Here is a 72,089-nt window from a genome sequence, read left to right on the forward strand (position 1 = left end):
AAAGCTACATATGAATCCTGTTTACCAAGTGTGTTTTTGGAGTCGCCCCAGGCCACCAGGGGGTGGTATTACAGCAATGTTAGCTTCCTGCCAAGAGAAAATCAAACGTGTCTTCCCTCTCTGCACCGTCCCCTCTTTCCTTTCTCACTCGTCGCTGCGAGCCCAGGCTCCAGAGACACCAGTGTTTTGTCAGGATCTGAACTTAAGTCTGCAGTGAATGACTACGTTTGCATGAACCTGAGTGAAGTGAATCATCGGTCGCATTGGCCACATAACTTTCTTCTCATCGTTCTCATGGAATACGTTTTTCATCAGCTGTGTTAATAAAACTGGCGGCGTGAATACTGTAAATGCCGCTCAGTCACATTGGCCTCAATATGGTGAAGCTTGTTACAGAGTATAGGGGGCGGCGGCACTGGCATGGTCTGATTGGATCGATATAAAACTTTTCAGGATTTGATTTGGCTGTTCGCAAAGGTGCTTTTAGAAGCTGGAGTGGACGTCTGGTCAGGCGCATGTGAGGCGTCAGTGCGACTGTGTTACAACTATTTGTGGAGTCGAAGCTGAACCTTTATGTCACGCATCAACGCCCCGTCAAAAAACTGTCCCAAACTTCATACAGTCTGTCGGTCTATCATGGCGGGAGATCCCCAGAGCCCAGAGGACAGTGCCGGATGAGAGGAGAGAGGTGCCGGGGTGTCCAGTATGTTAAATACAGCATCTCTAAAAGGACAGGCTTTAACTTAACCCCTTAACTCCCACCTGAACCAAGCACATTTTCTCCAGTTTGGCTTTACCCCAAGTCCAAAAGCTTCTGGAAAAAAAGCTGTGAAAAAGCAACAAAACTGAGACGAAAACCATGATGGAAATGTGACAAAAAAGTGGGAAAACATTGACAAAAAAGTGACGAAAAGGTGGCAAAAATGTCACAAAAATGTCACAAGAAATTGACCAAAAATGGACCAAAAAATACAAAAATGTGACAAAATGTGACAAAAAATAACAAAAATTTGATTTAAAAATTTACGACAGAATGTGACCAAACAATACAAAAATGTGACAAAATTTGACCAATTTTTTTTTTTTTAAAATTGGAAAAAAAAGAAAAGAAAAAAGAAAAGAAAAAAAAGTGATAAAATTTGACAAAAATAAATAAATAATTGACTAAAAAAAATGAAAAGAAGACAAAAATTTGACCAAAATGTGACAAAATGTGACAAAAAATAACAAAATTGATTAAAAAAATTACGACAAAATGTGGCAAAATGTGACCAATTTTTTTTTTTTTTTTAATTTAAAAAAAGAAAAAGAAAAAAAAGAAAAAAAAGTGATAAAATTTGACAAAAATAAATAAATAAAAAATTGACCAAAAAAAAGGGAAAAAAAAGACAAAAATGTGAGAAAAAATGACCAAAAAAATGACAAAAAAGTTACTAAAATGATGGAAAAAATTTTGATAACGTGAGGAAAAAGATCCTCTCGGTTCAGGCGGGAGTTAAGAGGTTAACAAAGCGCTTGAACAATAAAGTCATTAGTATCCATTAAGTGCTTGGTTATGTGATTGGCCTTTACCATTGAGTGTATTGTCTCACAGACACATTGATATTTACATGAAAGGAGCTATGGTTATGTAATGACACAACGTACTGTAAGACATTCACATCGGAGCATCACGCTGCTGAAAGAAAGAACACACCGCTCCAGCAGGGATTTCCATGAGGGAACAACATCATTATTTGGTTCAAAACATACAAAAAACAGAATAATATGAACCCTCCATGAGACATCTCCCTCTTCTGATTTCAGACGCAGAGCCATCCGTCTGAACACGTGTCACGGAGCTATAACACGCTTTTACAAAAGCACTGGATCCCTGTTGGGAATTAAAGAACGTTCATTAGATTAATTTTCCTTAACGGAGATAATGGGAGTGGAGCAGCGTGAGAGCTATTTCAGACCCAAGCGTGTGTCTCATTTATTTGCTAAAGAGACTGCGGGGATTTGAGGGACAGGCGTACAGTGTGCAATCATCAGACGGAGGCTAATGCAAGGGCGCAGCTGGAGACTGGGCCTCTTCCTCTTCATTTCAAATGTCTTCTTTTCCTTTTTTTTTTAGGGAAGTTGACTCTTTTACTAGACGTCATGTTGACTGCCGAGCACACTGGTGAAGTGGGAATCACATCTTTGCACAAAATGGTAATAATGTTTTTATTTTTACATGCATTTAGTGCGCCTTTAGTTAACCAGGGATATAACAAAACCTTTCTAAAAAAAAATACTACAGGCTATATCCACATTTTCCTCTGTGTACGCACAACAGTCTTGTTCCAATGTATTTATTGCATCCTCTGATCTTAACCGTAAACAGGATTTTGACGAATTTCACAAATTAATTTCTGCATGTTTATTAGGATTCATCCCTATTAAAATGATCAATATTAAACTGGCCATAAATGAATAGTGTTTTGTTTATAGCTGAAAACATTTTCTCAATCCAGTGAATATGTCAGTGCTTGAGCCCATGGTGATCTACATATGCAACATTTTGGGTTTTTTTTTGCATTAAATTGCAATTGCGACACATTCAAGTACATCACTTGTTCTTAGTGACAAACTTTGAGTTTGTATTTCATTGTTTTATGGACATGACCACCTGACTTATTTTCTCTATTTACATAGTTCAGGTCATAATTATACATTTCTAACCATGTTTTTGATATTATCACAATACTATTACTACTTACTATCTTTAATCCTGTAGTTATACACTATATCCTCATCGACAACTGACCTAGAGGTGGGTTTTGTTTCACTCTGGGAAAGAATGGAGAAAACAAAGCTAATGTGGCTAAATAACACGACGCTTCAAAGACCTGATCCTGACAGAGATACGAGACTTAGAAGCAAAAACCACAATGAGTGTGTGTCATAATCTGCCACTGAATCAATGTCAATATTGGGTTTGCATTGGTTACTATAAGGGTCACGTTTCCCATTTCAAGGAGCGTCTTTTCTAGAGTTTTTTTTATATCTTTGAGTAGGAACATTCTTCTAAGCTGTATCACAAACATATCTTGGCTAAGGTATCCAAAAGTATTCTTACTTCTATTGCATAGCCCGTAGCTATTGATGCAATGACGGACCACAAGATATCTGTTTCCTGGTTCAACCTCAGGAAGTCAATCAGATCGCACTGATATGCGCACGTTCTCACAAGTTGATTCTGCAAACCGAATATAGAGTTTTAAAGGCATTCCAAAAAAAAGGTTGTCGTATATGTTTATATGTTTGTCACTGTGTACGACGCTGTATTGATAGGCGCCGATTTATGTTCTTCCCAGTGGGTGCCCAGTCCAAAAAAAAATAAAGTTGGGGTGTCAATCTCGCGGTCTCGTGGTTGGGAGCCCGGTGCTCGACCTATGGAGCTAAACGAGCGGAGCAAACCGGCACTGACGTACGTAGGTTAATGTAATGAACCCACGCTCGTGTATTTGCCGAAGTAGCAGCTTTACAGGTATTCGATAGTTATTGAATCATTTTGCAATCAGGGCAAATTCTCCTGGGTGCCCAAAGATTTGAGTGGGTGCTCCAGCCCCGCAGCACCCACGGGATCGCCGCCTATGGCTGTACTCAGGCTTCTCAAACTACTCTCGATAACACAGATTATTTGCAAAGTGCATTTCACATGACAGTCAGCCAAAGTGCTTCACACGGTGTCGGGATTTTTTGTCTTGATTCATTCACTCCACACATGGTGGTGGCAGCCTACGTAGCCACAGTTTCCCCTGGGGTAGACTGACTGAAGTGTGGCTATGCACATTTGTGCCAACGGATCCTCCGGCCACCACCATTCATTCACTCACTCATACATATACATCATTCTGGACTATTGTACATGTTTTTAGTAGGCTGGGGGAAACCGGAGCACCCGGAGGAAACCAACGCCTGACATGGTGAGAACACGTAAACTTCACACAGAAAGGTCTCGTTAGCACATGGTTCGGGACCTTATTGAAATGAGGCACAATCGCCACAGATTTAAGAAGTTGTACAAATGAGAAACATGGGCCTTGATATTTTGTCAGATGTTTTGATGTACACGTCTTGAAAATACCCCTGAAGCTCCAAATATTTTAAATTAAGGTCAATTTCACCAGGTTCAAATTGACGATAATGTTAACTACAATATACAACTGGCCAACACGCTAATCCAGGGATCTCCAACCAGTTGCTTAGACCCTTTCTAGGTAAAGTCCCAGTTTAGAGGCATTTTGTGTTCGTTTAGAACAGGGGTGTCCAAACTTTTTTCACCGAGGGCCGTATATAGACATGTATAAAGCATGGAGGGCCACAGATCAGTGGTCAATGCATTCAAACGTTCAACTGCGTGTGTTTAAGAGAGGTTTAAACCATTCCACACACTTTTATTTAGGCTTAAAACCATAATGCCAGCTCAGTCCCACAATAAATTTAGATGTTTGAGGTTTAAATTGCGTGGAAATATTAAAATTGGAGTAAAATGACCATCTCTGGCAATGTGTGGCAATAAAACAAGAAGGCTGTGGGCCACCAAAAATTGGTGTGAGGGCCACATTTGGCCCTCGGGCCGCACTTTGGACACCCCTGGTTTAGAACATGTGAAATAGAATCTGCAAACATATGGGTACATAAAATAAAGTTTGAGGACAATATTCAAGTTGTTTACCATCGTGGCTAGTACCTCTCCAGGGACTCACAAAGCATCTTCAAAACTAAATAGGATCCCTGAGTTTTTTGTTGCCTAAGAGTCTCTCACTGGCCGGGCTGGGTACGGTTACATTTTTCGATACTTAAATAATACTTTTTCTCGTTACCTATGTTAAAGGAATAGGCCACCGTTTTTACATACTAAAATATGTTCTTACCTCACTTTAGTCGAGTTAATATATCCCCGTCTGGTCTTTGTCCGTGCGCTCTGTCACGCAAACGGAGCACATACGCAGCCTCTCCCACATGTCACATAGCTCCAAAAAAGCTCACGATAGAAGCTACCAAGCTCTTCCACGTGTTCCCTATTTAAATAAAGTTACGTGAAGTGTTTTCATGCGAAGTATATTTACACAGAAATGTAACATGTCGATTTTATAAGCAAATAAATAGGGGGACTATATTGTGAGGCGTAATGATACGAGGAGTAAAACGTCCGCGCAGTAACTCCTAAAGGTTATTGACGGAAGTGAGCGGGGGAAGTCTTTAGGAGTTACTGCGCGGACGCTGTGCTCCTCGTATCATTACGCCTCACAATATAGTCCCCCTTTTTATCTGCTTATAAAATCGACACGTTACATTTCTGTGTAAATATACTTTGCATGAAAACACTTCACGTAACTTTATTTAAATAGGGAACACGTGGAAGAGCTTGGTAGCTTCTATCGTGAGCTTTTTCGGAGCTATATGACATGTGGGAGAGGCTGCGTATGTGCTCCGTTTGCCTGACAGAGCGCACGGACAAAGACCAGACGGGGATATATTAACACGCCTAAAGTGAGGTAAGAACATATCTTAGTATGTAAAAACGGTGGCCTATTCCTTTAAAATGTTTGTCCTCTATAACCAGAAAGCAGAACTCCAGCAGTGGGTAAAATTGGGACCGTGGAGTTCGCCGACACTCAGAGCGGTGATTGGCGGAGCTCTGACAGGACAGGAGGGGTAAATATTTAGCATTCCTCGGATGACTTCAGCCCCTAGGTGTACAAGCGCGCACTTGCACTCATCTGGAGGTGCACATTCACTGTGGGCTTTATGGGACATGTGGCTCCCCTTGTAAAGGATAATGACAAGATTCCAAAGTGTCCTGCTAAAGTAATGGCGTACAAGTGGCCATATGCGGAAAACAAATTGAGGTTTTGTCTTAGTTTAAATGGGACAGTGTTTTTTCTGTGGCGTTTTTTTTTCTTTTTTCTTTTTCTTAGTGGACACCTTCTCTCTGCTTTATAATGGCCTTGTCTTTCACTTTCCGTTTTAACAATTGTCTAGTGTCCTCTGGCAACAGTGATTAGCAGCGTGGTTGTAAAAGATGCATTTAGTGCAGCAACATTGAGCAATGAAGGTGTGAACGCTAAGGCAGAGCTTCCAAAGAGGTCATGGCACTGAGCTGAGGGTGTCATTATGGCTTCACGATACAGAAACAAAGTCTTGACACTGTATTTAGTTAAATCTTTAGTTGAAAATATATATTATATTATATATTTGTCAAATTGGGTCAATAATTATGATTTAACTGCATTTTAAACAGTGAGTATTATGCTTTTTGCAGGTATTTGGTAATAATATCAAGCACATTTTATCACTATCTTTCAAAATTCCAATATTAATCTAAAACAAAAATGATCCAGTAGTTTCATTTCCTGATCCTTCAAGTGAGCTACCATAAGCCCCTCCCTCCCCTGGTCTGGCTCCCCTTTGCGGCAGAGCTGTTTCATAGCTCGGAAGCTATGGCAAGGATTAAGCTTCGTAAGAGATGGAGAGATGAGGAAAGCATTTCCTGGGTATAGGACCTCAGGGGGAGCTTTGCTGCTAAGAATAGCCTCTGGAGAAGAGCCATAGATTACTCAAAGATGCGCTAGTGCCTCAAAACACAACTCCAGGTCTATAACAGGGTACAAAGCTCTAAAAAGTCAAATTGGCAAAACAGCCCCCTTTATAGCTGCATACTTTTTAGACACTGTATGTTTGTTGGTGTCATTGTTTTTGCTCTTGATTCAAATTTACTCAATTTTCTCAAAGATTGCAATGCAACAGAAGGCTTTGTTTTTGTAGGTGTTAATGTAAACATGGTTAAAAGCATAACTTAGGAAATATTACACGACTCCAAACAAATCGCCGGGATTCGAGATTCGAGGAGGCCCCGCCTGACCTTCCAGTCCCTGATCCATGTAGTTCTTTTATTAGAGCAGTGCTGCAGCGTGGTTACCAGGGCTGTTTCCACAGACAGACCTGAGGCAGTGCACACCACCACAGACACAGGGGAGGGGCTCCCAGGGGCCCCGCTCCGATCAGACCCGACAATGAGACGGCAGACAGAAAAGGAGAGGTCAGTGGACTCCTCCAAGGAAGGTTTGTACGAAGGACAATGTGAGAATGATGAGACATTTACAGGTGTGAACACAAAGCAAGGCAAGAATATGAGGAAACAGTCACTTCAAAGGGTAAAGAACACAGCGTAGGCCGATAACCAAGCAGCATAGACAACATACTGAGTAGCCAATCCAGTGACTGAAGTATCCTTTTCATACCAAACTAATTCCGAGAGCTACTCATTTTTAGTTATCGATATATTAGCAGCAACTAGGGCTGGGTACCATTTTTTTAATTGTTTTATGAGAACGGTACTTTAAAGGGGGGGGGGTATTATGCAAAATCGACTTTTTCAAGCTTTACATCATGTTATTATGTCATTCCCTCATTAAAAACATGCCTGAAGTGTTGCCTTGGCACATTCACCTATTTTTGAGTAATCTGTAAAAACTCTGATGGCGGCCATTTTAGGGATAGGTTTGCCTGAGTCCTCCTAGGAACGCCCCCACCTCCTGGAGACGCCTCCGAGCTTTCGTCACCAGCCGAGTGACCAACCACTGCTCCTCAGCAGAACCCCCTCCCCACTGATGCCACAGACAGCGTGTGGAGGGGGCGTGTCGGAAAGAGTCAGAGGTTCTTAAAGAGACAGAGGCCTATTTCAAGACATTCACTACAGCCATTTTGAGAGAGACATTTTATACAAGGCAGTTATTCTAATTTACTGCAGTTACAGACCAACAGAAGGTTTGGTCATGATTGTAGTGTGATATAGACTGGTGCTGTGTGATTGAAAAAAGGATAATACCCCCTCTTTAACTATACTTGGTTGTCGATACTGATGCCTGAACGTTTTAACTTTTTACCGATACTAAAATATTTAGAAGCAGAAAACAGAACAACAATAGCGGGTTCATCTCCAACATCAAGAAAAGTGTGGAAAAAATTGTGGCAAAAATGAGGAAAAATTGTGTAAAACAAAGCAAAAATAGGGGGGGGGGAGTGAATAAATTGGGTTGAAAATTTGACAAATTAGGGAAAATATTAGTCATGAAAAATGAGCAAAAATAACAGGAAGAAAAAGAGAAGAAAAATATGTGTAAAAAAAATTGGGAAAAATGGGCCAAATATTGGGACAATTTTTCTTTTTCTTTTTTAAATGCGGGGAAATTGGGCATTTATTTGAGCTGAAACAACCAATTTGCTTCTTTTAATGCAGACCAACAACGCCAAAACTTGCATCTAAAGATAACAGATTGTTTCCATACTTACATTTTTCGACAGCAGTGGAACCTAAACTCTTTTTTCCGATACCTCCACATGGTATTAGTCTCTTTTTTTTTTCTCTTAGTAGTAGAATAAAGGAGACTCAGAGGTTGTGCTGAGCAAGATCAAGGCTAACAAACCACTCAGTTAGCGTGATGGCTACATAAACAAACACATGCTAGCACCTTGCCCAATGCTCTCTTTGCAACACTTAAACATGCTTAATCCTCTTGGGCGCTGATGAAGACTGTGGAGGTGAGCTACAGCTTAAAGCTCCCAAATCACACAATAGGTTTTTTTTCTTTATATTGAATGGCTATTGTATTTTGCGGTTTACAGAGCTCCCTGCTAATCATGGCACGGTGTTTTAGGGATGTGAAACTTAAAGGAACAGGCCACCGTTTTTCCATACTGAGATATGTTCTTACCTGAGCTTAGACGAGTTGATACATACATGTCTGGTCTTTGTGCGTGCCCTCAGTCACGCAAAACGACCAAAGATGTTGCTAGCATTTGGCGTCTCCCACTGTATTCCTATAGCTCCAAACGGGGGTGAAGTTGGAAGTTACCAGGCTCTTCCACGGGCACAAAGACCAGACAGGTACGTATCAACTCGTCTAAGCTCAGGTAAGAACATATCACAGAATGGAAAAACGGTGGCCTGTTCCTTTAACATAACGGAGATCTTTGGGCCTCTGGTTCCATCCTCCAGAAAAGGAGTTCTTAAGTGGCATGAGTCTCCACCATAACCCACAAACCAAAGAACACGGTTCAGTTTGAGCAGATTACTGTTGATTTAAACATCGAGTGACTGTATACAGTGGAGATTGTGATTAAAAGATAAAGGAGCTTTATCGTCATGACACAACTGCACTCATGCTACTGTTTCAGAAGATCACAGTTTATCTTGCACTTCATTACCTCTTCTCTGTCCTTCCAGTGACAGCAAAAAGTTCTGGTAACTGTTTTGAAATGCTCCCACATTCGCAAACAACGGGGTACTATTGTTTTCAGCCCTCCCCGGTCACGGACTCGCCAAGGTTGTCAGAAAGAGCCCTATAACACGGCCGTACTGATGATTTCTTGTAAAAAAAAAAAAGTGTTATTGTGAAAGCTCTCATTGCAGCTGCACACATTGCCCAACTACTCTTTTTTCTTTCTTTTTTTTGGAACCTCTAATTGCTCAAGCCTGCCGCCCCTTCTGTGTGACGCCTCAAAGGGGAAGTGAAATGCTCAACAGTTGGACGGGGCCCCGCCGCTCGCCGTTGTTTTTAAAGATACTCAGATCCGTCCCCTTGGGTTTTTCTCGGCTGAAGCGCGCTGCCAACGCCGCTCCATCTTTTTTGATTTCGGGCTGGCTCGGATTTGAATCCAACTTGTAAACATGGGAGAGTCCGCTGGCGGCAGATTGAGCAACTCAGAGCAAACAGTTGTTGCGCGCCGCATCTGTCAGTGTGACTTGTTGCGGCATGACTTCGAGAGCAGAGCTTCCAGCCCGATGGGGAAGTAGAGGTTTCGTTTTTTTGTTCTAGGTTTTACGAAGACTTCAATGGTGGTGTTAGCGTGACAGACATTTAGAAGAATTACAAAGTTAGGCCGCTACGTAGGAAGAAAGTGTTTGTAGAGAGTTTTACGAACAAAGAGTCTACGAAAGTTTGAAGACATTGGGTTCTTCTGGCTTTACGGTATACAAAATCATGGAACTCATTGAAACATCAGAAAGTTCCACATCTGCAGCGGCTTCTGTTCTACACAAGCGAACCAAATGACTCGGAAACTCTTTGCTAGTTTTTGTTTCACGCCTTCAGAGAGATTTTGCCGATGAACCTCGCCAAGAGACCTCAACGGCAGACCGTTTCCAGCAAGTGTGTGACATCCCCAAGACGAAAAAAAAAAAATCACAACCACGCAATGTGCGGCATCTTACCTGTTGAACGGAGTCCCCCTCCCTCCTCGTCGACTGGATATCTCTGAAATCCTTCAACTATCAAGGGCCCCCGCCGATTTTTTCAAACCGTTTGCATCCTCTGGCACCGGGGCGCGTGAAACTCCGGAGCAGAGCCCTCCTGCTGTCAGCGCTTTCCACCGACGTCTCGAGCTAATGTTCACTCGCACTTCCTTGAGGAACTAAATTGCAACACGGCACACCCCTCCCTCCGCTCGCTCTCTCTCACTCACACTCACTGACTGCCTCGCTTCTCTCTGCGTCTCCTGAGAGGTGTGTTTGTGTGTGTGTGGGGTTTTTTTTTTTTTTTCTTCGTTCCCTCGCAAATTCAAAACTAAACTATTTGCGCGTGTGTGTGTGTATGGCCCGCTTGTGGCCTCGTTCTCGCCGAGCGCTGAGCGAGCTCGCTGCCCCTGCCTGTTCTGTCAAACGCTTACAGGGAAAAGGAAAACAAACAAAACAAAAAAAACTAGAAAGAATTCTTTAAATCCAGTGATGCAGCCGGTGAAAGGGGAGCGGCTTAGGCCCTTTTATTGTACTCACCTAGGCTGGAATGCAGCTCGTGTCAGTGTCCCTCCCCGTGTTTGCCTGTTCTGTTTTGTTTCACGGGTCGAGACGAGCAGCAGCCATGTGGCGTGACGTGGGACACACGGGTGACTCGGACGCCGGCAGTGACGGCTCTGTTGTGGTTACTAATGAGTCGGTGTTTTGCATTGTTCTGTTCATTAAGCCCAACAGTAGTTGACTGAGCGCAAATAAAGCTCGCAGCAAATAGGAACCAGTTTGAAGAGAGACACTGCAGGCTAAAGAAGAGTTTTCCCTGTCGTGTTTAAAGTTTATTTGCCTGAACTTTACATTGTCTTGTTTTTGTTTTGTTTCGTTGCTTTAATGTTTGTGCAGTCCTGTGAGGCAACTCCTGTCGTGAAATTGACCAGTTTTTGCTTGTAGCAAATCAACTGTCACCTGGAAACAGACTGATGTTCAAAGCCATTTCATCTAAATGCATTTTTTTCCTTCATTTAGTCCAAAGTCACCACATTTTCCTAGTCTTGTACTTTAATGGTCCAATATCATGCAAAATCGACTTTTTGGTGCTTTTAGCCATGTTGTTATGCTATTTCCTTATCAAAATCACCCCCAGGGTGGTTTTTGGCTTCATTCATGCAGTTCTCAGCAATCCTCCTGAATCCTGCAGCTGCTCCGCCCTCTGCTGGAAAACCACTCACTTGTGACACTCTGACGTTTTTTGCGTCATAGTGTCAAACAGGAAGAGGTCTGTAATGTAATGCCTTATGGCCTGATTTTAATTTATAAAACAGCTTTTTAATTATTTGGAAAGACATAAAAAAGGAAGTACCCGAGGTGTCTGCGCCGCACTGTGTCAAAACAAACACACTCCCTGAGCGTCCGAACTGAAGTTATTTTTGCCCTGAAGCTGTAAAGAAGGAGCTCTTTCTAACCCACCAAACCTTTTTTTTTGCACATTTCGTCTTAAGCAAAAGTTTATCTTGGACTTATTTTTTTCCTGTTCACCTGCAGCGTCTCGCCAGGTTTTGGACCTTGATCCGTATAATAAAAAGTAACACAGTAAAGTAGCTCCTGTAAAGTAACAACAGAGCTCTTATTAAAGCTGATGGGTAACCTGTGTATGGGGGAATGTAAACGCAACTGCTTTCCATTAAGTACAAGTGTGTGTGTTTGTTTTTTTTTTTGGGGGGGGGGGGGTTTAGATTCACCTGCTGTGCAGCACGAAGAGGTCACGGCAAAAATAAATGTGTTGAAACCACGACTCAGAATACATTTACTTTTAACACATATAAAAAATGTTGTGGAACAGAAAGCACAGATACAGGTTAAAATTGTAATCATAAATAAATGTGTACATGTGACTTTGCTACTGTAGTGTCCGAGCTTTACTTTAGATTTAACCAGTGACAGAAAATAAGGACACAAGTAAGTTGGTTGAAAAACATGAGGACAATCTGGAGGCTTGAAGGCGGGATACAACAAGGCACGTAATGAGGCAATGCAAGGCAGCAGTGGTGGGTCTACACTGGGAGGGCAGAGCCATGGTCGATAGAAAGTTTGGTTAAAGCCTGAATGCAAACCTAGTGCTACATCAGGTGACGGGGCCAATGTGCTGTTTCCTACGTCCGTTTACAGGGCAAATGCTCAGCACAACACTGGACCACCAGGACCACACACACCCAGTCTACAGCTGCTGCCGGCGCGTCCCCCGCAAACAAAGCTATACTGCAAGGGATGGCTTGGGTCAGAGCTAATGCAACAGTTATTTGAAATGAATGAAAGGCTGCCAATCTTTACCCGCTCTCGAATAGCACCGCTCCCAGTCGGACCAAAGCAGAGGAAGGGCACGGGCTAGAGGACAAGCAGTGAGGAACAACTGTCACTACTTTCACCACTGCAGCTAGAATAGATCAGGGCTGCCTGGTTTTAAAGTACAAGATATGCCCATCCATCCATCCATCCATCCATCCATCCATCCATCCATTTTCTTCCACTTGTCCGTTTCCAGGTCTTGGGAACAGCTGTTGGATCTGCCCAAATCACATTGCACCAGCCCCTTATGGCTCCTCCTGCAGGTGATGGATCCACAGAAGGACGGCCTCATGGTTCTAACCGGGCCTGTTGGTCTCTCATAAGGGGCTTCTGAACCGCTCTTTGTCTGACCCGTCACCTATAGGACCTGTTTGCCATTGGAGATCCTACCAGGGGCACGAAGCCCCCGACAACAGAGCCCCCAGGATCATTCCGGTGCTCAATCCCCTCCACCACGTTAAGGTGGCGGTTCCAGGAGGGGACACGATATGTCAGCCCATTCTACAGTGCAGCATCATAAAGATTTCTGGGATTCTAAGTCACGACATTTTGTTTTTTTTATTATTCATATGTATACAGTACCAGTCAAAAGTTTGGAAGTGATTTTTTATGTATTGGTTTTCCTTTTATTTCAAGATTTACATTGTAGATTCTCGCTGAAATGAATGAATAAACACATCTGGAATCATGTTTTTAACACAAAAAAGTTGAAATAGATTCTTCCAAATATCTGCCTTTTGCTTTGCACATTTGACACTGAGCTTCGGGAGGTCGTCACCAGAAATCGTTTGGACTTCACAGAAGAATTTAAAATCTAAAGCATATTTTGAGTTAATTCAGCCTTTTTTGTTTCTTACAAAATCCCATGTGTCATTCATAGTTCAACCTCTTAACCCCCACATGAACCGAGCGCATTTCCTTCAGTCTGGCTTTACCCAAATCTAAAAGCTTCTCGAAAAAAAGAGTCAAAAGAGCGACAATAATAAAACAAATGGCAACAAAAGAGCGACGAAGACACAAAATGACAAAAAAAAATGAGACAGAAATGTGGCAAAAGTGTGTTATATCACGTTTGCAGGTCTTGGCTTTCAAATGAGATGGTACACTGAACCCTCCAGTCTGCAAGCTTTTAGATTTGGGTAAAGCCGAACTGGAGAACAGCTGTGTTTCAATGAAGAGAGACTAATCACCGTCTTGTGTCAGTCCCTGTGTGTTGAAATGAAACGTTCCCCATCATAACTGTGAGCTTATAGTGATTTGTTGACGCCCGCCCTGCCTTTAATGTGTGAGCTCATACATAATAACCCATTTGCCTCACTCAGGTTGATGGAGTCGACTTAAGCCATGTTTTATCCGGTTAATCTGAGTTGCTAAATGAACCCGCTAATTGTAACGCAACTCATTCTTTCGCAATTTGAAAACAGCAGTCTGTCACACCCTATTGTACATATTTGCTTTGTGCTGTTCTCTTTAGGTTTTGAGGATCATGAGTAAAGTTTGACTGTACTCCCTTTGAAAGATAAATATATGACTTTCTACGCCACTACATTTCTGAAAGTGTCCAAGAAAGTAAAAAGGTAGCCTAATCATGCACACTCCAGAACAGTAGGTGGCGCTGTCATGTGCCGCTGAGTCACAACAAGGAAGAAGGTTTGTCCCCGTCGTGTTGCCGTACAGGAGGGGGTGCTATTTGAGTTTTTTTTTTTAAAGCTCCACAGTAAAAAGTAAAGGTTGGCCACATACAGTATCTGGCCCCATTTTTATCCTTATAATGAACACTCCAGAACAGTAGGGGGCGCTGTGCAATTGTACTGTCAAATGCCACTGACTGCAAGACGCTACTTAGTAACGTGTGTTCATATTACGTTTTCAGAAAAGTAGGTGAAGTAAGGAGTTAGTTATGCATTTGCAGGTAATCCAGCACTAGTTTCTTTTTCAAGTTAATGTTAGTTTGGCCCTGATCTCTCCCTCGTCTCATTCTTCTTCTGCTGCTCAGACTGACAGCGCGTCGCGTCAGGGCTCGTACTTACATTATTTTGAATTTATTGGCGAAAAGGACAATACGATGAAACGATGAAGCTCGACGTCACAAACAACAACGCTTAGCTTTTGGCAGTGTCGGCCCTTCCAATGTGATCAACCTTTCGTTGAAAAAGTAGCGCAATGTCTGATGCTCAGAAGCTAATTTATTGTGCTATAATTGAATACATTTACCGTATTTTCCGGACTGTAAGTCGCACTTTTTTCCATAGTTTGTCAGGGGGTGTGTCTTATACTCCGGTGCAACTAATACAGTATGTGATTTTTTTCCCGTTTTTTAAATTGAAATAAATAATTTCACATGCCACTAGAGGACAGTGCAGGCTATTCGACCAGTAGAAAGAAAGTTTGGAATGAGCGAGAAGCGGAGGTAACTCCTTCCCTCAATGAAGAAAAAACCCCAAAGCTAATCACGGGCTAAAAGCTAGATAGCCACAGTTAGAGGAACGAGTTCGCAAATGAGAGCTTGAAAAATGTGCTGTTGGAAGAGGTTTGTCAATGGTCCATGCTTTATGCTTCATGTAGCTAACAATCAATGTGTTACGTTAGCATCCCGCACGCCTATTGAGCCTGTTGTTTTTTTCTTCATTAGGCATTTTTTGGCTAGTGTGTCTTCTTAGCCTGATAAACCACACCCACTTCTTTCTGCACGAAAGAAGGTGGGTTTGGCCATACACGGTAAACAAGTTGCTGATTGGCTGATAAGGCCTAGCCGAACCAATCACAACCGTCACAGAGAAATGAGAAGGCTACGTCACTCGCTGCATCACTAAGTTATTAGTTCAATTAACATTAACATTAGCCAAAACTAATCATGGATGAAGTAGTCCATGTGAGTTTATATTCAGTTCATATTGTGTGAATTGGACAACAGCTGTCGTCACGTCCGCTAAATGCTAATTGGTTTATTTCACTGATAATCTGTGCGCGTTAGGCCCGCCCCTTCAAACTGCTCCAATTGCTCCGTGACCAGACTCATTCCCTGCGTTAAATGGACAGGGAATAGTGTGGCAGAGCCAGGCAAGCGTCTTATACTATAGTCCGGAAAACACGGTAGCCTACTGGTATCGTGAAATGGAACATTCCCCATCGGAAAACACGATTGACAAATGAAGGCTAGATGTATATTATTGGTATAATGCAGGGGTGGCCAACTAGTCAGAGACCAAGAGCCGAAATTTTAACCTTGATCCTGTGAAGAGCCACAAAGGCACCGACCATTAGCGAGATCCCGGGGCTTTAGTTTATTGTGATTAAATAGAATGTGACCGTTTTATTTAATCACAATAAACTATAACTTTATGCCTTTTTCTTTTTTTTTTAAATAATTGTGTTAGATTTAATGGTTTTACTCCTCACCAAGATTGAAATACATGTATATTAAATGACATTTTGTGCTTTCTGCTCTGACTGAGACAGAATTAGATTTTTTTTCTTTTTTTAATTATTTAATGCTGGGGTGTGTTTGTATGTGGGGCCCTGCCCACTGAGCCCCCTTCTCTGATCCGCCCCTGGCGTGTGCGCTCAGTGCCTGCAGCTTCGTCCTGACTGGACTGTGCAGAGAACGCACTCTAGGCTGCACAAAGTTCATAAACTTTAACCAGGAGCCTCTGGAGGACGTCTGGGAGTCTGTTTTAAGTTGCATCTGTTACAGTCTCTGTCACATGTGAAAGAAAAGTCAATGACTTTGCGTATTTCCGCGTTACGATGTCGCTCTTCGCATCATACGCTTCAAAAGAGCTCCGCTTTTTTCCATTTCCTAATTTAGATCTTTTTCTGTGAATATGAAGCCAAATTACATCAAATAAAGAGTAGCTGATCAGAAACCTGAAAAGCACAGAAGCTAATCCTAGTGCCACGATCTGCCTGCCTTGTTCAACCTACATCCCGCTTTAAATGAGGCTGCACGGACACCTCTTACACACCGCCTGGAAAAGGAGAGAGATACAGACTCTCATTCATGTGTAGAGATGAAACAGGGTCTGTAGGACGATGGTTGGATTTTTGGTCAAAGACTGTTACAGTTTATGGGAAATATTTACCAATTATTTTGCAAAGAGCCGCACTGTATTAAACATATCCAATCATGCAAAGAGCCGCACTCTGAGTGCCCAAGAGCCGCATACGGCTCGAGAGCCACGTGTTGGCCACCCCTGGTATAATGCATGATTTATGATGACAGTAACTTAACAAGCTACTTTTCCAAAGGAGAAACAAGCTAACTTAAAGAGTTACTTTCAAAAGTAACGTTGCCCAACACTGCTTACAACAAAGAAGAAGGTTTGTCTGCCGTGTTGCAGTAGAGAGGGTAAATTCAGGCATATTTTTTGTGTTTTTGAAGCCGCAAAGTAGGGATGGGCGAATCGGTACCATAGTATCAATACATCAAACGGCTATGTTTTAAAGAACAGGCCACCGTTTTTCCATACTGAGAGATGTTCTTACCTGAGGTTAGACAAGTTGATGCGTACCCGTCTGGTTTTTGTGCGTGCACTCAGTCATGCAAAACGACCAAAGATGTTGTTAGCATTTGGCCTCACCCAGCATATTCCTATAGCTCCAAATGGGGGTGAAGTTAGAAGCGACCAAGCTCTTCCACAGGTACGTATCAACTCGTCTAAGCTCAGGTAAGAACATATCTCAGTGAGGAAAAAACGGCGGCCTGTTCCTTTAAGTATCGATACCAGGTAAAAAGTATCAATACTAATACTACTAATTTTAAAAAGAAGGCGTGGCAGCAACTATGAACACAAAAGGACAATTTACTTCTTTGTTTTGAGCCAGAACGCTCCACAGCAGAGGAATGTTGAACTGAGCCAACCACATCCTTCTAGTTTAGCTTCTGTTTGTCATTAAAGTAGATCTTCATTTCAAACTCTGTGCAAAGTCGGCTAATCTGCACTCCAGGCCCTGGACTGCACCTGCTGCTGCTGCCGCCGCTCCTCACTGTGTCCTCAATGTGCTGAAGTTGTTCCTCCAGCGGTCGTTCCTCCTGATGTTTGGGAGAATGAGTCGCCGATTTCGGCCGATTTTTGACATTCTTAACAGATTCCTGACAGAACGAGACAGTTCCCAGCGCCCTGCAGCGGCGTGGGACACATATTCATAACCGAGCATCATAATTCACGCCATTAATCGCAACACGTGGTTAACGGGTGGTAATAGTTGCTGACAGCGCGTGAAACCACTGCCCTCAATCATCAGATTCCATCGACATTTGTGATCCTCGTGACTTGTCGTAGTAATATCATTTTTCATTTACATCTCAATCATATAAAATAACCAGTTTTAGAAATGTATATTGATTGAAATGTGTTCACTCAAATTAAATGACCATTTTTACAGTAGTATCTGCACTTTTACTCTCAAGTAATGAAATAAAGTGCTCTGACCACCATTTGGTTAGTTAATTGATTCCATTTGGCTGGGCTATCTAAAATAAATGCTACAGTTTGTTCTGTATTTATGACTAGTCTGGATAAACACTACCCGCTACTGTTAAAGTGGACCCAGCTCTATATTCCCACTATCGCGTTTTGCCGCCAATTTGAATAAAAACACGCCTTATCAGCCTTTTTACAACATATCACCAATCAATCATCTCACTCCAATGAATGGGGCATTGTAGGCACCATACACGCTCACTGTTTGATTCCTTATCTCGCCCGACTGACATAGATAATGCTAGCTCATGCTACGTTGCCCGGCTGTCTTTTAGGAGGGGGGGGGAAATCACGGCTGTTGTCCAGAAGCTCTGAGCTCAATGATGCATTTAGGAAAGAGGAAGTGACTCCAAGGCAGTGTTTATCTTTGGCTTTATCTCTATGGCGGCCACTTAGTCCAGTGAACGCCTGGGCATGCCGGAATTGTTGTCAGATGTTGGGAGTGAAAGGGCGGCCGCGGGTCGGAGAGGGACATATACATGTAGCAACAGCAGCTATCAATGACAGGGTAACTGTTATATGTAAAGTGTATACCAGATTATGCAAATCTCTACAACCACGAGGACTACTGATATATTTATTACAATGAAAGGCAGATAATGAGATGCATTGGTCAAAGTCAGAGCCAGTTACCTTTTAAATTCAGACTTTTAGTAAATTCGCAGTCTATTTGTTGTGACAGGGTGAGTCTTCTCTGTGCAAGTACGAGTGGTGCCGTGGCTCGTACAGTGCGGGGCCTTTCCGTGTGGCGTTTGCGTGTTCTCCTCATGTCAACCTTAAAAAACGCTGGTCAAGCTGACCTGTAATAGTGGCACGCAAAGTCGCAGCGGCTCAGGACTACCCCTCTATCTGATCTTCATTGTACAATAGTTTAAGGGTTTAGGTATACTTTACTGTTTCTATAGGGAAATTTGCTGCATTTGACCCATTCTTTGATGCGGCTGGGGCGACCTGGGGGCCCATCTCCAGATGTGGAGCCAGGCTGATGGTGAGGGTCACCCGGCTGGAGGGTTAACCTCTACGTTGTGTTCCCGGAACATCGCAACATTCTAAAGAGCTTATAGTTTAATATTGAGGCAGTGGGCAGCTGAATATTTCAGGGTGGTAACTATAGTAACCATCAAAATGCTTTTATGACTGATGGACAATCCACAGGAACACTGGAAAAAATGCTATCCTATCTTCAACAAAAAGACTTACAAGCACTTGAATTATAGGAATTGATTTTGAATAGGTTTGGATGATTCTTCTTGCCCTTGACTTTTGTTTGTCTCATCTCATTATTATTTTAAGTGCGCAACAACAACATCAAAGAAATAGGATTTGAGGGTAAGAGTAGCCTCAAAGGTTTGACATCACACATTGCACTCATACTGCCAAGGAAATTAAAACCATTATCATTCACACAAATAAATCTGAGATCTGTGACACTCCTTCTTCATTAGTCAAGTTTTAGTTTCGCCTGACTGTTAATTGCAGTAATACATTATCAAATGTTCCAAGGGTGTATATATATATATATATCAACAAGATCTATTCACTTGGAAATTGTGCTAATTGTCGGCTACATGTACTTAATGAGAATGTATTTTCTGTTTCAAGAAATGAGCCAAGGCAATGGAGAAAAACTGTAATTCAAGCCATTTATCTAAGATAAAATGGCATTATCATTACTGCCAGCGCACATGAACTATATCAAATTATTTTATCATAAAGATGTCTAAAAGTGGTGACAATATGTATAATAACATGTGCATCATGTCGGCCAATTGAAAAGACTTTCAGCCATGTGATTAATATGTCAGGCTTGTAAATCCAATCACTACCAAATAATGATAATAATAAAGTGACGATGTTGTTTTGGAGATTTGTTGTCTCCCATAGAGTAATAATGGCCCTGCCCTCAAATCTGAGATTATGACATGATTACATTCTAGAACGCCGTGAACGTGTTGTACACGTCTATAGGTGAGAAAACCTACACAGACACGGGGAGAACATTCAAACTCCACTCACAAATGTCGAACCCAGGACCTTTTTAGCTGTAGAGCACGAGCACTAACGGTTGTGTTCATAATTTCAGCTGGCCTGTACAAATAGGTTACTTTCATGTTCTGTGCCACTGTCGTAGTGCAGGTCATCTTGTGATCGGAGACTCGGCGGTTCGAATCCCGCAGGTGCACACAGTCGTTGTGTCCTAAGGCAAGACACCTCCCCAACCTGTCCTCCAGTGTCTGCGTACACTGGTGTATGAATGAGAGAGTGAATGGGTGACTGGTTCCTTGATGTAAAGCGCTTTGAGTGCCTAAAGCTGGTAGAAAGGCGCTATATATATGTGACCATTTACCATTTAGAATGTGATGGTGTCGTAATGTCAGGTAGCAATACGAAAACAAAACAGTTTTAAAAGAAATCTCCAAACAGAAAGTACACAAATGGTCAAGCAGAGCATTATTTGTAAGAATGTGTGTTTAGGAATGCTGTGATGTCAAAGCACTTTAATCCTGCAGAATCCAGTCTTGAGTCCAGCCGATATCAAGGTTAACTCTGACATCGTCTACGCCAAGGTATGTAACGTGGTGAGTTTGACTCCAACTCCTTAACTTGGGTATATTTTTATGTCTTTAACCACAATAGAAAGTTCTCCTCCATCTCTCCGGCGAGTCCCATCCAACATGTGTAACTTAAGTGTTTTCACATGTCGGGTTCAAAGGTCGCGGTGGGAGGCAGCCGGGGCCCGAGGACCTCACAACACCGCTTTGTTTAGCCGAGCCCAAGTGGCAAGAAATTAGCAACAAAAGCAAGCACACAGCCCGGGTTTGCAAGCGCCGACTGAGGTCTGTCTCCGTGGCAACGCACAGGAAGTAGTACTTAAGCGGTTTCCTGATGGCTTCCCCGTTATCGCGTAATGACATCTGACGAGGAAGCGTGGCAGGGGAGCTCGGCGTGTGTTTGTCTCGAGAGCGCGGCCGAAACTTACCTGCCTCGCCACGGCAGCGCAAACAGATGACGGCGTTTCGGTCCGTGACACAGTATGAGCGATGTTTAAAGGCGTTCATTAAAAGCTCTGCGGGATTTCTGAGGCCGCACAGAGCGAGGCTGCAGACTGTCATCAGCACGTGACTAAAGTGTGGAAGAAGTGAGTTGAGGTCAGGGAGATTTGGACTTGAATCGGCAGAGGATTAGCGGCGTTTGCGCTCCATTGTGCCGGCGCCTTGTTTAAGATAGTAAAAGGAGCCGATCTGTTGAAGGCTTTGGTTCGACAGGTGCCAAAAGAGATTTGTGCCGTGCAGCAAACCCAGCAGACCCTTTTATTCTGTGAAGCTGACCTGCTGTTACGCAACTTTTGAAGCAGCCTCATTACAAAGGATAATTGTTCAACCCCACCACAAAGTGACACAGTTTCTCCCCCAGTTATATTCCATGTTTTATCACTTCAGATAATGTGTGACCCGGGGGTTTCATTATTACCACAATCTGTCTGCTGCCCCCTGGTGGGTGTGAGGCAGTGAAGCATTTTGGGGTAAAGGCTTGGTCACAAGTTTAAAAAACGACATTATAGGAAGTTGATGCAAAGCCTTTACATGTGGTCAGGGGTTCCCAAACGTTTCAGAATGTGACCCCCAAAATCACTCAGCCAACAGCCCGGGACCAACTTCTGTAAAATGTAATGTAATACTTGTAGGTGTAAAACATCTGGTTTCAAATCTGGTTTAATGATGTCCGTTTAGATAATGTTTTTTGATATTATTTTGATTATTTGATATATAAGCAGTACTAAGTAACTTGTTTAGCTTAATAAATCCTTTTCGTAGTCCCTCTGGGGGTGATACAAGTGTTAATGGGATGATTGGGGGGGTCTTTCATCTCCCCCTGGTGTCTCTGGCCGGAAAACATGGTTGCAACTTGACTGCCACCGGGTTGGAGCACCAATACACACTAATGGAATAACAAAGAAGAAGCTAACAGGCCAAAGCTAACTGCGGGATAACAGTATTTACAGCCAAGTTTGACTGAAAAAAAATCTCCATTGTGTAACTGGATGTACAATATCCCTCTCTCCCTTTGTCTTTTCTGTCAGCGTAGTATTTACTCTCAAGGACAATTAATACGAAAAAAGAAAAAAAAACGCAACAACACCTGCAGTGGCGCTTATGGCCTCTAGGGTGCACAAGCTACTCAGTACTGCTTTCATTTCACAAAAATATTCTGTTAAAGTGAAAATACATAAAAAGAAAATCTAAATCATCTTGTGTGTCATCAGTGTCCCATGACCCCCTGGGCCCAGAGGGTCCTGACCCCCACTTTGAGAACCACTGGTTAAAAGCAAGCTGATTTTACCTTCAATTTCATATATTAAAGTAACACTATACAAAACTTTTTTCTTTCTTTTTTTGGGATGAATGAAACAAACAAACATTGAGAAGAAATTGTCATGGCTGTACATACACTTTTATATAAATAAACACTATGATACAAGAAACACATACAGACAACAGAACTCCATGTGAACGTACCACCAAAGGCCCAAAGTAGCATACGGCTATTTCAGTTATTTAAATACAAGCCAGAAAGCATTAGTCGGTCAAGTCCAAGCATGTACATACATTTTAGAAAACGTCTCCGTATAGGTCCTGAAACCGAATGACTTAGTTACATTCTCCCAAACGCAGTCATTTATTACACACGTCAACCATGTAACGTTAATGTTGTGTGACTTTTTGCATGTAACCCGCGTGTAGTCGCAGTGAAGCGGAAATAGAACTTCCTTAATTTAACACAGTCGACGCAGGAAACATGTTTCGAAAGAAAGGTGCACTTACACGGTCATAAAGTGTAATGTCAAAGCTCTAGTTGGCAATAAGTCTATTTAATCTTATTAAATCGTAATAGCAGCAATTAATGATTCATACAGTGCACAGCAAGCTATTATGTTCTCTTAAGCAGGTTTGACATGGTGAATGACAAATTGTAAACATTGAATAAAGCTGCATTCTAATTTGTTGATATACTTCAATACAATTTTTGGGGGGGGGTTATAAATTGACTCTTTGCTCGCTTGTGTTTTTTATCCGGGTAAAAAGTCTTCAAACCTTTGGAAAGCATCTGATTAGTCTAGCTCTTATTATGGATAAAGGTTAATTAACTTTTTCATACTAGAATACTACTAGAATGAATTGAAAAAAGTGAGGGGGAAAGGGGACAACCTTGCCTTAACATTTCTCCAGATTAACTTGTAAACCTGTGCATTGCCATAAACCACGTCGTGCTGAATTGTTGGTTACTTGAATGAGTGTTTGCGCCCCCGCCCTGTCAGAGCGCTGTGGGTGTGACCCTGTGGACGAACGCCTCGCCGCCCTGCCTCACAGGATGACACAGGAAGCACTGCGCATGGGGAGGTTCGTGGGCAGCTTGGTGCCCACAAACTGCTGCCTGAAGCTGTTCCTCTTGCCTGTGAGTAACGGCCCGGGGTTCTCCAGGCCGTCAGCGGGGGGCAGCAGCTCGGCCGTGGCGATGCCCTGCGGCGCCTCCGGTTTGGCCCCCTTGTTGTTTTTAGTCGTTTTGCTCCCCTTCTCCTTCTCCTTCTCCTTCTCCAGGGGCTCGGCCGACACGGTGCGCAGCTCGTTGGCGGCCTCTGGTGGCGGGAGCAGGTCCTGGGGCAGGTCAGCGGGGCTGTGCTTGCCTTCTGCTTGCTCCTCACTGCTGGTGATGTGAACGTTAGAGGCCATGCGCTTGGCATTGGTGCCGGTAGAGCTAGCACAATAACACACCACACGACAGTGACTTCAGTGCACTACTGCTAAACTACTGCTACTGTTACCACTATACTCCTATACTACTGTGTTTACGTTTGGACTACAGCCATTCTCCATTGATGTTTTCATTTGGTTCTGAAGAGGAAAACTTTGCTAGAAGCTCAGGTTTGTGTTTGTTATTAATTACTTTTTCCACCTACGTATTATAACTAAAATCACCATTTATTGTTTTTGAGTGGACAGTTTAAAATCCTAAATGTATTTATCAAGTAGTCTGAAAACAGTTCTTTTTGCCCATGCATATGACAACTGAAAGTATTTTATCTGCACTCTTGCCTTTAATTGTAATTCTGAAGAAAAAAAAATAGCCTATGGACATTTGTGTCCAGTGGTATGGATTATATAGACACTTTTATGTGTCATCCCGAACATCTTAGATTTCATGTTAAATTTTTCAGAGTAGAAAGATGCAAATATATGAAAGCAGTCAGACTGGTTGTGTGTCGTCGTACTTTCTGGTGACTAAGCAGGTTTAAACTGGCTTTAATTTAACTCGGTGAATCTGGATCTACATATCACTTTGAGTGAGTCAATGACTAACTCATCTGATCTGGGGTTGTTGCAGCTTGTCAGGTCTAGGTTCAGCAACACTATGGGCCCAAAGAATGAGATCAGCTGACGACCTGAACCTCCTGAAGGACCAGCTTATTCTATTCATGGATTTCTTCTTCTCTGATGGCACGGGCATATCCCAAGATGACCATGGATTCTTCTGGCTCACATTGTGAATGAGTGATTCGGGGAGCATGAGATGAATCGGCCGCCACAGAGTACAGACCTTTATCCCATTGAGAATCTTTGGGATGTGCTGGAGAAGGCTTTGTACAGTGTTCACACTCTCCCATCATCAATACAAAATCTTGGTGAAAAATTAATGACCGCTGGATTTTTGACATTGTAGAAGAACTAAGACACTACAGCCAAATAATGGAGCGTGGGATCTTTTTTTGTGGCTACTTTTTTTATTTTTTTAAAATCAGGCAGTGCATTGAATCTAATACTTGCTTTATCTCTTAATATTGTATTTTTTTATATATACAGCTGATATAGCTTTTAGTTGTAACATTGTGCTGAAAAATATACATGGCCTCACAGGAGGTTTAATTCTTGACCCGTCTCTGTGGACCATGACCTTAGCTCAAGATCTGGAGGTGGATATCCGCTGCAGCGTTCAAATGACGTGAACCCATAACCATTTCTGCTGTCATGTTTCACCCAAATCAAAGTCATCCCTGCGTAGAGCAAACTTTCTCATGGAGCACAGTCGTTTTTCATTTAAAACACGGCGTGCCCTACTTCTCTCCTTGGCAGTGTCAACATCCCACTCGTCGTGACTTGTTGTGGACGTCAGCTGCCAGCCTTCAGAAACAAACAGTATGGTCTAAATGGGATGAGACTTGAGGGCGTTCGAGGGCCCTCTCCTGATGGGATGGACGTGCTGGCAGTGCTAACCAATTGTCAGAGCGGAGCTGACGGAGTGGAGAGTGCTTCTGCAGTGAGGCCTGGTGTTGACAGCTCACACTTGACACGGCGAGTTGGCAACTTACACCTGCTGACGCGTCAAGTTCAGCGGATTTGTGTCTCGCTTTTGGACGTCTTTGATCAAGTTGCATTGTGCAAGAGCAGTTCTATCAACTCCTTCATTTAGATTGTTTGACATGGTTATTTCTTATATATTTTTTTAATGTTTTAAATTAGAATGTAGTTTTATTGTAACATAAGACCTAAACGGGATTTTTGATGACATGCCCATGTTTGTTTATTTAATTATCCAATATCTACAGGGAGCTGTCATAGCATTTTCCTTCTTATGGTTACGCACTGGGAGACATTGACATTGTGTGAGACATTGAGGGGTTGCGGGAAATAAAACATCTGCATTGTAAACTTAGTTCTAGGAAGTATTATTTTCTAAATGCCAAAGTCTTACATGAAAGTTGCAGTTTAGCAAATAAATAAAAGTATCAAAATGCTCACTCTGCTACATATCTTATTTATTCTACTGATGTATGTGTGTTTCATATAAGAGTATTGAGAATCCATCATGAGTGCATCTTGCGGGCTCCACTACTGACGTCTACTGACAGGGGAAAAAATCCAGCTGAGGTTAGAGCTTTAAGATTTAACCATGAAAAATTTGAATTTTGATCGGGACTGTATATAGCAGGGGTGTCCAAACTTTTTTCATGGGGGGCCGCATACTGAAGTGTACTCGGGGTGAAGGGCCACAGTTCGGTCCCGCGAAACCTTCGACTAGCAGAGATTTAAATTGTGCCACAACACCTTTATTTATGCTTAAAACCTTCATGCCAGCTCTGTCTCACAATAAAATGTTAGTTGTTTGGTTAGAATTGTGTAGAATTATGACATTTCAAATAAAAAGGACAATCTGACGATGTGTCCCGATTCAGCAAGAAGGTCGAGGGCCACCAAATATTGATCTGAGGGCCGCACTTTGGACACCCCTGGTATATAGGGTCAAAATATCTAATGATCAAAGTAAGCCATGTGCTCAACGCTCCTAGTCAAATCTAGATAAGCCTTTTTATAAATAAAAATGTCTCATACGTGATGGAGAATTATAGAGTTAATTCAGCCATGGCACATTCCTTTCGAATCATCATATTGTACTGTCAAAGGGGAACATTCAGGCGCCGACCTTCTACATGACTTGTGGCCTAGTCAACGTGGCACATTGTTCGAGAGGTAGACTGTTAGTGCCTACGTGTAACCGAGGCTATATAGCTCTCTTCATGTGGAAGTATCCCCAGACTCTGAATGATCAATGCTCCGAACATTGTGTTGACTGTTCAAATGTCTCCAGGCCTGTAATACGGTAATAAACTTCTACCATGTAAGACATCCAGACCGTGTCCCGTCTCTCCATCCACATCTCCTCCGGACTCCTTTAGTATTTCCCTAACAATACGTAGATATAGCTTTCCAAGTGACCTAAAACACTTGACATTGCATTGTTCACCAATGTGGCTGCCACCAACGATCACTCACAGAACACACTGTCTTTATATTACGTTGTACTGTATTATTGCCTTTTTTTTTAACTATGTATTGTTTCATTTTTATGTAAAGGCCCACCTAGGGATGGACATTGAGCATTAGTTTTGGCTAAAATGTTGTAGTATGTAACATGAGCTTATGCAACATACTTGTCCCTACTCAAATAAAAAAATAAAAAATCCTGCATTGGCTATGTGTGTGACATGTCTTGCCATTGGACACAATGTGAGCTGGATTCAACTGCCAACCTCATGGATACAATATGTTAAACAGCACCACATTAACTAAGGCTATATCCACACGAAGACAAAACGCTTTACATTTCAGAAACTTTCTCTGTGAACACGGAGCCAGCTCAGTAAACATGGTTTGTGAAAACTCTGCAATACATCTGCCAGACCTGTGTGAGGCGCTGTGGCTTTTACTGTCGGTCCAACAACGAACGGAGGCTGACTCTGCAGTGGAGGATTGTGCTGTAAAACTCACTCTACGGTCAGCAGATTATGGACACAACTCTGGCGCTGTGATGTCATCGTTTTAGTAAAAGTTGTGCACACGCCGCAACAATGGAGCCACGTAAACAGCGTTTTGAGATCTTTCCACTCTGAGACCTGGTTTGGAAAAGTCTCTTTTTTGGATGAGACGCTTGGATTGATAAAATACGTTTGCGTTTAGTCCAGAGCTTGACTTCGATGTGGAAGGCTTAAAACAGGGACGATGGCAGCAAATCTGTCATTGGAATGCCCAGAATCATATGTTTTTGTGTGTGTTTTTTGGGGGGTCAGGCAGTGTATTTACATCAAGCAAAGGAATGAGGGGAATTTTTGATATTCAAAGGTTAATTAGATGCAACAGGGCAAGTACAACTCCAGCCAAAATTGAAGTTGATGTTATGGACCATCAATTTTATATTGTTGATGAATTAACAGTCAGACGAGTTTTGAAGCCAATGTGATGCTGTTCATTACCATTGAAGCCCTTTAAACGATAGTCAGGGTCTGGCCTTAAAGTGACTCCCACAGATACAGTCCACTCACCCATTAGAGCTCAGGTCCTCGGAGTCCTTCTGCTCGCTGCTGTAGCGAAGCTCGGCCGGCGTTTTAAACGACAGGTCCCTCTTCCCCTTCAGCCAGTACGTCTTCATGTAGCCTTTGCCCTGTGGTGGGAAAACAAAGAATCAGAAACTATATCAGGATTCTTTTACACTTTCAACCTTCAGGAGCATTAATATTGGAGAAAGATGAACTGCTAAACTATTAAAAGGATCCCATGCATCTCAGAACATTGCCATTGTGTTCTTGGGCAAAGCACTCACCACAGATCGTGGAACCAGTGAGGACTAGCCCTCTGAGAAGCCTGCCCCGTTTGTAAAGTGCAATACAAGTGCAAGCGTTATTTTCCCGTAACCGCAGAGTTAGTCCGGCAACAGTTAAATCATGTTCCATATCACTCCACTGAAGCTGTTAACATCGAAACGATAAACAACTGAGCTGCTATTGTTGTGGAACTAGCTTCATTTAAAACCATAGAAACATAAAGGAGAAGCGGCGTTTGATCCTAAGTATTATGAACGACCCTGAAGTTTTCAGCTGTTGACAACCCATCTATGGAGGACCGTGGCTGCCAAAACTATAAATATATACATAAATAAATAAATAAATAAATAAATTTAAAAAAGATAAAATTTGCAAAGAAATGCGTGCAATTATGAGAATAAGTGCATTTATTTCTGTATTTATTTATTTATATATTTATTTATTTCTGTATTTATTTATTTATTTACATATTTATTTATTTTTGTATTTATTTATACATTTATTTCTGTATTTCTCTATTTATTTCTCTATTTCTGTATTTATTTTTGTATTTATTTATTTATTTATATATTTATTTATTTCTCTATTTATTTATTTATTTCTCTATTTATTTATTTATTTTTGTATGTATTTATTTATTTCTCTATTTATTTATTTATTTCTCTATTTATTTTTTAATTTATGCATTTATTTATTTATTTCTCTATTTATTTATTTATTTCTGTATTTATTTATTTATTTCTGTATTTATTTATTTATTTCTGTATTTATTTATTTATTTCTGTATTTATTTCTGTATTTATTTCTGTATTTCTCTTAATGAGATGCAAATCATGGGGTGGGTCGGGATGCCTCTGCTGTCAGCTCATTGGTCAATCTTTTTCCTTGCTCCAGAGCTTGTCCAGCATAGACGGCCATGTTGAGATCACTGTGTTCTCGCTATAGCCATGTCAGAACGAGAAAAAAAAAAAAAGCATTCTTCCATATGCAGCAATTGCATTGTGTGTGTGTTTTTTAAACAAATAAGTAAATTATCCTTTGCTCTGGGTCGCTGAACAGCCTCCATTTTGGAGTGGTGAACGGTTGCATGTTGGACCTCAAGCATATCTAGTTGGGGACTGCTGTGCTATGTTCTAATGAGCTGAGAAGACTGGCGGACAGGAGAATCTGTAGTGCTGACTATATTATTTTCCATTTGGATCAGTTACGTAAAGTCCCGTCGCCAGACGTCAGTCTTAAGGCGTCATTAGTACTACTATAAAGAACATATTTTTCGGTATTCGCGTAGCCCTGGCGCACACTGATCATTACATTAAACATAATCAACAGCAAATATGACCAGACCAACTACAGCTGTAACATCAGTCCTCGTGGCGGAAACGTCAGTAGGCCTACATGCATTAAATGCCGCCGGTCCTCTCTCTCCGTGAGGAGGAAATAGTTAGGTTACTTGTGGAGTTTGGGCTGGTCTAATCGGGCAGAAAGCGCGAAAGTAACACTGTGCAAATGAGTGATCTTTGCCCAATTTATAGTGGTTGTACAGCAGTTCTGCAGGCCTTCTCGTGGTTATACGGCGTATGTCTGCGTATCACGTAGTCTACTACACCACATCTGTGTCGGGGGGGCGGGCATGGCCCCGTATGGCCAGCCCATAGCGACGGGTATAACCACTAGAAAACATGCAGGATGGCCGGATAACCACGACAAACCGGGCCAAGATACGTATCACTCATGTGCGAAACTGTTACTTTGCGCTTTCAATCGGTTTAATACACCGCACGCGACGAGCTCTCGCGCAAAGTGCGTACATGTACATTACAGGCGTGCGCTGAGAAGCGCCATGCTGTCAAGATGCGTGTGCCCACTACAAACCACTACAAATTGGGCAAAGATCACTCAATTGTACAGTGTTACTTTCGCGCTTTCTGCCCGATTAGACCAGCCCAAACTCCACAACAAGTAGCCTAACTATTTCCTCCTCTAGCACGGAGGCGGCATTTCATCCCTCTCTCTCTTTCTCTGGCACGGTTCCTTCCAAGCTGCGCTCGTGCGCAATTGCGCACGGCTCCCGTGTTGTCTGGGCACAAAATAAAATATAGGTGATATGATAGAGGGGCATCAACGATCATCCTCCGCCCTGAGAGTCCACGATGCTCGTGAGAGGCAAAGGCAGTGACAGGTGCTCGTGTGTGTTTTACTACAAAGCGCTGAAGTCCGCCGAAAAGTCCCCGCGTTCGAAGTGTGCGTTTTACACTCAGACACTGGAGCTTTAGTGAAGCTGAGAGAGACTGAAAAGTGGACGCGGCCACAGCACTGACCGAGCCATATTCATGGTACAAACGGTGGCGCGAGTGTGGGGGTGTGTGTGGGGGGAGTGTGGGGGTGCAGGCGCTCGTTCTACAGCCCCAGAGTCCGGTCGTTTTCCACGCTCGGAAACGTGTTTTCGTTGCATCGGCGCAGTATTCTGCACAGACGCAAGGCCCAGCTCATTCAGCTGCTTTTGAAAAGGACCTCACTCATAAGTTCAAGTTTGAGTAGAAGGATGTGTTGATGAGGAGGCTCAGCTCGGAGAAACGCATGTGGGCCTACTGACGTTTCCGCCACGAGGACTGATGTTACAGCTGTAGTTGGTCTGGTCATATTTGCTGTTGATTATGTTTAATGTAATGATCAGTGTGCGCCAGGGCTTCGTGAATACCGAAAAATATGTTCTTTATAGTAGTACTAATGACGCCTTAAGACTGACGTCTGGCGACGGGACTTTACGTAACTGATCCAAATGGAAAATAATATAGTCAGCACTACAGATTCTCCTGTCCGCCAGTCTTCTCAGCTCATTAGAACATAGCACAGCAGTCCCCAACTAGATATGCTTGAGGTCCAACATGCAACCGTTCACCACTCCAAAATGGAGGCTGTTCAGCGACACAGAGCAAAGGATAATTTACTTATTTGTTTAAAAAACACACACACAATGCAATTGCTGCATATGGAAGAATGCTTTTTTTTTCTTTTCGTTCTGACATGGCTATAGCGAGAACACAGTGATCTCAACATGGCCGTCTATGCTGGACAAGCTCTGGAGCAAGGAAAAAGATTGACCAATGAGCTGACAGCAGAGGCATCCCGACCCACCCCATGATTTGCATCTCATTAAGAGAAATACAGAAATAAATAAATAAATAAATACAGAAATAAATAAATAAATACAGAAATAAATAAATAAATACAGAAATAAATAAATAAATACAGAAATAAATAAATAAATACAGAAATAAATAAATAAATACAGAAATAAATAAATAAATGCATAAATTAAAAAATAAATAGAGAAATAAATAAATAAATAGAGAAATAAATAAATACATACAAAAATAAATAAATAAATAGAGAAATAAATAAATAAATAGAGAAATAAATAAATATATAAATAAATAAATAAATACAAAAATAAATACAGAAATAGAGAAATAAATAGAGAAATACAGAAATAAATGTATAAATAAATACAAAAATAAATAAATATGTAAATAAATAAATAAATACAGAAATAAATAAATATATAAATAAATAAATACAGAAATAAATGCACTTATTCTCATAATTGCACGCATTTCTTTGCAAATTTTATCTTTTTTAAATTTATTTATTTATTTATTTATTTATGTATATATTTATAGTTTTGGCAGCCACGGTCCTCCATACCCATCGACCACATGTACTTAGATTATGTCAAAGCCTAGTTAGAAATCATTCATGAATGTGCAGACCTTTGGAGATTTCACTTTAGGTACAAATTATTGTATGAAAATGTCCTCTGAGCTAAATTCTAACTCACGTTCAGTTAAAGGAACAGGCCGCCATTTTTCCATACTGTGATGTGTTCTTGCCTGAGCTTAGACGAGTTGATACGTACCTGTCTGGTCTTTGTGCCCGTAGAAGAGCGTGGTCGCTTCTAACTTCACCCCCGTTTGGAGCTACAGGAATATGCTGGGAGAGGCCAAATGCTAACAACATCTTGAACAGACAGGTACGTATCAACTCGTCTAAGCCCAGGTAAGAACATCTCTCAGTATGGAAAAATGGTGGCCTGTTCCTTTAAGTCCTTCCTTTAACCACAGAAATTATATAAATACCACGAAAAAGACAAAACATACCTCCGTATATGTTAGTATTGTTCAATTTTATGAGATGGAACATTCAATTTAATCTGGTCCGGGAGCTAACATAGGGACAGGCTCCGATACAGTGGCTAAAGGCATTTCTGTGATATCTATGGGTAAAACAGCACAAAAGTGAAATACAGTAACTACTGCCAAAACGTATTAAAAAACAAATTAACAGTTTAAGTTTGTGTGGCCAAGGTAGAAGCGAATCAAACAATGAGGAGCCATGCATTACAAGGCTCCTCATTGTTTAATCCTTACTTATACATGATAAATCCTAGTTTATGATTTTCAGATTACATGAACTAAATAATCACTGTGAGCAGTGATGCCGATAACGCGCTACTTTAATCTGTTTTCAGAGTAATCTAACACATTACTGTTTCCTGACCAGAAATCAGATTGAAGTTACTTTTCCAAGTCCATTACTGTTTTGTAATTTTCCTTTGTAAAAAGATATATATATATTTGTTGTTTGTTTGTTGCTTTATTTGTCATTATACATGAACTGTACAATGACATGTGTCCTCTGCATTGAACAGTGGGCAGCGGCAGAGCTTTTGCTTTCTACTTGCGTCGCAAGGAGTGACATAACGTCTGCAACAAGGCACGTTTTTCTCACTGGAAATACTAAATAGTCACTATTTGAGTTTGTGTCGGTTAAAGATGACAATGTAAAAGTTGGCTGTAAATGCACTGCTGATAACAAAGTGTTATTGAGCTTCAAAGACACTACATCCAATTAAGAAACATTTGGAGGTGCAAAGTGAGAGTCCCACAAACGGGGGCAGCAGAGAGTAGTTATTGTCAGTGTCAGGATCTGAGGTAAGACACCACTGAAGCTCATTGAAGAGAATCAGATCAATAGCAGTAATGTAGCGCCCTCTAGTGGTAAAGATACACAAACTATAGTAGATTAAAATCACTATGATAAGAATCACACTAAACTTTCTATAATAAAGTAATGTGTAATCTAATATAGTTACATTCAAAACCAAGTAATCAGTAAAGTAACTCAGTTACTTTTTAAAGGAGTAATAAGTAGTTAATAGTGACAACACTAAGTGCAAATATTTGATAAAACTGTGCGACTTTGAGTCCATTGTGATTGTGACCCAAAGCACAATCACCTTCCCAAATAGACTTGATCGGTCCAGTTCATTTGTGCACTGTAGTCAAGACTCATTCAACTCCACACTCAATGGTGGTCTTTCCCGAGGACACAACAACAACAACAACAACAGCAACAACAACAACAACAACAACAACAACACTGGAAAAATTACAGTTTTAAATGAGATAATGACTGATAATGATAATGAGATAATGAGTCAGTTTGAACATATGTGAGATGAAAATGCTAATTCCAGCGGAACAAGCATGAATCCCACTTGAACTCAGACAAATTAATTAAAGGGACTATACAGAGTTTAAAAATGTTGAAACCAGTGCTTTAAGTGGACAAAAAAAATAGGCCTATATATACTATGTTGTATTTTCCCTTCTTTCTTAATTTGTTTTTACAGCGTTATGACAGTATACATGATATTGCAATAATGCTGGACTGTATTATTTATATCATGTATTCACAATAATTAGTCAGATCTGCTCAAATAAACAACTCATGATGACAGTCCAGTGCAAAGAAAATAAGCTTTATAAGCCATTAGAAGACAAACTGTTTTAGCTGAACTCTTACAGGTGGGTGTCTCTGAAGCTCTGTTACAGAGGTGATTCTTACAGGCTAATGTCTGTGCTTTCCAAAGTGTCTAACAAACACTTCCATGTTCTGGAGCTTGTGCTGTCATTGCAGCTTCTCAGGCTCCGTTCTGTCTGCAGTCGCCTCATCTCAGTCTGCAAGTTTGTTTCAATCCATATTTACAGCTTTGTTTTGTTTTTATCGCATCTACGAGGCCAAACGGGGCACATGGCTCTCGTGCTAATCGCCACTTGTGAGAACCTCCATGACCGCGGCACAGGTGAGGTCAGCCAGCGCAGCCAGGCTTGTTCTTTTACTCCTCTGAAGCAGGAGAGCAGAAGTGTTCATTGTATTTTAACCGAGCAGCGATGTCTGCGTTTCACATTCACACACTCTCCCAGCGACGCACCGCGCTTTTCACTCATACAACTCAAGGGTCTATGGGTAATGTAGTCTCTGCTCACGCTGGGACCAAGTAGGAAGCGTGCATTGTGAAGGGCGCTCTGAAAAGCGGCGGAGCAGGTACGCGTACCGGTACGCTAAAAGCACGTTCTTGGCGCACGGAGAGGTGGCGGTACACTCAAGAGCTATTTTTGGAAGTGGCGGTACTGAGTACCGGTGCGTACCGGCCCACTTAAAGCACTGGTTAAAACTAAGTATTTTAATCCCCCTACATGTTCCAGCCATGTCCTAATGTGTAGAATGAGCTCAGACCTGTTCACCACAACTGCCTCTAAAATCCTGCACTGTCGCTCAAAAAGGTGTTAATTCAGGTTCGCAGTGCCGTCATGCACGAGTTTAATATAGAAGCTGCTGTTACGCATAAGACCTGAGGTGGCAGTAGTGAGCATACAATGACTAACTTGCATTGAGCCCCTTTAAGTAAACTTTTTATGTGAATCCATCACAGTGGCCACTATGATGCTCCAGGATCCGTTGTTTTCAGAGTTTTCACTGCTGCCGAAACCCTCTCACCCGAAAACCTTACAAAACAATTGATCCTGGAGAGTTGTAGAGGCCACCGTGATGGAAAGTCGCTGGGTCACAAAAAGGTCGAAGCCTTTTACTGGCATTATCCGAGCGTGAGGTGATTCATGCAAGGTCATTTTCAGCTGCGTCCAGAACGAGTCCAGACAAAATGGACTCTTCCACTCACCTTGACGAATATCTTCCCCCGCTCTTCAATGACGTACGGCTCGTGCTCCAAATGGTCCTTGGTGGTCTGGCTGATGTGGATCTGCATTCCCTGTTCGCACACAAGGACAAGCACCGCTCAAACCCAAAAACTGCTAAAGTGAAATAATGATGTTTTGTATTCATTAAAGGCTGTTATGAGTTTGCATTTCGGATAAATTGAATCTCAGGAAACGGCGACTTTTCGTTTCGTGTTAATTTTCCGAGAATGGATTTTCGACAAAACATTAGGCTTCTATCACTGTACGTAATGAGAAACAAATGAAGCGTTGGGCCGCGTTTGCATTAACCAAAAGGCGGGAGCTGCAGATCTGTTTGGACGGCTAATGGCGGCGTGTCTGAGTGTCTGTGCGGTGCGGCGCAGTCACCACTCCGTTGCTCTCCATCCTCGAGGCGGTGTTGACGGTGTCTCCGAACAGGCAGTAGCGAGGCATTTTCAGTCCCACCACGCCGGCCACCACCATCCCCGAGTGGATCCCTGCGCGGAACCGGCAAAACAAGCAACAGCTCATTAACGCTGAGATACATGAACAGTGTTTTAGTTCTGCTTTGAACAGAACGCATTGTATTTTTTACTGTTAAAACTATTTATTTTCTAAATAATCCACTTCAGTCTCGAGGTAGGAGTACTTGGAGTTTAACCTCCTAAGTCCCACCTGAACCGAGCACATTTTCTCCAGTTTGGCTTTACCCCAATCCAAAAGCTTCTGGAAAAAAGCTGTGAAAATAGCAACAAAACTGAGGTGAAAAAAATTATGAAAATGTGACAAAAAAGTGAGATTACATTGACAAAAAAGAGATGGGAAAAAAATGATGAAAAATGTGACAAAAAATGACAAATATGTGTCAAAAAAATGACAAAAATGTGACAAAAATGTCAAAAATGTGACAAAAATGACAAAAAATGTGACAAAAAATGTGACAAAATGACAAAAATGTGACAAAAATGTGACAAAAAATGACAAAAATGTGACAAAAATGTGATAAAAATGTGATACAAATTTGACAAAAAAATGACAAAAATGTGACCAAAAATGACAAAAAATGTGACAAAAAATGACAAAAATGTGACAAAAAATGACAAAAATGTGACAAAAAAATTACAAAAATGTGACAAAAAAAAGACTAAAATGTGACAAAAATGCGATAAAAAATTGGCGAAGAAAAGGACAAAAATGTGATACAAATTTGAAAAAAATGTGACAAAAATTACAAAATGTGACAAAAAATGGACAAAAATTGGATTAAAAAATTGACAAAAAAATGACAAAAATGTGACAAAAAATTTACAAAAAAATGACAAAAATTAGTTGAATACCCAACAAAAAAATGATGGAAAAAAAAATCTGATGACGTGAAGAAAAAGATCTTCTCCGTTCAGGCGGGAGTTAAGAGGTTAAGACCCAAGGGATACGACATGAAAAGAATGGGAACCAAGGCTCTAGGACTAATAGTTCCCTTGACTGATGCGTCTGGTTTGCTTCGACAAAACATAAATATGTTATTGTCGGAATGCTTGCATTTAGAATGCTCATTTAGGGGCTCATTTATCACAGTGGGTCCCAAAGTGAAGGTCGCAATGATTTTGAGACTTTTTTCCCCCTCACATTTCTTACATTGAATCTGATGTTCTTTGTTTTTTTTTTAATGAACACAGTGCATTTTAGTGAAGTAAGCCAAATAATAATAAGTAATAATGCATCAGTTTTATATAGCGCTTTTCTGGACACTCAAAGACACTTTACATTGCACCCTTCACTCCATACTCGGTGGTGGTAAGCTACTGTAGTTGCCCTGGGGTAGACTGACGGAAGCGAGGCAACCAGTCTGTGCCATCGGCCCCTCCGACCACCACCACTCACTCACTCAGGCACTACCTTCCCTAGGCTTCCTGGTGTTCCCAAACGGTCTCCCATCCAAGTCCTGCCAGGCGCTTCCCTGCTGAGCTCCCAAGGTCTGACGGGATTGGGCAGGGGAAAGGCGGTATGGCCAGAAATATATCCAATCTAACGTTATTAACCTCTTAACACCCGCCTTAAAGGAACAGGCCACCGTTTTTCCATACTGAGATATGTTCTTACCTGAGCTTAGACGAGTTGATGCGTACCTGTCTGGTCTTTGTGTGTGCCCTCAGTCACGCAAAACGACCAGAGATGTTGTTAGCATTGGACCTCTCCCAATGTATTCCTATAGCTCCAAACGGGGGTGAAGTTAGAAGCGACCACGCTCTTCCACGGACACAAAGACCAGACAGGTACGTATCAACTCGTCTAAGCTCAGGTAAGAACATATCTCAGTATGGAAAATTCCTTTTGAACCAAGAACATTTTCTCCTGCTTTACCAAAATCTATAACCTTCTCGACTGGAGCTCACAGTCCATAGGCCAGTGTAAGACCTGCAGAAGTGATTTATGTTATGATTGTCAAGTTTTCGTCCTTTTTTGGTTGTGTTTTCATCACGTTTTTGTTGCTTTTTTGACACGTTTGTCACATTTTTGTGGCTTAATCAGGTACATTACACATCAAACAAAATATGGCCAAGACGCTGCAAAAAAGCAACGAAAAAGTGACAAAAACATGACAGAAATGTGACAAAAATGACTATGACATGATAATAAAAACAAGAAAGAAGCTTAGATGAGTTTTGCCGGTCTTAACGTTCAGATGAGGCATAGCACTGGCCTAATGAAGCCTGGATGTTAATTCAACCGGAGAGACTAATTTCAGCATCACCTACTTCCAACCAATGATCGCTTCCGGGAGGGCCACTCCTCCACCTCAGCCATCAGTGTAATAGCAGCAAATCATTGCCCTCGGTCCCACTTTTAAGCCCCAGCAATCATGGTTCCTTCGCTTCCCAGCTGTGCTGCGACCCACCTCCACCCCGCCTCCGCCTCTTCTGCCCACAGGTTCTCCCTGCTGCATCTTCACAGGTCTTCCATGCCACCACCAGTGTCCAGGCCCCCAGGGAAGACATCCCTAACTACAAGCTGTTCATCCATACTGACTTTCATACATCAATGTCTACTGCCAGGGTCTGATCGGCAAAACTAATATACATGTCAATAAATCTTCCTAGTCGCTGCTTTTGTCTGTTTGAGTCTATCCAGGTTGAATAGTCTGTAAGCTTTCCAATTGAGCAGCTTTTTAAAGGTTCATTTCTGGGTAAAACTGGAGAAAATGTTCTACCTTTAAGTGCTTGTGAAGGTGGGGGTTCAGGAGTTAAACCAGATTTTTGCACTTTAAATTATTACAAATGCTACATTTTACATAGGGGGTCCCGAGCTGTTGGCTGAATGATTTGGGGGGTCGCAGCCTGAAAGTTTGGGAGCCCCTGATTCATCACAAGAGGTGCTAGAGCGAGTGCTGACAAATAAAATATGCAAATTTGTGATTGTGCTGTGCCTGATTTAACATTTGAAATGATGTGCATTTCAGTAATAGGGCCACAAATCTACGATGTATTAAAGAAAATGCTTGCGTGAGGAAAAAGTGCCCAAATGACTGCGCTGCTGCTCCGCTTGCGTGCTTCTCATTTTGCAAATGAACAAGAAATGACCCCCCCCTTAGAGTAACTGTATTCCGATGCAGCTCCTTTCGTTTGAGGGTGTTTAAATTACAGTTACTGTCCTAAAATCAAAAGAATTCATCAGTGTACTCTGTCACTACATTTTTGTTTCATGTCAAGGAAAAGACCAAACCGACCAGTGTTGTCCTTCACTTTTAAGAATCAATGATCACTTTATAGGTATACATAAAATTCCTATCCAAGATGCATACTTTAATTTAATGGCTTTCTTCCACGATGTTAAAATGTATATAAGCATAAATAATGGCACACCAACAAAACAGTTACTGCATGAAGAGACCCTAGATGCCCCTAAACCTTTAGACAGATTTTACACATATTCATAACTCCCACTCTTAGTCCACATTTCCTTGCATCATATCCTTTCCCGGCCAAGAGTTAAGTAGCTTTGAGCCCCTAAAAATCCTTCAAATACGGACATCTTAAGCCCCCGACAATGTCTCTTTTATGAGAACCAGCTCCGCTCCCCGACTCCTAACTGCCGCACTAAAACTGAACCATGCCTTTCGCCTTGTATATTTCATGGCCCGGGTTGAAGAGGTTTTGTAATTTCGGCTCTTACCTTGAGGAGAAATGGATTACATCACCGGACTTTAAGTGCAGAGACTCCGAGACTCTAAAGCAGGCCTACTCAATTGGCGGCCCGCGGGCCAGCTCCGGCCCGCCAACCAATTAAATCTGGCCCGCGCCTCATTTTCCATAAGTACATCTATTTTTTGGCACTATCCGGGCCGCGTTCGCGTCGCTCCGCGGCGCATTCGCGCCGGAATCGCGCTACTTTGCGTAGCAGTGTGCCTGCAGCCTAGCTAGCGTCTCTCCTACAGCGCGGGCTCAAATGAAAACATGGCTCTTTAAAACGGTGTAAACGGAGTGAACAGGAGCTGATCGTTGGACGGACTGACAGGTTTTCTAAACCGAAGCACAAGGACAGTGTGCAGCGTGTTTTTGGACTTTTGTTCGGATTATCCCGCGCAGAAGCAGCGCTCTTCGCGCACCGCGGCAGATGACCACATGTTTCCCTATCGTCTTCATCGTTACAAAGGGCTTGACCAGCGACTGTCAGGTCAGAAACACCAGTTCAGTTGTGGATGTTTGAAGGATGATGTTTGCGGATGATGAAGCTGATGGTGCGTGAGTTTTGGATGTGTCCTGCACCTGCAGCGCGCGTGTTTCACCGGTCAGCGCTAAAGCTCGCTCTCTGGGCTCAAACTTAACAAAATAACATCTGAATCATGAATCTGACAGGTGCATTTTCTTCCTTTCTCCCCCGACTTCATTCGTCTTTGTGTGAAAAGTACAAGCGCAGAGATGCTCTTTGTGAAGTTAACAGTGGATGAGCGCGCCATCTCCAATGAGCTTCTTTCACTTTGATCATAAAGCTGGAGGTCTGGACAGAACAGCGGCTCAGGGTTTGGTCAGCGCTTGTCCCTCAGCTGAGGAGCAGTGGCTGAGCAGGAGTTACTCATGTTGTTTGAGATGAGCTGGTCTCACATGTAACTCTCTTAGTCTGTATCAGGCCTTTGCTCTGGTTTAGATGTGATTTAGTCCTGCCTTAGCCCTGATAGATCATGCTTTGCCCTGGTTTAATCCTGGTTTAGTTCTGAGTAGTCCTAGTTTATTATTAGGCTCTTTATTATTCTGTATTAATATGTTATTGCAATGTTTCTAAAGCCTAAAATGCTGGAATATAATAGAACTATTGTGTTTAGGTCCAATTCTATTCTATTCAAGCATTGATGATAATGAAATTAACATTTATTTATCCCAAAAATATGAATACGTTTGGTGGCGGTGGTCGGCTCACCGACTGACCGGCCCAGTAGCCAATGACCTCCGACAAATCTGGCCCAGTGACAAAAGTAATTGAAGAGCCCTGCTCTAAAGCTTGCTCAGACTGACCCATCGATGAGAGTTAACGGGCCGGGGGGCCGTACGTACCCACTCGGATCTGGATGTTGTCCCCGGTGGAAGGGTCTTTGAGATGGTCGATGGAGCTGAGCATGTCCAGGGCCATGTCGCAGATGTGGTGGGCGTGGAACGTGGTCTTGTTGGGGACGCCGGCCACCACCATGTAGGCGTCGCGGATCGTCTCCACCTGGGCACGGACAATCAGAAACAGTCTTTCTTTTTTATTTGGCCATGTTTGAGCCAGAACGAAGGCAGCGACAAATGGGTCAAATTGTCCAGGGAATCTATCCTCCAGATTCTACAACACTGGAAAAACGTAATTTTGGGAAAACAGCTATAAAGTTTTGGAACATCTCCACATGCGCAAGTATATTTCTCCCGTCTTTCTTTTATCCCACGGTGCCATGTCGTTTTTCTATTCTGAAATTACCATTGAGCAGAGGTGGCATTAGTCCGACAACTCTAACCCAGTTGTGTTATGGATTAGAGAGCCATATACAACCACTGGCCCTAACCTTATTACGCCTTACAATATAGTCCCCCCTTTTATCCGCTTAGAAAATCCACATTGTTTAATTTTGTGTAATTATACTTTGTAGTGGAACACTTCACGTAACCATATTTAAATAGGGAAAACGTGGAAGAGCTTGGTAGCTTCTATCTTGACCTGTTTTGGAGCTATAGAGGAGAGAGGGAGAGGCTAAATGCTAACGCCGTCTGCGCTGTGTTTACGTGACTGAAGGCACGGGTGAAGATCAGACAGGTCCTAAAGAACTCGTCTAAGCTCAGGTAAGAACATATCTCAGTATGTAAAAACGGTGGCCTATTCCTTTAAGGTCAGTGGACTCTTGCCTGAGCCTAATTTTGGGAAGGACAATTTCACACGTTTTACATATACATTTTTAGAATAATGAGACATAGGACTAATGAGTTGTCGGACCCCTCTTCCACAAAAGATATTATAGCGGCATCTCGGTCTCAAAATATAATAATAAGTGTGGGTTCTTAAAGAGGGGGTATTCACGTATTTTTGAGTAATCTGTAAAAACTCTGATGGCGGCCATTTTAGGGATAGGTTTGCCTGAGTCCTCCTAGGAACGCCCCCACCTCCTGGAGACGCCTCCGAGCTTTCGTCACCAGCCGAGTAACCAACCACTGCTCCTCAGCAGAACCCCCTCCCCACTGATGCCACAGACAGAGTGTGGAGGGGGCGTGTCGGAAAGGGTCAGAGGTTCTTAAAGAGACAGAGGCCTATTTCAAGACATTCACTACAGCCATTTTGAGAGAGCAATTTTATACAAGGCAGTTATTCTAATTTACTGCATTTACAGACAAACAGAAGGTTTGGTCATTATTGTGGTGTGATATAGACTGGTGCTATGTGATTGAAAAAAGCATAATACCCCCCTTTAAAAGATTTTTTTTTTTTTTATATATTTTTTTTTTTTACTATTATTACTGTAAAAACTATATTTGAACCCAAAAGAAAAATGTATCTTTCCATAGTAGGAGTGAAATTTAAATTGGACTTGATACTTCCTGGAGAACTGCGAGCCTGTACTAACATGTTCCTTTTCATACCTCTTTACATTTGCTAATGCTGTCATGTTTGTTTATTTATTAGCTATTTGCAACAATGTACTTGCTCTTGTGACATTGCAATGACGGACCTGTAAAGTTCCGCTTTGTCGCTTTAAGAAAGATCAAAACATTGGCAGCATAAAACCTGCCGCACTATATATATTTATATTTGTTTGCGGTTCCTTTCCAAAGAGGGGTTATTACACCTTTTTTCCTTCTGCTGTCGAAGATTTCACATTGAGCATGATGCATTTGGTTGAATAGAAAAAGCTATATTGATCTGAAAAAGGCTTATTCAAAGCGTCCCTGTTATGGGTTTAGGTTTCCATGTTGCTTTGCAGAAGCCATGCCCTGGTGCTCTTTGCCTGTTGTTGCTTTTATTAAGGACACATAAGGAGAGAGCTTCATGGTTACGTAGGACCGCTGGAGCTCGCTACAAATTGGAGGAATACTTTGGCTGCCACGGAAAAAAAAAGATTACTCAAACATGAATAGTCCGGTGAATCAAGGCAGCCGGACATCTCTTGATCGATCGGACATTTAAGGATTCACCCATTTGCATTGATTCACCGGACTCGTATTTGTCGGCCTGGATGTTTAAGCACTATTTTCTAATTACTGTAAATTCTCTAATACTGGCCTGTATTGCATTAGCGGCCGGGTCTCTAACAGAGGCCGGGTTCGAGGCTGGCGGAGGCAAATTAAAGCCGGTCTCTAAAACAGGCCGGGGCTTTTATTAGAAACTATAGCTGTAGAAATATTCCCCATGTTAGGAATTTGTCTCATACTTGTGTAAATGAAAACTCACGTGCAGGAAGTAAACAAACGGGAACCCGGGCCGAGGGGGACACTGCGGAGGAGCTGATCCGAGCGTAACTTTGACACAGATTTAGCCACTTTTCAAACCTCTAGTGACTATTTGAGGAAACAGGGGGAGAGTTGTGTGACCCTCCAGGGTTTTAATAAAGTCACCATCGCGTCTTCAAAGCACATCCAGCTGCTCCGTGTGCAGGTCAGTCCCACGCCTCAAAATAACTCCTCCCATCAGCGCGAGCGTCTCGTCTTCTCTCGGGTCAGTCTCATGATCGATCACAAACACAAACGCTCCGTCTAAACTCGCCTTTTACACGAGATAAAAACAAATAATCCGGTCCGCGGTAAAAACGAAACAGAAACCTGCAGTGACATTGATGTCAAAGCTCCGCTAACAGCAACGAAACACTTCCTGTTGTCCCGACAAATAAAAGGCGTCAATGTTCCAGCCGCTGGGAGAGGGTTTGAAATGTTAATTAATAAATGAACCTAATATTTTAGGTGCAAATGGACACAAATCTCGTTTTTCTTTGTTTTCCTGGTCGTCCGTTTTGCTCAAATAGAAATAAAGGCCTGTCTCTAATTGTGGCCTGGTTCCAATAAAGGCCTGGTCCTCGATGTCCTTGAGTAAATAAAGGCCCCGGCCTATATTAGAGCATTTACGGTACTCAAACTTACAACACACCTTCAAGTATGTGTCTGATGAATGAACACAGTAATAAGCTAAAAAGCTAAATAGTACGTTTAGCATAATATTCCCCCTTTGAATCCCTAACTCCATCGGTTATAAATAAGTCAGTCTTCTCAAACTTTCACTGAAACATGAATATTTTTTAAACAGACATATCCATCCACTATATAAACGCTTTTCTAAGCTAAAGACTTTGTAATGTCATGACCTTGGCAGATTTCATGTGATCTGCATTTTAACCACTTCTTGACTCTTGTATCTGCTGGCGTTTCGCTTTGAATACATCTCCCCGAGCATATTTTAAACCCATAAAACCATCCTTTACGTAACCATTTTTACATACAGGCTTTTTCGCCGCGCATTATTTTCCTGGTCGTTTTCATACGGCCGCAGTTCTCATCCGTCCCATGCCCCATTACTGCCTGCTTTATTCCTATTCTTGCCGGGTAGCAGCCGGTCCCGGGGGAGTCTTGCGCGTTATGTAATTCTCCGCTATCAGCCATCGTATTTGCGTAGCCATAAATATGCGCGGAGCCGTTTGCGGCGGGAGCTTTATGGCCGCGGGAAGCGAGGAGCCGTGCGCTTCAGTTTGGCGTTTCTGACCTTGTAGACGTTGTGCTTCTCGCTGAGCGTGTCGAAGACGATGTAGATCTCGTTGAGCATGTCCACCACCTGCATGGGCGTGATGTGGATGCAGATCTCGTTGAACTTCACCACGTCGCTGAACAGGATGGTCACGTCCGGGAACACCTGAGGGGAGGATCAGGGATGGGATCAGTTTGGGCGAAACGCTGGGAGTCTGGGTTAACGGGGTTTAAAGTGGGACTCAACGCAGTGTGTCTCTCAAGCCGTGTTTGTCATATGTGAACAATCTATAATGTATAAGTGGCTAAGTGACTATGGATGTCATAACCTCATAATACCTGCATTTTGGAGTAGTGGAGAAGCAGAGGAATAGTAAAACCCATGCAGCACGGAAGAGGGATGGGTGATTTTCATTTCCATGCAAGACCAAGTACGTCTGGGTTACTTTCACAATATCAGAAAGACAGATAAGTAGGGAAGGATGGATGGATGGATGGATAGATGGATGGATGGATGGATGGATGGATGGATGGATGGATGGATGGATGGATGGATGGATGGATGGATGGATGGATGGATGGATGGATGGATGGATGGATAGATAGATAGATAGATAGATAGATAGATAGATAGATAGATAGATAGATAGATAGATAGATAGATAGATAGATAGAGACAGATGGATAGATGGATGATAGATGGATGGATGGATGGATGGATGGATGGACGGATAGATGGACGGATGGATAGATGGACGGATGGATGGATGGACGGATGGATAGATGGACGGATGGATAGATGGATAGATGGATGGATGGACGGATGGATAGATGGACGGATGGACGGATGGATGGATGGATGGATAGATGGACGGATGGATAGATGGATGGATAGATGGACGGATGGATAGATGGATGGATAGATGGATGGACGGACGGATGGATAGATGGACGGATGGATGGATAGATGGATGTTCTACATTGTTTCACTGGATGCTTTTGTACGTCTTTGCCGTGTTTTTGTGAGGTTCAGCATATTTTTTTTAATGCAGAGTCCATAATGGTCCTGAAAAAAGCTGCTTTTTAAAAGTAAACAAACAGTAGCTTATGAGCTAAAGACATTTGAGACCTACAAAGTTCTTCTTCTGAAACTCTGACGCTCTGAAACTCTTCGACTCTGGTGTGAAATTGCTTTGGTAAATCAATATTTACTGGAGTGATGTACCACAGCCCATTAGATGTGATGTGTAGCAATTCTTGACAAGGATTATCTTGAGCCATCTTGGCCTTAGTTCAAAAACCCCAATTCCCCGGATTGTAAATATATTCAACTGGAGTTGAACTTTTCCCTTTGGGGTTTGACTCTGTTGGAATAAAAGTCCATGTTGTAATTTATGTGGACACGGGGCTGGGCAAGGTCAGCACATCAGCCAGGAGCGCCCGGCCCTCCGTCTCTTTGATTTGACTTTAGAGACTCGGTGCGCCCCCTTGAATCAGCCAGAGCACATCTGCATACCCAGGCGGAGGCTCTCTGCGGACCAGTACCTGGCACGTCTCCAGCGCCGTGATGCCCTTCCTCAGCCGGTCGGCCACTGCTTTGGGGATCATGGCGTACAGCAGAGAATCCCCCCTCTTCTTCTCCTCGTCCAGCTTCTTGATGATCTCCTGCAGCTGGGCGTACTTCTGCTGCTCCTGAGGTCGGGCACAGATACATTTACTCGACTATGTGACTGAACAGGAATTGTAAAAGTAGTTTTGCCCCATTTACTTTCATGATACTAGAAAAATACTTGGGGATTTTTGTCATCTTGGTCTGTGTTTACAAAGAGCACGGTGGAAAAAAGTATGGAGTGCCATTAGTGTCAAAAATGTCGCATATGTATAGCGTTACATTAGTGTCAAAAATGCATGCATGGAGCGAAATTAGTGCCGAAATAACGAGAATAAATGCAGGCGGCACATAAAAGGATTATGACAGTTTATATTTGAAGAAGCATATTTTATGTATATTTGTAGTAAGAATGCCTAATAAATGCCTCCTCAAGCCGCACAGAACCTCTTCATTTTCTCAAAGAGCTCCTGTTTTCCCCACTGTTTTGGGAATGAGGTGTGAAGACGAGTTGTGAATGGGCACATTTCATTTGTATTGAATTCACCGCTAAATAAGCTAATAATTGAATACAATGTTTACCAATAATAAGTTGGCCCTAACTGGATCCTGCTCCTCAGAGAAGAATGCTAGCAGTGTTCTGGCTCTAAAAATATCAAAGTTTTCCCTAAGTTTAAAACAAAGCGACGCTGTTAGAGCCAAAAGCAACTTGGTTTAACCCCTTATCCCCCGCCTTAAGCAGGCACATTTTCGGCTTAACCCAAATCTAAAAGCTTCTCGACTGGAGCTTACACCCTATAGGCCAGAGTAACGACTTGTTTGAAATCTAAGACCTACAAAACTGATTGTGACACAACGTTTTTGTCACATTTTTAAACGTTTTTTTGTGTTTTGGGGGAATTTTTTTTCTTCTTTTTGATGTTTTTTGTTGCTTTTTTGTTGCTTTTTTATTATTGTTGCGTTTTCAACTCTATTTTGACACAGAAAATGTGCAAAAGCTTCTCGACTGGAGCGCTCACAGACTATAGGCCACTGTAACGCCTCATTTGAAAGCTAAGACTTACAAAACGTTTGATTCTTTGTTGCAGTGTTAATTTTGTCGACTAAAATATTTTTAAGTCTGTTATTACTCTATTCTATTCTACTGTTATTTTTAACGGCTAAAATTGGACTAAAACTAAATCAAAAGTTGTTCATGAGACTAAAACTGTGACTAAAATGTCCAGATATTTTAGTCGACTAAAATAAGACTAAATAAAAATGAAAGGGAGAGACTAAAATCATCCAAACTTCTATTGACCGTCTGAAAGAGCCTCAGATCATTTACAATCACAGCTAAAGGAGCAGCTTTTTTCATGTGGAGCAGCTCCGTGAAGCAGAGGAAGAAGATTAAATATGATTATAATGAATATTATCAATGCAAAGTCCACTAAATTAGTCTTAAATTTAGTCGACTAAACTGACATGCAATTTTAGTCGACTAAATCTCGACTAAAATTAATTTACATTTTAGTCAAAAGACTAAGACTAAAACTAAATTAAAATATGTTGTCAAAATTAACACTGCTTTGTTGTCGTGTTTTGACACTTTGTCCAAGAAGCATTTTTTAGATTCGGGAAACTGGAGAAAATGGGCTCGGTTCAGGTGGGGGCTAAGAGGTTAAAGCAGGCAGCAGGTGGAGCTTTTACTTTGATCGAAATTTCAAAATGTGACGGACGTTTCGCCTCCCATCCAAAAAGCTTCGTCGGCAACATTAAAGGTCTTGGTTTTGGTCAGCAGGCATTTAAACCTCCAACAACAGAAGTTTGACTTGACCTGTTCTAACCTTGTTCAGTTAAGAGTGCCTTCCACATTACCTACTTTTGAAACAAGAAAGTCAAGCTTGGTGATGAATTATAATCACTTGGAACAGCGCAGATGAAAATGGGATAAATCAGCCAAAGCTTACCTGATCGAGAGCCAGCTGCAGCTCGGCCGACTGCTGTGTCCCGGCCAGAATGAGCTCTCTGCTGGAGTCGTGCAGGTTCAGGTCGTTCACATAAACACCCATCTTTATCATGTCCTCCACCGTCTCTATACTGCAACAAACACCAGCGAGCGGGAGGGGGGAGTTTATGAAGCCCTTTGGCAGCTCTGCACGCAACGCTGGAGTAAACAGTTAATGATAAATAAACGGTCACAGTTGCATCGGTTTGATGTCGGGCTCTCAGACGGCTTTATATCAAAACACTTCACACCCGCCGCCGCCGCCGCCTCGCGCGCACTGGAGGCGAGGTGAAGGGTGGCCCAAGGACACAACTGCAGTATGCGCTCCAGGGGGTAGGACTGGAAGTGTTCACTATTGAGTTAAACAAAGCTATATCTGGGACCACACCGATGATTTGGAGGAGAAAAAAAACTGTTTACAATTACACTCAACACCCACCACCTGCAGGAGGAGACATAAGGGGCTGGTGCAATGTGATTTGGGCAGCTCCAACAGCTGCCCCCATGGCCCGGCAACGGACAAGTGGAAGAAAATGGATGGATGGAATTGGAGATCCCCAGACCTCTCTTTTTGGTCTATATAAGGTACAATATTAGTCAAAAGTGGCCACTGTGGGATGCTTGGCTTTACATTGCCATCCAAAGAAACTCGCCACTCACTGAATAAACAAAATTGTCTTTTTATTAAAGTGATTTAATTGTATTACACATTCCCTGAATGGCATATTGCAGGCTGACTGCAATTTGACGCATCCTAAAGTAATATGGCCGGCCCTGTGGTGCAGCTGTGGAGTTTGCATGTTCTCCCCATGTCTGCGTAGGTTTCCTCCGGGTATTCTGGTTCCCCCTACCACTAAAAACATGCTTTTCATACATGTCATGTGTTTTACAGATTGAATAGGCTGTGACTGAATGGTGTTGGTCACAGGGGCCGTTGGGGCACATGTGTGTAGACTTCTGTCAGTCTCCCCTAGAGGAAACTGTGGCGACATGCATAGCTTACAACCGCCTTGTGTAAATGTGTTGCACTATGATTGGATTGGAATAACTTTTGTCTTGTGAAAAGCGCTAGACAAACAAGCTTCCATTCCATTCCCCTAAATAACTCTATTTTTCCCAGTCTCTTCCTTTGCTGATCTCAGCAGCCATATCCTGGTTATGAGAATATTCTGGATGTTCACATGTGTCAGAGAAACCATGATCCCTGCTGCATGAGCAACTACAGTAGAGTATCCTGGACATTAAGGCTCCAGAGTGGGGCGGGGCTAATGACAAATACGGTAAGAAGCTAACAGCTAACACTTCAGCAATGTTGCTAACACATGGGTTTTATCCCAGACACTTCTCTAAACACAGAGACAAGAACTATCTAAAGAAGCATCGAACACTGTCCCAGCTTCAGCAACGTGAGAAGTCACAGACTCGTGAACCGACCTGCCAGGTCCAATCAGGAGGGAAGGGGGCGGGAGCTTGATCATTTACTTTTGAAATTCATCTCTCCTTTCTCTCCTCATCTTGCCATCTTACAGACGGTCTCTTTAATACATGACGATCACTTTAACACATGGTGTGAGTGGTGTCCTTACATGGGTGTGCCCAGGAAGATGAGCGAGTCCCACGGTGGGACATATTTCATTTGCCCCTTCAGGTGCAGAGGCTTCTTAGGAGGCTCCCGCATGTCCTCGAAGATGGTCTCGCTGCACTTGCCTGCACAAACATATTATTGATTATCTAATGTACAGCATTCAACCGAGTGCTCGACAGCAAAGAGACACACAAAAGAACAGTGTTGTTTAACATAAAGAGGGAAGGTCTCTGACCGGTGACCGTCTGGAAGGCCAGCAGCTCGATGTCCTCCGCTCCAGAGATGGCCAAGTTGTTGTGCTGTGCTTGGGTCACAGCACTGCTGTACTCCTGGTCTGTGCCTTTCATCTCCTCTGTTTTGGTCTCTAAGACAAGAATAAACTGGATATTAACAATATGTCCTAGGTTTCCAGGGAGCCCAGGGAGATATTTAATATGATAACACGAAAGACGGCGCGAGAGTGGCAGAAGGACAAAGCTAGTTGGCAAGCTATGGGGTCAGCCCGATGTTGCCCGGTACCCATGTTCCCCCGTCAATAGAAGTGAGGGAACATCGATTAAGATTAGTGGCTAGGGCAGGGGCAGGGTTAAGCTGATGGATGTATGACATGTCACTCTCATGACTTGTGATTGGCTGATGTACCAACTCACCTACGAAAAAAAATCACACCTGGGGAACATAGGACCCAGGGAACATAGGTACGGACTCCAAGCTATTGTTAGGTGCTGGCGCCCTTTGAACACCAAATATGTATTATTTCCTATCTTTCCCTTTTTGTATGGTTTTGCCTCAGTTGTGTATATCTTCTTTATTGTCACACTTCTTGACAGAATTCATTGTTTTGGGTCTCTTTTTGTTGTGAGACCGTTGGGGCTATAAAAGCTCTCTCTGCTCTCCGAACCACCCAGTCTCGCTCTCCGCACCGGGTGGGCGCTCCTGTTCCGCTGCATTGGGTTCAGTTGTGTGATTTTTGACTCTGGTTTGGACGTGTGATCGGGTTCTACGGCCGCAGAGCGCTTGGCCGGTGATCACGTCTTCTTGTTACGTTTGGCTGGCGCACCTGGTCCATCTTTTCATTTGTTACTTTGCTTATTCATCTATTTTTTTTCCTTCTTCTTTTTTGGGCACAGGAGGGTTTTCCAATGCAATCCAATTACTTCTAAGAAAACTAAACGAGAATTCTAGCTAAAAGAAAACTATTATACTACATTTTTTGCTAAATTGAGCCAGTTCTGTGGACGGCAGTGTGATGCTTCAGTAGTTGCTGTAGACCTTTCCCCATAGTAAAGAAAATGTTTCCTGCCCTCTCAACTGCAGTTTCAGCTTATGTAAATCCCCCCTTTGATCTGTTCATCCATAAACATTATCTGTAAATCCGGTGTGACGTGAGCAGCCTGTACCTCTCTCCTCCTCCCTCTTGGCCTTCTCGTTCTCCTCTTTTTCGTCCGGCTCCTCGATGTTCAGCTTGGGGATGTTCACCTTCTGCTTGCTCTCCACCACGGCATTGGACATCAGCTCGAACACGTTGTTTAGATGAGTGTAGATCTAAACGCACGTAAAGGGGGATTTTATTAAAAGGGCACTAGTTTGACATCCTGCAAAATAAACTTCCTTGAGTTTTAACGTTGTTCCCTCATCACAGAAATACCTGGAGCTGTATTCATAACATTCGCACAGTTTTTGAGTTAAACCTCAGACAAAGCTGTTTAATTTAGCTGTTTCTTCTTCTACGGTGTCAGTGCCTCATTTTGTACTTCCTGATTACACTCTGCTCAAACCCAAAAACTGTCCAAAAACTGTGCTCGAAGTGTGTTTATCACGCTCTACTGGAGCTTCTCACACGTACGTCCAACCTTGAAGTTGTTTTTTAAGAAAATGATTCCTATAAGTGCCAGCAGGAGGAGCTCCAGTCAGGATCTTTCACCAGCTCTTTCGATTGCATTTCATTGTTACTGTTTTATTCTTACAGATTCTTATTTTCAAATAATAAAACGTAAAATAGCAAGGCTGAGGCTCTCAAAATAAGGTTTTTAAGTCTATTTTTAAGCTCCATTATGCATGACATGTCCACTTCAAGGCGAGACGCTGCAGGTGAATAGGGGGAAAAAAAAGATTTGCCAATATTTTCAGCAACAAAATCTAAATAAAGGATAGAACCAGGTTTTAATGCATGGTTTTTATCTGTTGATACATTAATCATTTTTCAGAGGGGATATTAGAACTTGCTTATTTTTAATTGTCAACATTCTGTTAAGTCCAAGCCTGGAAAGTTTGGAGTCTGTAGGAGCTACTAAAGCAAGAATGAAAACCTGATTTTGATTAAAAAAAAGACTTTTGTAAGGTCTCAAATGACTATATTTGGATTACAGCCATTCACAGTACACACTACATGGATACATTTTTAAATATTTGTGAATGAATACATAAAAGGTTGTGATGCAATGTTGTAGTTACTTCCTGGATATCGGCTATTGACAAAAAGTTGGGGTAAAAAACTAGCCAAAAATCTTGACATTGACTTTTTCAGTATTGTCACCTGCAGCGTCTTGCCTTAATGCCTCTGCACTTTTTCACCTGCTTCTCGATTTTACAACATACATTGTAAATCTAATTATAAACCTCGCATTTAGATATTTTGCCCCTAATCCTGAGTGAAAGGTTCTGGACTCACGTTGTCCCAGCTGAACTCCAGCATGGGTCTGACCAGAGCGAACTCCTCATCGACCTTCTTGCCCTGCAGGTCCGAGAACACCTCCTTGAGGCCGTCCCCGATGCGGTACATGGTCATGTCCCTCCTGAAGATCACGCTGAAGGGGAACATGTCGAAGAAGATGCCCCTCTTCATGGGCAGCTTCTCGTAGCTCGGCGCCGTCTTCTGCTGAGGCATCCGGTGTTTGAAGGCGGCGTTGTCGAAGTTCATCTTGTACACCTGGGCGCACACACGTTCACGCACAAACGTAAACAGCTACCACCACAGAAATAACAGGTGTGCAGATAAAAGCAGAACGGTGCTGCATTATTGAACTGTTTCTGCTTCAGTGAGTTTGATGATTCTTAACTAATTCTCTCTTTGTTTTAGTTTATTTCTATTTCTTTTAACATTTGTTCGAAAAGGAGTGGGTTTAAGTGCAGCCTGATTAGCCCCACCCCTTCTCTGTATAGATGCAAGAGAAGTTGAAAACGTTTTGTCTTTAATGGGAGAAAAAAAAAAAAAAATTTACATTGACAATTTTTTATATCATATGAATATTTTTTAACAAACAAATTCACAGCAGTTTAAGTCTAGTGACAATAATGGCATTTGCTGTTGTTTAAGGTCAGCACACACTACACGACTTTTCCAGTCGTAAACGATTTTATATAGAATGGGGGGTCCACACTACATGACTGGATTCAGTGCGATTTTCGAACGTCTGGGGTTCACACTTGACGACTGAGAATCGTAAGAGTGAACACACTACACGATTCTGACAAACAGCTGATGTTTTATAACACAGCGCGTCTGTCCTCTCTACGGCTTTGAAAACTGACCCCAAATCCGCAAAGACAGGCCTGTGTTTGTGAGCGCGGGATAACGTGTGTGTCCCGATTGGTCAACGGTGTCAACAATGTCATAACACCGCAGCGCTAGCTTACTGCTACTACGAAGCCTTACACTTGGCTGTAGTTCAGGCAAATGGAGATAAAAGTTGGCGACAGGAAGAAGCGGGACGTATTTCAGTGGATTTAATAAGAAAAGGAGATGGGCGTCAACCTCAGGATGGAGGAGACGGAGGAGAAAGCAGGGAGGCTAGCCGTTAGCGGCAAGGTGAAGCTGAACAGTTTGTCTCCAAACTTAGTAAGTGCCGCTAAACTCTGTTCGTGGTTGAAATGTAGCTGGAAAAGGTGGTTGTCGTGAACTTTTGGTGATAAAAAAAAAAGTTGTGCTGTTTCGTGTGTGGGGCTGTGGCCATGAAATGAGTTGTTTGTGCCGCTGGTTTAACAAAGTGAAAGAAGGAGGCGCGGCGGTGTTTTTCTGTCTTTATATCTCTCTGTAATTCACATTTGGGACGGTAAAATCACCCACGTTTCTCATGTGCGTCCAAAATCGGACATGTTTGATTTCCTACGACTGAAGTCTAGTCGCGTCTTTCTACAGCCCACACTACACGATTCCAGCGTCAGTCCAGTCGTGACCCCCCCACACTACACGACCCGACTCTGTGTGACCGCCTTCGACTAGACGCGACTCGATTAGACTCAGCACGACTGAGAATTAGAGCGAAATCGGGCATAAAAGTCGTGTAGTGTGTGCTGACCTTTAAAGGAACAGGCCACCATTTTTCCATACTGGGATATGTTTTTGCCTGAGCTTAGACGAGTTGATGCGTACCTGTCTGGTCTTTGTGTGTGCGCTCAGTCACGCAAAACGACCAAAGATGTTGTTAACATTTGGCTTCTTCCAACGTATTCCTATAGCTCCAAACGGGGGTGAAGTTGGAAGCTACCACGCTCTACCACGGGCACGCACAAAGACCAGACAGGTACGCATCAACTCGTCTAAGCTCAGGTAAGAACATATCACAGTATGGAAAAACTGTGTGCCCTCAGTCACACAAAAACACCAAAGATGTTGTTAGCATTTGGCCTCTCCCAGCATGTTCCTATCGCTCCAAATGGGGTGAAGTTAGAAGAGACCAGACAGGTGCGCATCAACTTGTCTAAGCTCAGGTAAGAACATATCTCAGTATGGAAAAATGGTGGCCTGTTCCTTTAAAGGTGCACTGTGCAACTTTTTTTATGTAGAAGTTAATATAAAAAGTATCTCAGCCTCTATGATGCTTCGGTATCAATTTTATTTCAGTTTTTGGGGGGTTCTGGTAGGTTTTCTGAATGGAATGTACATGGAACCAGGGTGACCGTTCAATCAGCAGTGAAAAACGATCAGAAAGCTCAAGAAAAAGAGTTTTATCCTGGAGCGTTTTATAGGCCAACTTGATGGTAAGTAAGCTGCTGGGTAATATCAACTTCGTTTTTCTTTTTTTTTTACATATAAAGTTGCATAATGCACCTTTGAATAATATTCTTTTTATCTTAACTGTAAATGCAAACTTTTCACATCTCAGAAGTATAGTCTTTGAGGTAAGGTAAACAGGTTTCCTCATCATACTTTTGGTTCCCTTTACGGCGCACACATATCTGACCTATGCAATTTAAATTTACACTTCTATATAACTGACAAATACAGCATGTTCTCAATTATTGCCTAATGTGCTGGTATGATTTCTCTTACATGTCACTCTTAGGGGAAGTAATTTATTTTTCATACGCATGAGAGGATATTGTCCCACCTGTAATATGCACTTGAAGCAAAAACAATCAGCACTCATGGACAGGAGCGTGTGTGCACAGCCCCTCACATGTTTCATACAAGTACTGCAAACTGTGCCAGGAACCAAGTACTTAATCATGGATGCGAGTACGAACCACATAGGTCATCTTCTCTGTCTCCTCTTTAGACAGGATCTCTACTTCAATGTCTGTGTTGTAGAACTGCCGGCCGACTTGGGAGAGCTGACCTGGAAGAGAAATGACAGGAATTGTTTTTTAAAAAGACATGATATCTTGTTAACTATTTCATAAACATGACCTAAACCAGTTTTGAATACACAGTCTAGGGAACATACCACAAACTTCAAACTCGCCTCGCATCAATCAAGTCCTAATTTGCGCTCATGTTGACCTACAGTGAGCTCTGCCACTGAATTATGAAAGTTCTTGGCTTTCAAAGGAGCAATGCCTCACTCACACACAGTTCCACTTGTGCTTGTGTCCTAATGAAGTCGATGTTACCTTTGACAAACTGCGTGAAGCCCTTCCTTGTGCTACGATAGTGCAAGGTGAGGCTGGTCTCGCACTCCTCCTCCACACAGAAGCTGGGCGGCTGCACTTTGGGGAAGGAGAAGCGGAAATACTCATGCAGGTTGTCCAGCTCATTGATGAAGTCTCGCACATTCCGCCCCAGCACCTGGAGACCAAGAGATTAACCGAGTTTAAAAAGAGGCCTGCTCTGTAAAATGGACGCTTTTACAATGTGAAATACCGTTGCGAAGCTGTCCAAGGTATTGGTTAAAGCTTGAATAACGTTTTGCCTTTTAAGCATGTTACCTTAAGAATGCGCTCATAGCCGTAGTTGCCGATCCTCTTGACCATGTAGACCCCAAAGGCGTACATGAGCTCATCATGGGTCTTCCCCAGCACCTCTCCTGCCGCCTTCGCCAACCGCAGGATCAGGTTATCACTGAATCACAATGTGTGGAAGATATTTTCAACTAACCTTTGACGGGCCTTTTCTTCATCGTCTAAATACTTTCGGCCATAGCTTTTCAAGGCCCGATCTCATGAAAGAACAGCAGTGAACGGCGGTACCTTGAGATGCCAGAGGTGCCTATGATCCCCAGCTGTATAACTGGCTGTGTCATTGCAGTTTTGAGACACTTGAGGCCAATCTTGACACTTTCCTCTCTCCTGATATTATTTACATATGTGTGGGTTTGGAGTGTGTAGTACCTGTCTGTCCAGTGATCATGACATGATAAAATTCCCTTTAAAACATGGGGTTAGCATGCGAGCGTCTTGTAAGTACCAGGATGGGTGACCATGTGGAAATAACCGATAGCCTGGGTGGGACGTGAGTGAGCAACTGGCGAGCAAGTGGTGGGTTATTGCTGGAGGGTCAAGTACAGTAGGCAAGTTTGCTTGATGGAGGGCCAATTTTCTTCAAAAGATCAAGGGATGAACCTGTCAATGTTAGCCCAATGTAAAGCACCACTTTCTACAAATGCCAGGGTTGTACACTTATTGGTTGTTTCGTTTGGAAATTGTGAAGAAATTGGCAGTATTTCTCACATTCTTTTGAGAGTAGTATCTCAGTGTTGAATAATATTTCTCAAAATCATCTTGAGGGGAAAAGTTCTATGCTGGAGGGCCAGATTTGGCCCTGGGCCTGGCGTTGCCTACCCCTGGTCTACTATGTAATTTCCTGCCAGTGTGGGGTGAATGATGCACTTTGGTAAAAAGACCTATACACTTTCCTTCTCTACAGTAAATCCACTACACACTCACTGTTTTTGTTTATTTATATTTATTAATGTGGAAAGTGTTATTGACGATAGGCTATACTTTTAAGTAATGTGTAAAACAGCACTGGCCATCCATGAAAGTTCTAAATATTGAATAATGCTATAGTCGACCCGTGTGTGAATTCGCGCCGATTAGTAACTCATGGTCAGCAGCTTGACGGACAACCCTCTTGGTGACATGTCAGCGATCTTACTTGTACATCTGATGGCGCACAAACTTGAGGTGTGGGATCTCGGCGCGGTTCTCGATCAGCCTCCACACGTCCTCTCCGTAGGACTCATTGATGTAATCGTTGACTGCTTCCAGGTACAGGCCGTACATCTTCCCCTGGACAGGTGCCCAACTTAGCTACTCAGCTGGAAAAGGATCCAATGTCACTGAGCATGTCATCCAGTTTTGTATTGTTTCACTTCAAGATTACATTTATACTGTGAACAATGCATTACAGTAATGACTTACGTTATGTGAGGCATCATTAAGTCAGTATTGCATTGTATTGTTTTGAGGTGTACATTGTACTACAATGAATTATCAAATTGGCTAGGAAATAAGTACATCCAAATCATATCCATATTCTTTTTTAATAGTGAAAATGAAATCTGCAGTGTAGTGTACCTGAATACCTAAACATACAAATATTCAATGTTATTGTTAAAGCACAATAAGCCTGTGCAGTGAATGTAAGCTGAACCTAAGCGTAGAGAAATCAACAGAAATCAATTACAAAATGTACATTGCTGAATAATAATGAATACTTTTTTTTAAGTAAAAAAACAAATAATACATCAAACTTTTGCAGTATCAGTCTTGACAAAAAAAAGTGGCTGAACATATGAACCTACTTGATGATGTAAAACTAAATACATTAATGCGCTGTCAAAGTCGGTAGGTGTTGCTCACAAAAGCATGCCACTTACCTGTGTCACGCACAACCTCATGAAACCTCGACGAAAGCTCAAGTCAGCCACATCTACGGAACAAGCAGACCACTCCGATGTGACCAGAAAACAAACGATTCAAGCCTGTCTTCACACACTATGCTCAAACCACACCTACCACGCGTCCGCTCCGAGCAGAAAAAGGCGCGAAACTTTGCCGAATAAACGCAAAAAAAAGTCTCCGAAGTTGCCTGCGCGCCGGCGGGGTAGTGCGCTCACCTGCCGTCCGTGGGTGTGAGTCGATGGTGGCTCGCGGCGTCGAAGGCAGCAGCCGCTCAGATCTTGGTCCGATGAGAGAGCGCTCAGCTGGACGTGACAGGTATGCCCCCTTTCCCCACTTCTCTTCGCAGGCGCCCGCTCTCCGCTGTCACATCAACGAGTGGCCGTGACAGAAATAGACCCGGCGCAGCGTGTTTGTGGCAGGTTCCGAGCACAAAGGGCCGGACAAAGGTTCAGCAGAAATGTTTTTTTTTTTCCTGATGAAACTGCAATTGCGCGGCTTGTACGAATTCAATAAATGATAAAAATGAAAAGCTTAACATGCGATTGGTAAGTCATTGGCTCGTGCCTCACTGCAAGAAGGTCCAGGGTCGGATTCACGGACATGGCGGTGGCTTTCTGTGTGGAGTTTGCTGGTTCTCCCTGTGCGTAGGTTTCCTCGACGACAACAAATATGTACAATAGGATCCCCACTGGGAACAGGACTCCCCAGAAAAAGAGATTCTTAATCCCAGTGGGACTTTCCTGATTAAATAAAGGTTATCAAAAGGCAGTAAATGAATCACAAATATGAATAATTGAAATTAGCAAATCAAACAAGTTGCAAGAAGAAGCTTTTCAGTGATAAAATGCCAGTGCTTCACAAAATGCATCAACAAACAATAAAAAAAAAACAGTTCCTTATGATCTCATGTTCAAACCTTGTAGTTTAGACCTTTAAAAATGTGACTCTTGTATTTAGCAGTTCATATTTCAGTCCTCTATCAACCTTAATGCACGTGGACATTATACGTGCTATGTGAATTGCTTCTTTATTTGATTAAAAAATAAATAAATAAACAAAACAATTGCAAATCTAATCACAATTCCTTGTCTGAAAAATCAGTCTCATTATAAATCCTTCCATGTTTTTGTTTTTGAGAGTGAGGCTGTTAGAAGAGCATAATTGATGGCGGTTTCCAAAGTGATAAGTATTCAAAGTAGCATACTGGTCAGAGTCAGAGAAATAGCTGCCCAAAATAATTCTGCATTTCTCAACACCAGAGCAGAGATCAAAAACATCTCAGCAGATCAAGTTCACTGCCATGTACATACAATTCAAAATAAAATAGTGTGTGCATAATCCAAATTAAAGTACCACAGATATCTTTCCTTGTAAGCTTCAAAATAGCAGAGAGCTACTTGTGCTTTAAGGACACTTGAGTCACGATGGAACTTAGGCGGAGTTTGTAGCCATTATAGTTCCAGACAAAAAAAACAAAATATTTTACAAGTTGATGCTGTGGGTCCGGGGACAGCATTAAAGGAAGTGACTTGGTTGTTTCAGCTCAAATATATCTTATCTTATTTGTCACTGATGATTGTATGCCCAGCTTTATTTGTGTATATTTCTATAGGTGCTTGTGTTAATGTGGTGAGGTGGTGGACTGGCCAAAACATTGACTCAAGTAAGACAGAAAGTAAAAAGTAGTGATCCGAATAATTGCTCAAGCAAAACCATAAAACTACTAACATGTTGCTTGAGTATGCGCTAAAGTCTGATTCATGTTTCAGCAGTGTCATAAATTATGAGTCACAAAAATATTTTAAAATGTTTATGTTTTCTGAGAAATAAAGAATGAAGTAAAAAAACATGTCTATTATAAGCGTAAAAGTGAAGATTTATCCCTATAAGAGACTAGATGCAAGTTCACCATTGTATACTCACTACTGCCACCTCAGGTCTTACGTGTAACTGCAGCTTCTATATTGAGCTCGTGCATGACGGCACTTCGGGTCTGAAGCAACAACTTGAGTGACAGTGCAGGATTTTAGAGGCAGTTGTGGTGAACAGGTCTGAGCTCATTCTACACATTAGGACAGGGGTGTCCAAAGTGCGGCCCGGGGGCCAAATGCGGCCCTCAGACCAATTTATGGTGGCCCTCTGCCTTCTTGCTGAATCGGGACACATCATCAGAGATAGTCCTTTTTATTTGAAATGTAATAATTCTATACAATTCTAACCAAACAACTAACCTTTTACTGTGAGACTGAGCTGCATGAAGGTTTTGAGCAGAAATAAAGGTGTGGGGCGCAATTTAAACCTCTGCTAGTCAAAGGTTTTGCGACACAAACCACTGATCTATGGCCCTTCACCCTGTGCACGCTTCAGTATGCGGCCCCCCATGAAAAAAGATTGGACACCCCTGCATTAGGACATGGCTGGAACATGTAGGGGGAGGAAAATACTTAGTTTTAACATTTTGAATCTGTATAGTCGCTTTAACATTTGCTCATAGTGGCACAAGTTACTATATTATGTACTATAGCAAGAGTACAGATACTTTAGTTTAATATTACTCAAGTTGAAAAAATAAGTACTGTTTAAAAAACTACTTGCAAAAGTACAGTTATTTCAAAAGTGTATTTAAGTACATGTACTTGAGTAAATGTGACTAAGTACTATGCCAGCCTCTGTCTAAAACAAACAATTTCTGACCCAGTTCCATTTTAGTTAAGAGATACTGTATATAACACCTAAACATGTCACCTTTTGGCCACTAGGGGGTACTGTTACAACACATCCGGCCTGTTTGTAATCCGCTCGGAGAGGGAGGTATGAATTTGCTGATAAAAACACATTTCCTTGTGTGTGTGACAGTGGCCTTTGAGAGCGGAGACATGAAAGATCATCCACTGTGTTCCTCTATGGCACATTGGCCTTTAGTGTGTCCTCTACAGAGACAGAGCTGATTCCAAAAACATCATCCTCTCCAAATTACACCTCGGATGTGAAAAGATGACTGTGGAGTTGACTCGATGAATACAAATTGACTTGGGAGGTTACTTTTGGAATTGACTATTAGGAAAGGTACTTCTGGCCTTGATATTTGGGAGAATATTATGCTTAAGTTAATGCTTCTGATGATTTGTGTAATACAGTTTTTCTCCATTGGTTTGGCTCATTTCTTGAAACAGAAATGACATTCTCAAAACAATATGGAAAAATCTCCAGGGAAAGCATTAGTAATAGAAAATCAGCAAAAAATGTGTGGGAAAAAAAAATGTAAAAAAAAATGGGGGGAAAAAAATCATTTATCTGACCTGAAAAAAACAAAACAAAAAACAAAGTCACTTCCTTTAATCCTGTCCCTGGATCAAGAGCATCAAAAGTTGTTTTCAATTCTTCTTTCCCTATACCGTACTGGTATCGTTTAACGGTACCCAGCCCTAAAGGTCCCCCCAACAAAATATTTCTGTTGAGTTTTGGTTTGGGTCGGGCAGTGTGTATACTTTTATTGCAGATCTGTGGCCAGTATAGGCAATAAGCTTAGATTCATGACAGATCAGGGGCGGATCTAGAAAAAAAAATCACGGGGTGGCAAGCAGGGTCAGGGATCATTTCTGGGCTGGCAACCCATTTTACAATGTTAAATGTGGTGTCATGGGGTGCGCAGGTTTTGCTTGATCGCAAGGGAATTTTTCCATTTAAGAAAATTTAAAATCAAATCTTGGGGGCCACAGGAGTTAGCACCTGGCTCCTTATTTAGCCCTAAAGTTGTTGTAATTCTTCGTCCTGTCTGAGAGTGAGTCTCTGCAAGCACCCAAGCAGCTTTTAGAGCAGATGTGAGACATTACATGACATCAATGGGGTGGAGACCTTTTACTAGGGGTGGCAGCTTCCACCCCGTGCCACCCCTCCTAGATCCGCCCCTGTGACAGATCATGGCAACCCAGCTCCCCGTGTGCAGTACAGTAAATACACAAGCTACATCCGCTGCCGCTAAAAGGAATACCTGACAGAGATAGCCATCGACGGTGTATTTTTTTTTTACAGGCCCAGTGACCGCCCACCTCAGCGCCATAATGACCCGCTCCCGCGCTCATTCCTCCTCCTGTCCCTTCCATTTCCCGCTCCCTCCCCACCGTCCAGCTCCCATTTACCGGGCCCAGCGTGAGACTGCGTAATGTGCCGCCGCGCGCCCTCGCCCCCCCCCCTCCGCAGCCTGGGAGGTCTCGGCTGCAGCCCGATAACAAAGCGCCGACGCTGCCCACCGCGACCCCCGCCGCTTCCAGCACTTTCATCTGAGACTTGCATTACTCACCTCCTTTCTCTCCCCGGACAATTTTTGCAACCTTCCTCTGTGCCAAGGCGTCTCGAAAGGTATCCATTCGAGTCTTTTTTTTTCACAGAATGCTAAAAGCTGCCAGGAAACACACCGGGCATCTTTGTTTGATGTCGCGCACGCACAAAAAAAAAGGATGGATGTTTAGCGGCGGCGACACACCGGCGCTATCTCTTTCACTTTGCCTCATATATGGTCGCATTTTTTTTGTTATCTACCGGAGTGAGTTATCAGCCGCAGCCAGCCCGACAGAGCCCTTCGATAGGATCTGGTGGGGAGATTGGGTCACCGCGAGGAACCGTGCATATACTCAGCCGCCGAGATATCATCCCACGGCGGCGCGAGCGGAGAGAGTTTGACGGTTCCTGATTCGGGAAGCGGGACACGTCGGCACAAAGCCTTGTTTTGCAGATGGAAGCCGTCGCACATTCGGAAAGTTTGCACGCTGATATCCGCCCCACTTTTTGTTGTATGCGCCTGTCAAAAAGTCCCGTTTGTGAGGTGCGCACAATTGAACGTTCACCCTTGACAAAAGCCATCTTGGTTCTCCGGTGCCGGAAGGAAAACTTTTAAGGGGACTCGAGAACACTGTTCAGTTTCCAGGAAGTGGTTGTTTCTGGGGGCGGGATCTGGTGGCGTTGGTTTCACTGTAAATTGTGAAGTTCAGATTGAAAGCAGTTGATGCCACCGGTCCTTCAAAACTGAAAACTTGCACCAGTGCCACAAACAATCATCTTGAACACTGGAATCTGAACTCAAAACACAAATCTGCTAAAACATGGGAACTGTGTGTTAATCAAAAATAGCTGGGAAGATGGAGACCGAAGGCAGGGTTGCCAGGTCTGGACAGCCAAACCTGCCCAAAAATATCTGAATAACCGCAGACCGCGGACATATGGCATGGCTGGAATTTGTTTATGCTTTTTTCAATCACATAGCACCAGATGATGAAACCTTCTGTTGGTCTGTAAATGCAGTAAATTAGAATAACTGCCTTCTATAAAATGTCTCTCTCAAAATGGCTGTAGTGAATGTCTTGAAATAGGCCTCTGTCTGAGCCTTTCCGACACGCCCCCTCCACACGCTGTCTGTGGCATCAGTGGGGAGGGGGTTCTGCTGAGGAGCAGTGGTTGGTTACTCGGCTGGTGACGAAAGCTCGGAGGCGTCTCCAGGAGGTGGGGGCGTTCCTAGGAGGACTCAGGCAAACCTATCCCTAAAATGGCCGCCATCAGAGTTTTTACAGATTACTCAAAAATACATGAATGTGCCAAGGCAACACTTAAGGCATGTTTTTAATGAGGGAATGACAGAATAACATGATGTAAAGCTTGAAAAAGTCCATTTTGCATAATACCCCCTCTTTAAAGGAACAGGCAACCGTTTTTCCATAGTGAGACAGGTTCTTACCTGAGCTTAGACACGCTGATACGTAACTGTCTGGTCTTTGTGCGTGTCCGTGGAAGAGCTTGGTCGCTTCTAACTCCACCACGTTTGGAGCTATAGGAATACACTGGGAGAGGCCAAATGCTAACAACATCTTTGGTTGTTTTGCGTGACTGAGCGCACACACAAAGACCAGACAGGTACGCATCAACTTGTCTAGGCTCAGGTAAGAACATGTCTCAGTATGGAAAAACGGTGGCCTGTTCCTTTAACAGAGCCCATGTGCTACTGCGATGATGAGAAACCACCCCTATCTCCTGGCCTTATTGAAAAAGCAGCTGTCAGAGCCTTGGATTTGAGATTTTGTCATTCAAAATAGTGACTTTCATCAAAAATAGCCAATTTTACAATTAAAACAACAAGGCAAAAAAAAAACCTGGCCGAAGTTGACTTTTTGGAGCAGGTGCACATCCACGACATGTCTGCGCCGCTGCAGCTGCCACAAGCTCACTGATTGGCTGCCCGGTGCATTCAGTGCTTGGATTTTACGCTGAAGTATACATCAGCCTTGAGATTAGTAAAAGTTTTACATAGCGCTTTTCTGGACACTCTGAGACACTTTACTTTGCATTATTCATTCCCTCCATACTTTGTGGTCATAAACTACAATTGTAGCCACAGCTTACTTGGGGTAGACTGACAGAAGCGAGGCAACCAGTCTGCGCCATCGGCCCCTCCGACCATCACCAAGCAATTTTCAAAGGTATTTACAATGTTTTCAGCAATTTGAAAGTAGTTCAACAGGTGTTTGCTGACTGATAACATTTCTCCAAAGCATCTTGGGGGCCGGAGGTTCTCGTGCCTGACGTTGCCCACCCGTGACCTACTACATAAGTATTATATGTGACCGATCATGGAGAGTCGGGGACACATGTCGGTTTTGGGGCATTTTGAGTCATTCACAGATCATCAAAGTGTATCTCCAGGCTTTCCAACGATGTGTGACACTGGGAAATCAGATCATATTTGGACCATTTTGTAGACACTTCAATTTAGGTGAGTAAACGGCTTTCAAAGAATGAGCAGTTCTCACCTCTCGCTGCAGCTGGGGTGACAATAGGGCTCATTTACATCTCATTTAGATAAGCCACACCCCCGTGAATAAATGTCTCTGGTCTTGCACAAGTGAAGTTGGTTGGATAGTGGATAATCCTCTCTCAAACACACACACACAAACTCCACACCCATACACACTAGTGATGCACGGGTTCACTGTCTCTGTCCCGCTGTCGCTGCTTTACTATCAAGGCTCTTCATGAGGAAGCGGCGCCACAATAAATCCACTTTCCAGAATACTCTTTCCAGAAGTACTCTCTTGTTAAATTTGTTTTTAAATGTGTCAACAACCTCGCTCCCGATATCGCTGCAGGAATGATTGAAACATGTGCAGCTCACGGGATCGTCACAGGGGGCGCTGTCAGTGGAGACTGCAGACCAGCCAGATGCAAAACAGCTCTTGGACAGACGGCGTTTGCGGTACAAGGGCCACAGATCTGGAACACTTTACCTGTTGATCTGAAAACTTTAACAGACCTGAGTGAGTTTAAATGTAAAGTTAAACAGTGGCTCAAACTGAATCAAACTTGTGGACACAACAGAAGTTTATAATATTTTATTGCAAACCTTTTCTAAATTGTATTATTTGGAATGATTTATGTCAATGTCTTAAATATTTTCTGTCTTAGGGACCAGGTCTGCGAATTAGCTTCTAGCTATACGGCCTATGAACATGGCATCGGTTATTTTAACAATGCTTCTTGTTCTGTCCCTAAATAAACACATAAATAAAATATGAATAAAATAAACACGACCGCTGTTTACCCAGTATGTAAACACAGACACAAGTCCCGCCCCTACCGCACGCTCCAGAAATCTCCCTAAACAAGCCGGTTTGAACCTAAAAGTTCACACTTTTAAAGCAGTACTAAGTAACTCTTCCCCCTAGAGGCCATAAGCGCAACTGCAGGTGTAGTAGCAAGTTATGATTTTTTTAACTAATTAATTGTCTTGGAGAGTAAATACTACGCTGACAGGAAAGGCTAAGGGAGAGAGGGTTACTGTGCATCCAATTACACAATGGAAATATTTTTTTTCACTCAAACTTGGCTGTAGATACTGTTTAAAGTGACGTTAGCCCGCAGTTAGCTTTGCCCGTTAGCATGTTAGCTTCTTCTTCGTGATTCCATTAGTGTGTATTGTTATCTCCGCACCGGGGGCAGTCAAGTTGCAAACATGGTTTTCTGGCCAGAGACACCAGGGGGAGATGAAAGACCCTCCAATCATCCCATAAACACTTGTCCCCACAGGGACCACGAAAAGGATTTATTAAGGTAAACACGTTACTTAGTACTGCTTTAAACATGGAGAGGCTTCTTCGTGGCTTCAACTGAACGATTCTGCAAAAAAAGCGAAAATCAAATTTTTTTTCTCAAAACTTGGGATGCTGACTAGTGTCCCTGGTTCTCGTGACCGGGCACATACACCCAACCTGCTACTAGCTCATGAGTTGCTGGAAAGGCCTCTTTGCGTGAGAAGCCAAATGTGCACCCTCATTATCTGATTGGTGGCTGACTGATGTAATGGCCGCAGAGAGCTAAACATGACCCGCCCCAGACAGACCGTCCTCCCCCCGAGCCGCAGCCCGGGAGCATCAAGTGCATTTTATTGTTTACGACCTGCAGAGTCTCCGGATGAAATTGTAAATCCGATCAGTGCGGCGGGACTGTGACTACACAAAAGCTACGGGGATGATTCCGCGGCAGAGTCGGATGGAAATATGCCAGTATCCGCGGTGACCTGGCGCTCGGATACTTAATCGAAGCCGGTCTGCGTCTCCCCCCCCCCCCCATTCCCACCTCCCCCTGCCGAATGCACGGGAAGCCACATTCTTAACCGCATCATCCCCAGATACCTGCCTGTTATTGGCTTTAGCGCAGACACAACGGGGGCCCGGCTGGAAGCGCCTGCGCCGGCTGAATGCTAATGACGTCAGGGCGCGTTATTGTGGCTTATGCAGCACCCACGGGCCCCCGGCGGCTGTATTTTTAGCTTCCCCCCGCACACCACACACCCACCCCTGGATCCCAGCTCACTCTCACCTGTCAGCAACTCCGTCTCCTCCGCTCGCTCAATACTTCTGTAACTCACTTTTTGTCCTACTTTTTGGTGTGCCGGGGCTTTGATTATTTAAATGTTGCGCGTGGAGGGGGATGTAAATGAGATTATCAAAGGGGGGATCGTAACGGGCTCGTTAGTAATGCATTCCGGTTAAAAATAAGTCGCCGGTTCTGCCAACAAGGCGAGAATTCAAGTGGGCTCAAATAAACCGCGGTGCCTCAAACACTGACTGTGTTTTCCAGAAATTGTATACATTTTTTTTTTGACTTTATTTTGTGACTGCAAGATTATTACACTGCAGGTGAATAGGGAAAAAAAAGTAAATGTACAGATATGAATTTGACACTTTTGCTGAACATCACAGATATAACTATGATAAAAAAATGTATTGCACTTTTTCTGTCATTTTATGTTTTCACATAAAAATAAGGCATTTTGAGCATTAAAATGGCCAACATCGCCTATATTTTGGGCAACGAAATCAAGATAATGAATTGAGCCAGATTAAAATTTATGGTTTTATTTTATTGACATATTAGTAATTAAGATTTTTTCAGAGGGGATTTTGGATATTATGTTTAGTTTTTCAATAAACTAATCATCAGTGAAAACATCTGTAAAAACTCAAATTCCGCCTGTTTTTTTGGTTTCAAAGTTAAAGCAGTACTAAGTAACTCTTCCCCCTAGAGGCCATAAGCGCAACTGCAGGTGTAGTAGCAAGTTACGATTTTTTAATTTATTAATTGTCTTGGAGAGTAAATACTACGCTGACAGGAAAGGCGAAGAGAGTGCATCCAATTATACAACGGAAATATTTTTTTTCACTCAAACTTTGCTGTAAATACCGTTTAAAGTGACGTTAGCTCGCAGTTAGCTTTGCCCGTCAGCATGTTAGCTTCTTCCTTGTGATTACATTAGTGTGTATTGCTTTCTCCGCACCGGGGGCAGTCAAGTTGCAAACATGGTTTTCTTGCCAGAGACACCAGGGGGCGATGAAAGACCCTCCAATCATCCCATAAACACTTGTATTCCCCCCACAGGGACTACGGGAAGGATTTATTAAGGTAAATAAGTTACTTAGTACTGCTTTAAAGGGGCTGGAAGCAAGTTCGCCATTTTATACTCATTACTGCCACCTCAGGCCATATGTGTAACTGCACCTTCTATATTAAGCTTGTGCATGACGGCAATTCGGGCCGAAGTGACACATTTTTGAGTGACCGTACAGGATTTTAGAGGCAGTTGTGGTGAACAGATCTGAGCTCATTCTACACATTAGGACATGGCTGGAACATGTAGGGGGAGGAAAATACTTAATTTTAACATTTTTAAACTCCTTATAGTCCCTTTAAATAAATCAGGCTAGGAATTAGATATTAAAAAATCCCTCTGAAAAAACCTTCAAAATATTGCTAGGTCTCAGACTGGAAAGTTTAGAGTCTGTTGGAGCTTCTATAAGGGCTCAGGCTCTGCCCGAGTGAGGCTTCTCTCATTCAGAGAAAACCAGCCCTGAAGTTTTGTAGCGAGTGCGCATGCTCGGCCGGACACGTGGATGTAAAATCTGTCAATATTTATGAATGAAAACCCGCTTGAAAGACGGCGTTTCTATGCGGCGCAGCAGCTACTTCCGGGTTGCCCCCACCTCGCAGACAAAACATCATAAAATAAATATCATGCGGGGTGAGTTTTGTCATTTTTATATCTGACATGAAAACTAAGATGTAAAGGGAGGAAAATAGATAAAAATCTCCACTTCGACCACTGCGTGAAAAATCAATACTTTCACCTGCCGCGTCTCGCCTTAAAAGTCTCAGGTCAGGTTTGTGTCTCTACAAACCTGTTCCGAAATGAGGAATGAATTTTGGTTTATTCGGGCGGCACGGTGGCGCAGCAGTTAGCGCGCGTGCTTCACATTCCTACCTGGACCTACCTTTCTGTGTGGAGTTTGTATGTTCTCCTCGTATCTGCATAGTTTTCCTCCGGGTACTCCTGTTTCCCCTAACACTAAAACATGTACAATAGGTTTCCCTCCGCAGTCCCTACAGGATTTCGCAGGCATTTTTTTGTGATTGTTGCGGGGGTAAAATGCCTGATTATGTGGGCCATTTTTCCAAAAGTTGCAATGAAAAATGATTTTCTGCTTAAACCAATATATTTTTACATACACATTTTACTTTTCTTTGTATTTTACATCAGTTTTAACCAAAGAGACTCTGGGGAATAATAATAAGACTCAAAATATATGTTGCGCCCCTCCCCTCTTGTCTACTCCACTCAGGTACACAAAATGGGCTCTGACTCCTACAAATCTGATAAAATAGAGCCATGAATGAGAATCCGAGGAGAACAGACCAAAGAACGAATGTCGACATTGAGCTTCGGCTCCGGTTCAGCAGAACTGTGACTCCTAAAGTTTGTGCAGTTAAAGCTCCAGCCCCTCACCCACACACGCCAGAAGCATCTAAAGTCTATATCGCCAAATGAAGATCCAGTAGCAGAGAAAAGCAACTCGGACAGAGGAGATCCATGGTAGGATCACATAGGGCTGTGCAATTAATCGAAATTCAATTACGATTTCAACAGTAAACGATTGGAAAATTAGCATAATCGCAAAAAATCGATTATAATTTTTTTTACTTTTTTTTTTTTTTTCCTTCACATGTTTTTTTTTTTTTTTAAATTTCATTGTTTTTTTTTCAAATTTTTAATTTTTGGATTTTTGTCTTTTTCTGCTGGATTTTTGTCTTTTTTTTTGATGGATTTTTGTCTTTTTCTGCTGGATTTTTGTCTTTTTTTTGATGGATTTTTGTCTTTTTCTGCCGGATTTTTGTCTTTTTTCTGCTGGATTTTTGTCTTTTTTTTTGATGGATTTTTGTCACTTTTTTGCTGGATTGTTGTCTTTTTTTTGCTGGATTTTTGTCTTTTTTTGCTGGATTTTTGTCACTTTTTTGATGGATTTTTTCAAAGGCAACAAATAATCGTTTGAATAATCGTGATTTCAATTATGACAAAAATAATCGTGATTATTATTTTTTCAATAATCGAGCAGCCCTAGGATCACACAGCGGCTCAGGCTGTAAAGGCCCAGGCGAGCGAGAGGAGGTGGAGCTTCAGGCCCAGGCGAGGGAGAGGAGGCGGAGCTTCAGGCCCAGGCGAGTGAGAGGAGGCGGAGCAGATGTGAAAGTCCTTCAGTCTGAGGTGCTGATCATATACGTGAAAATATAACAAGTGAAATACATTTAACTCATCAGAAAGTCACTTTAGTTGCACATAAGTTGCAAAGTTAAGGAAAAGTAGCGAAGGAAATTGCGGATTGTTAGGATAGTTGCTGGCGTCTGCACTGATTTCGTGGAGTTTGCTTGATGTTGCATTAATAGTTGCGATCGCGAAATCCTGAAGGGACTGCCTCTGGGCCCAGGACTCCCCTGAAAAAGAGATTCTCAATCTCAGTGGGACTTTCCTGGTTAGTTAGAGGAAAAAACTAAAATTCTGTCAAGAATGTTTAAGTTTTTGGACGTGTTTAATATAGAAGCAGACATCACTGCCTCTTTTGAATCACCCATATATGATCTCATATGAAGCAGCCAAAGGGGAAAAACGGAACTTTCTCCCATTACTCCATCACTTCTTCAACGTCTCCAACGCCTGAACCAAACTCATTTTCTCCAGTTCGGCTTTTCTCAAATCTTGCGTTTTTGTGGCTTTTCCAGCACATTTTTGTCATGTTTTTGTTTCGTTTTCTGTCACGATTTGTCTTTTGTTCCCCTGTTTTTGCATGTTTTCTTGTCTTTGGTCTAGTCCTGTGTTTTATTTTGACATGTGTGTTCTGTCTGTTTGCTTTTGCTTTGCTTCCCCTGTGTTAATTACCTGCCCCGCCCTGATATGTTTCAACTGTGCCCTGTTTCCTCTTGTATTTATACCCCTGTGTTTCCCTTGTCCTTTGTCACGTCATTGTCTATGTCAGCCCCGGTTTGTTTAGGTTTTTGGTTTTCTCTGGATTTTGTTAGTTTGGTTTTCGTCCTTCATTAAACATCACCAGTTTTGTTGCAGGACTGGCCTTTGGCAGCTGAGGACCCTGACCCCTGTTTCTGCTCTGTCCTGGAGCCACCGCTGGACATTTACCTTTGTCCTGAGCCACTGGCAGACCCCGACCTCCGTTCGAGGTGGGCCCCTTCTGTTCCGGAGCCACCACTGGACACTTTCTCCGTCCAGGATGGGCTCCTCTTGTCCTGGGGCAACCATCGGACTGAGACCTCCGTCTGGTGTGGGCTCCTCCTGTTTGTTCCCCTGGGCCACTGCGGGACATTCTCCGTCCTGGGTGGGCCCTTCCCACTCCAGTCTCTCAGTTGCCTCCAGTGCCTGCACCTATCCCCGAACCACCACCAGACAACACTCTCCGTCTGGGGGGGGGCGCCATCCGTCCCTCCGCCACTGCCGGACACTGGCCCCCGTTTGAGGTGGGCCTCTTCTGTCCGGGAGCCACCGCTGGACACCATTCTCTGCCCAGAGTGGGCTCCTTTAGTTCCTTTCCGTGCTCCTCACCTGAGCATTATCCAGGGCCTTCTAGGGTCCCTCCGGACTTTGACCTGTCAGCTCCCTGCCAGACCCATTTTTGGCCTGACTTTATTGATGTGTGATTATGTTTATATAGTCGACCAGGAAAAAGGTTAAAGGATCTATATCATGCTATTTTAGCCATTCCAAAGTTAAGTATAGGCATTTATATGATATATTGTACCTCTACCATTATGGAGCACTCATTTTTGTGATAAATATAAGTGTTTTCTGGAGGTATTTTTCAAACCCGGAAGACACAACGCTTCGATTCAGTTAACTCCGCCCCCTCTCTCCGCACATAAAACTTTACCGTAATATAAATAAACAGCAATAAGTTAAGTCACTTTACGATGCAGTTATACGGAGTTGACATCAGCAACACAGCTTCATAAATGGCTAACACACACATGCTAATATGCTAACACACAAGCTAATCCGCGTTTGGATTGACTCACCGCTCTGCTCCATCGCTGTTTACATTGTGGGACTCGCGTTGGTTATAAAAGTTAATCCACTTTGGTTCTGGCGAAGGTTCACCAAACATCCATCAGAGACAGTCACAGAAAAACAATATTTTGGCTGATAGTCGCTGAATCCCGGAGAAAAAAAACAGCTGAGTGGCCTCTTCTTGAAAAAGGTTGAATAAACTCCTCGTCCTCGTAGCCAAACGCGCTTCTTTTTCTCCGTGACATTATCGTTAGGTAAGAATAAAGAACAGGTGTGTCCAGTTATAACGAGCTCCATCTTCACAGCTGCAGCACAAACATGACTGATCTGTTCAGACGCTCAGGCATGTGTTTGTTTTGGCCACAGCTGACCTGGAAGCACCTCGGGCACATCCTTTTTAATTTTTTTAATTTTTTAATTTATTTATTTATTTTTCTCTTTGTTTCTCTCTTACGACAGAAATAATGAAAACGCTGTTTTACAAATTAAAATCCGTC

The 72,089-nt window shown here is 42.6% G+C and overlaps 2 protein-coding genes across 4 annotated transcripts in view; both read right to left on the reverse strand.

The window, feature by feature from the left end:
• The window catches only part of tnfaip8l2b (tumor necrosis factor, alpha-induced protein 8-like 2b), a 32,476-nt gene extending 22,159 nt beyond the window's left edge, over positions 1-10,317 (reverse strand). The window contains exon 1 of the mRNA XM_079561974.1: positions 10,247-10,317. The gene's annotated coding sequence lies outside the window, so the exon portion shown is untranslated. The remainder of the gene's footprint in view (positions 1-10,246) is intronic.
• A 12,806-nt stretch (positions 10,318-23,123) lies between these two features.
• LOC306967011 (soluble guanylate cyclase 88E-like) lies at positions 23,124-57,940 on the reverse strand. Of its 3 annotated transcripts, none has more exons than XM_079561887.1 (18): positions 57,923-57,940; positions 57,683-57,735; positions 56,959-57,092; positions 55,791-55,923; positions 55,476-55,650; positions 55,110-55,201; positions 52,315-52,572; positions 51,044-51,188; positions 49,879-50,007; positions 49,645-49,765; positions 48,021-48,150; positions 46,008-46,154; positions 44,482-44,628; positions 40,824-40,980; positions 35,665-35,774; positions 35,259-35,348; positions 27,959-28,077; positions 23,124-23,841 (listed from the first exon to the last, which is right to left on the reverse strand). In XM_079561887.1, the coding sequence occupies exons 2-18, from the start codon at positions 57,701-57,703 to the stop codon at positions 23,451-23,453; spliced, it is 2,499 nt and encodes an 832-aa protein (XP_079418013.1). In that variant the 5' UTR covers positions 57,704-57,735; positions 57,923-57,940; the 3' UTR covers positions 23,124-23,450. The 3 variants fall into 3 exon arrangements, with proteins under 3 accessions (XP_079418013.1, XP_079418014.1, XP_079418012.1); XM_079561888.1 differs by lacking the exon at positions 57,923-57,940 and adding an exon at positions 57,822-57,861 and having other exon boundaries at positions 56,959-57,121; XM_079561886.1 differs by lacking the exon at positions 57,923-57,940 and adding an exon at positions 57,822-57,838.
• Positions 57,941-72,089: the final 14,149 nt, after the last annotated feature.

This window comes from Gobius niger (assembly GCF_951799975.1).
Source record: "Gobius niger genome assembly, chromosome: 8".
Lineage (NCBI taxonomy): Eukaryota > Metazoa > Chordata > Actinopteri > Gobiiformes > Gobiidae > Gobius > Gobius niger.

Excerpts from the sequence above, each read along its gene's own strand:
- LOC306967011 (XM_079561887.1), bottom strand. The coding sequence starts at position 57,703 with ATGAGGTTGTGCGTGACACAG. Across the intron at positions 49,766-49,878 it reads GGCCTTCCAGACGGTCACCG|GCAAGTGCAGCGAGACCATC; the intron begins GTCAGAGACCTT and ends ATGTTTGTGCAG. Across the intron at positions 35,349-35,664 it reads GGATGGAGAGCAACGGAGTG|GGAATGCAGATCCACATCAG; the intron begins GTGACTGCGCCG and ends GTGTGCGAACAG.